This window comes from Tamandua tetradactyla, chromosome 4 (genome assembly GCF_023851605.1).
Source record: "Tamandua tetradactyla isolate mTamTet1 chromosome 4, mTamTet1.pri, whole genome shotgun sequence".
NCBI lineage: Eukaryota > Metazoa > Chordata > Mammalia > Pilosa > Myrmecophagidae > Tamandua > Tamandua tetradactyla.
Genome location: NC_135330.1, coordinates 63059482 through 63120429, shown reverse-complemented (window position 1 = coordinate 63120429; position 60948 = coordinate 63059482). Strand labels below are relative to the sequence as shown.

Sequence of the window (60948 nt, the reverse complement as noted above, 5' to 3'; positions counted from 1 at the left end):
GGATCTGTCCTATAACCACTTGTTGAAGAGTGCTTTGAAAACTATTGCTTTTTATTTCTTTGCTTTGTGTATGTTATACTATACAATAAAAAAAGTTAAAAAAAACAAAACAAAACAAAAAACAATATCTGCCTCCCTGTTTGCCCACCATACATATTCATGCCTAAGAGTTAGGGAGAGGAGAGGACTTCTTAAGGAGGACAAGGCCAGAGGAGCTGTTGGCTGACACCCCTGGGGGACATGAGGAATGCAGGTGAGTTCTCGTTGTGTTGGCAGCAGCAGGAGAGGGCAGCCCTGCCGTGGTGGGGGGCAGCATGCTTTGACTTCGCTCTTGAATGTGCGTGCCTTTGGCAAGGGCAGAAAATGCAGCAACGCTACGGGAGCCAGAGCGGGAAGGGAGCAGCTGGGAGATGCTCCCGGGAGCCAAGACAACGGTGTTGGCTTCACGTTCCCCTAGAGAGAGATATTGCTGCAATGCTTGGTGCACATTGGGTGAGGGGAGAAAGGGAGCCCTTGACAAGCCTCTGCTTAGAAAAGATTCCGGTAATGGATGGTGGTGATGGTAGCACAGCGTTGTGAATGTAACAAATGCTACTTAATTGTACATTTAAAACAGTAAAAAGAAAAAAAGAAAAAAGAAAAAGAAATATTCTGTTATGTACATGTTACCACAACAAAAAATAATACACAAAAAGAAAAAAAGACCCTCTCCTTAAAGAACTCTAATGTACTTGCCCTGCTTTGTGCCATCGTGCGTCCCAAGCATTTCATTGTCCTCTCTTTAAAGCTCACCTTTCCCGGGTAATTTGGGGAAAGTGTATGTGGGGAGTGGGGCTGATGGAGGTCCCAGGACCAACGTCCTCTGTCAGCACAGAACTGCCGCCGCTGAGCTGACCCTAGCAGGGGGCGGAGACCCGGAAAGCCACCTCTCCATTGCTGTCCTGTCCCTAAATTCTCCACAATACAATAATAAGAGCTGTGCATGCACCAGCCTTTTCTGATATTTTAGACATAACAATGAAATGAAAAGGTGGGGAGGAAAGATCCTGAACAAATCATCAGGAAAGTTAATTCCATCAAGTGGTACCTCCTCATAGATGCAGCACAGCCCCTCCTTGCCTGGCGCCCCTGTCTCAATTCTCCACCTGCTTCAAGCCCCGCGCCCCGCATGGGTGTCCTTTCAGCACTCAAACCCTGGCCTCCCTCTCTGGTTTCTCCTGCAGCTTTCTGGTATCCCAGGGGCGAGTCCAGCTCAGGACACAGTGATTCGGGCACAGCACTGGTCTCACAGAGTCCTGCCGGAATCCATTAAGGAAGGGAAATGCCCCCTCAGCTCAAAACCGTATGATTGCCAAGATTTCTCCAGCTCTCCGTGCGGGTGAGTTTTTTGTTTCATTTTGTTCAAACACTATTAAGTTTTTTGTTTTTGTTTTTTTCCTGTTTCTTCTGCTTCTAAAGCATGCCTGGGGACTTGGCACGTAAGGACTGGGCCCAATTTGGTGCCTTTCCCAAACAAGGGTCACCTGCACTGCCACCCCTCCCCGCTATCCCGTCTTCAGCCACATAAGGTCCCCGCAGAAGCTGCGGCATTGAGATTTGCTTGACCTTGGGCGTAAACAAGTTCTGAGGCAGGACTCTCTTCCCCACTAGTCCCAGCAACAGGAAAGGAATCAGTGTAGATATTTATTCTCATTGTGTCAAGGGCAAGCTCCCAGCCATCAAGGTGGTTTTTTGTTTGTTTTCCAGTTCCAACAACTCTCTGGACTCCCTTACAGAGCTTGGAATTCCTTGTATCAGCAATTGTATCTTAATCATCTCTGGATCACCCCTCAAAGTGAAATCGTCCCTCTTTTCAGAATGACCGCATTTTATTTGCAAGCAGCTTTCATTCCAACTCAATATTTGAAACCATAGAACCAACACCGCAAATTCTCCTGTTTATCCCTGGGATAAGAAGCCCTTAAAATGAGCAAACTGCTTGTTGAAAGGCATTCCCAATCAACCTCATTATGTCGAGTTTAGCCGTCTCACGGGCTGTCATTCCTGGGGCATTGGTTGTGCTCATTCCTGTAAATGTCCTATTTATCCCAGGGTAAGGCCTGCCACCGAGAAAGGGTGTTTGTTCTCTCTCTGATTGCCGAACTGTTAAGTGAAGTGCTGGCTGGTGAAACAATCCAGCTAATTGCATGTCACACGAGTGCGTTGGATTTCACCAGTTTGTGTTTTACTCATGGGCAACGAGTCCTGTGCTATGGCATGCGTGCTGCTTAAATCTCTGCCCAGCCAATTTTCGGGTTGGCAGATGGAAGAAATTCTTAAAGGCTCTATTTCTGTTTTTCGACATTCAAAGAAACACTGTGCCTCTTAAAAATAATTGGTTAAGTACCAAGTTATTTTCATTGCCACTGTTGAAAATATAGAAACTGCTAGACCACATTATTCATATCTACAGTAGCTGATACTAATTCTTAGGTGCAAGAAAAAGGCTTATTGATGATTGGTAGGTTGTCTTTTCTTGCTTTTTTTTTACCTCCTCCCTCTCTTCACCCACCCCCGCCCCCCACCTCCTCACCAGCCAAGAGAAACCGCGCTGATTAGAGTAAGATGAAAGCACTGATCTTTGAAGTAAGATTCAATTTTACTCTTTCCTGAAGCAAAAACATATCTCCAGACTGAAATGAGAAAGTGCCTAACCTACTTGGCATTTGATTCTGAGAAAGATTCCCCATAGAAACTTGGATGGGAGAAAATGAAAGGGGAGCCAATTAGCTTGTGTTCAGCAGAGCTAACTTTTTTAACAAGCTGGCTCAGGAAGGAATGAGCCCGCGAAGGCGTGGGCGAGGGCAGGCGCGGGCGGGCTGCCTGGCAGCCGGAGCTTCCTCGCCGCCGCCATGCGGGCTTGTACTTCCTTCTGGCTCGTTTTGGCAAAGCAGGTGAGTGAAGAGCAGGGGTAAAAAAAAATCTCGTGGAGGTGTCGCCGCTACACACTTACTGGCATTGTCACAGGGACTCTCACATCACAGGACCTCATTCACGGAAAAGTGATGGCTCCTGTGAAAGCTCTCCCGCGTGGGCAGGCCACCCAGACGCGGCCCTGCCTAATGAATCAGTCTCTGGGGAGCCCGAATGATGCTTTTCTAGGTAGACCGCCCACGTGGATGAGGACATTTTTTCCTTTCCTGGCAGCGAGAGGATGATGTGACAACTATAGTTCCTAGAGATCCATTGTGAAAATCCTCTTTTGGAGTTCAAGGATTAGTTAAAAATATGTGCAGGGGAGAGGATAAGTTTGCCCATTTTTCGGGGGGGGGGGGCGGGTTTGAGGAAGGGTTGCATTTGTGTTCGGGCCTTTAGAAGGAGAATGGGTTATTAGCGCATGTTCTAGTTTGCTAGCTGCTGGAATGCAATATATCAGAAACAATGGCTTTTAAGAAGGGGAATTTATTAAGTTTCAGGTTTACAGGTTTACAGTTCTCAGACCAGGAAAATGTCCAAATTAAGGCAAGGCTATGAAAATGTCCAAATCAAGCCACCAATAAGAGGTCACCTTCACTCAAGAAAGGCCCATGACATTTAGGGCTTCTCTCTCAGCTGAAGGGCACATGGTGAACATGGCGACGTCTGCTAGCTTTCTTGCCAGGCTTCTTGTTTCATGAAGCTCCCCAGGGGCATTTTCGTTCTTCATCTCCAAAGATCTCTGGTTATGTGGGCGCTAAAGCTTTTTCCAAAATGGTAACCTCTTAAAGAACTACAGTAAGCGACCCTACTGCGAATGGGTGGAGACACATCCCCATGGAAACAATTAATCAACAGTCACCACTTACAATTGGGTGGGTCACATCTCTATGGAATACTCAAAAAGCTCCCACCCAGCAATACTGAATGAGGATTAAAGAATTTGGCTTTTCTGGGGTCCACAACAGATTCAATCCAGCAAAGTGCTCATTATTTGTTCTGACTCAAAGGTGTACGACCATTGTTGGGCAAACTCTCACATGGTCAAACAAGGAAAAGGGCAAGTGTCTTAGTTTGCAGGGCTGCTATAACAGGGTCCCACAGGCTGGCTGGCTTAAACTACAGGAAGTTATTGTCTAACAGTTCTGGACACATGAAGTCCAAAGTCAAGGTGTTGACTAAGCCGCGTTCCCTCTTAAAAGGGAGAATCTATTCCATGCTTCTCCCCCTGGCTTCTGGTGCGGTCTGATATCCATGATGTTCCTTGGCTGGTGGCATAACTCAGCCTCTGCCACCATCACATGACTGTCTCCCTCTTCCTTTCTGTCTGCCTCTATCTCACTATCTGTGTTCAAATGTCTTCTCCTTGTAAGGATATCACTCATATGAGATTAGAGCCCAACCTAATCCAGTTTGGCCCCATCTTAATATCTTCAAAGAACCTTTTACAAACAAGTTTACATTCACAGGACCGGGGGTTAGGACCTGATAAGAGACATGATTCAACCCCTAATGGCAAGTTTACAACATATATAAATAAGGATGGTTTTGCTGCTGTGAAGAACACATCACTCCTCATACGAATTCTAGAGAGGAAACCTGGTCTGAGAAGCGCAATGGGGGAATTGCCCAGAACAGGACAGAAGGGAGCTAGGTTCCAATTCCAGCTCTGCCCCTGCCTACTTGGGGGAATGCCAGGCATTTCTGGAGCCTCAGTTTCCTCATCCGTCCAGAGGGCATCAGAATTCTTTGAGTCTGCAACTGTGCAATGGTCCACAGCATTTGATCACTGTACAGGGATCTCAAACTCAAATACCCACAGGGGCCAGGCAAGTGGTGTAGGTGACTGAGTGTGCCCAGGTGGCTTGAAGAGTACACGCTACACCAGAGGGGCAGCAGCTCCACAAGCCAGCCAGCTCGCCGTAAAGGAATATGGGTTGAGTTTTTCAAGAAACATGAAAAATCTGGGTATTTATGTGAAAATTTTGAATTCCTTACATTGGCAATGAACTCAAAATTCTTAAAAACCTGTGGGACAAACAAAATACATCTGCAATTGGATTCTGCTGCAGGCCTCTTGTTTTCTACCTCTGTATATAGATAGTCCATCTTCACCATGTGGTTTCCTTTTCTTCCTCCTTGGTCTGCATTTCACCCACAATTTTTCCCTCAATAAGAGGTTGTGGCCAAGACAAACTGTACTGGCATGAGTCCTCGGACTTGCCACTGTGTGTGTTCGTAGGAACCTAACCAGAACATTCTAGAGCTAGCAGCCACCCCCAGCCCTGCTGCGCCCCACCTGTGCCCTGGCAGATGCAGGGGCATCAACAGTAGAGTCCTTCTAGCAGAGCTCATGAGAGAGCTGGAGTACTTCTGTGCATATTCTTCTAGCCCCATCTCACTTTTACCCCAGAACTTCATGAATTCTTACATTGGTTCCTTGGTTTTCTTAATGGAGACCCAGTGAAATAGTCCTTAATCTTCCCATCACTTTCGCTGCCTTTGATCTTTCTTTTTATTTGTTTTAAACCAATCCACTTTGTCACTATTTTTGATGGCCACTCTCACTACTATATTCCGAAGTCAGGTGGTACAATGAATCTTTCTTGACTTTTGGCATGTGAAAAGCACACCCCAGTGTGTGTAAATAAAATAAATAACAATTGTAATTAAAGGAAACAGTTATTGGCTATTGGGAAGTTAAAAAAAATCAGAATTTGAGGTCTTGGTATAAAGGATTTCACTTTATCAGAGCAGTAGAGGCCATACAGTTCCTAGAGGTCGTCTGTGCTCTGTTTCACTTATGAACCCAACACTGCAACTTTGCAAATGAACACAGGCTGCATTCTGCATTTGCTAGCAGCTTTATTTAAAAGTGGTAAGATATTTGCAAAACTAGGCCATTTGAAGAGGTGTAGGGAATACGCCACTAATCATCTGCTGTCTGTTGCCTGCTTATACCAAAACTGGTAGTAAAAAGGAGAAATTTGGGCATTTCTTTAGGCTAAGCTTTCTGCAGTTAATTCACAGTGACAGCGCAGATGTCTCCTACTTAAAAGAAGCCATCAAAAAAGTTCTTTTTTGATGTGATATGCTTTCCCAAAGCGGGGGAGCGGAAGTATTGCTTAGATGAAGAGATCTGCATTCTCAGCAAACCCTGCTGGCGATGGGACGCTTGCAGCCCTGTGTTCAATGAGTCTTTCTGCCCAGTTCGAAAAGTCATGTGTTTCTCTGTGGCCTTACGCCCAGTAATGCCTCACTTAGCCAGCAGTTTTTTCCAAATAATTGTAGTTTGCCTCCTTGAAAGCTGTGGCAACTTTTATTTTTTTGCATGTGCAGGTACAGGGAATCAAACCTGGGTCTCCGACATGGCAGGTGAGAACTCTGCCTGCTGAGCCACCATGGCCCGCCCATTCATGGCAGCTTTCATCCTGATTGTGTATCAGTCTGCTGCGATTTGTTGATGGCCTACTATGTGCCAGGCACTGTGCTAGGAGCTGAAATATAGTAATGGAGACACCATTCCATTCTCCAAGAAACTCATGATCTGGTGGGGGAAGCAGAGAGAGAAATGTTGTTATAACCAACCCATAATGTCAGGTAGATGCTGTCTTGGTGCCCTGCTCAGATCTTCTTCCCTGGACCAACGTACCCACTGCTGCCATGAGGGTGGCCCCTGACAGCTGCCCTCAGCTGCTGGGGGCTGCCTCTCCTGGTAAGCCTCACCTCCCCTACCCCCCACCTCCCCGCAATACACAGCCAAAGACTGACTGATATAGGGAAAGGAAAGGTCAGCCACTTGGCATCAAGGTGGGGAGAGGAAAATTCTGCAATGTCATTTATGTTCCACAAATCGCACCCACCACCCTCCCATTGTGATTTAGGCCGAAGCTAGACTTTACCTAAGACCACAACTTTGCTTGGCTCCTTCGCCTTATTTACTCTGCTTCAAACCCTGTCAAATCTTTCTGAAAAGCACCCCTGCAGTAAGTCACATACCCCAAATCCCCATCTCAGCTTCTACTTTGAGGGAACTTGAACTATGATATTTTTATGCGTGTATTTGGTAGAAATCTTCCTGAAATGCTATGCTTTTCTTTGCCTTTCTAGGCAAAGGATCTTAAAAGCAATTTTGCATATTTTATTAATCTCTCCTTTGGTGTCCTCTTGTAAAATGAGGACATTGGATTAGATAGTCTTCCTGCCAAATCTTACATGTCTTTGACTTTATAACCATGAGCATCACTTAAGGGATGGAGTGGAAAGAGAGACAGGCCTGGCTTCAAATTCTGACCCCACCGCCAATAGCTGATTGTCCTTGCAAGCTGCATGGCTTTGCTGTACTGCAGTTTCTTCATCGGCAGAATGAGGATGTGATAACTATCACGTAGGGTGGTGGTGAGGATTAAATGAAGCATCTAAACAGAAGCTTCTAGTATAGTGCCTAGCGATAAATCACAGCTGTTATTATTACTAGTGCTATTTTGCCACCATATTAAAACAAGAATGCATTAAAGGGACCACAGAGGCCTATAGGAGAGCTTGCCCCTATATTAAATGGTCCCAAACTGCTGTGCATTTCAAGCTGTTGGTTTCATTTCTTCCTCTGCTTTCGTGCTGTCAACTCTCTCTTCTCTGCATTAGACTTTTCTGACTTTAATCTGCTGTACGTTGGAGAAACCTGCAACCAGACTTAGAATTGATTGGGTTTTTGTTTTGTTTTTTATTTTACTCTCTTGGCCTGGTCTGATTTGGAGTATGGTAAGTTGTAGATGTGTAGCTTTGGGCTAAATTATAAACTGTTAGGGCACAAAGATGATCTTTTAATCATCAGTCCATCTCTCATGCCTCACCCAGTGCCGGCAGATGGTGGAGATTCAATGAGTTAATTGTAATATAATTTAGGGGGGAATACAGTTTTAATAAAGATTGAAAGTAAAATATAAATAAAGAGGCTCAAAATGAGGTTGTAAACATCTGCTGCATGAGTCAAGTGCATAAATTTTAGCCGTGGATGGTTGAGACTTCTGGGTAAATGATTTTGAGATTAAGTGCCTATTACCATATATGTGGATACTGGAAGGGGAAAAGGAGGGTGACTTTTACCTTTCAATTTATGTTATTATGAGGATTAAACTCAGAATATTGAAATCCTGCTTTTCTTTTCCACAATCCCCATGATGAGCCGAAAGTCTTAATATTATGGGTTTTGCAGCAATAACAGAAATCTGAGGAAAGGTCCACGTGGGATGTTTGTCTCCTGCAGCATCTAATCACCCTTCTCTCATTCTTCTTTTATGTCTTTCTTGCCTGCTTCCTGAATTGACACAGATTCTTCCAGCCTGTTTTGGGGCTGAGTTGTCCCTTGCTCTTGGAGGTAGGACATAAAGTCAGATGAGCGAGTGCTCGAATGCCTAATCAGCTATCTTTACTTTTCAGGCCAGCAGGCAGAGGAGGGAGGAGAGCTATTCCTTCTGAGATCAAATTCCAGAAATTGCTGCAATGGTACATTTTGTTCATACAACAATTAAACTGGTTAAACAACTGCCTGACCCCGGGATTGCTGGCTTGGAGCCCAGGTTTAGTCTTCTTATCTGTATAACAGGAACCTACAATGCAAGAGTCTTTGCTGGGCTGCCTTTAGGCCTAGTAAGGGAACATTTTTTCTTCTTTATCTTAAAGGTTCAGCAGCTTGCAGGCAGCTATGACCTGGCCAGAACTAAGTGGAGATCCGAGCATGTCCTCTGAGTCCTTCAAGGTGCAAGTTTGTCACTGCCCTCCCCCTCTCTACGTGGGACATGACTCCCAGGGGTGTAAACCTCCCTGGCAATGTGGGACAGAAATCCTAGAATGAGCTGGGACTCAACATCAAGGGATTGAGAAAACCTTCTCGACCGAAAAGGGGATGAGAGAAATGAGACAAAATAAAGTGTCAGTGGCTAAGAGATTTCAAACAGAGTTGAGAGGTTATCCTGGAGGTTATTCTTATGCATTATGTAGATATCCCCTTTTTAGTTTATGGTGTATTAGAGAGGCTAGAGGGAAGTATCTGAAACTGTAGAGCTGCATTCCAGTAGCCTTGTTTCTTGACGATGATTGAATAATGATATAGCTTTCACAATGTGTGATTGTGAAAACCTTGTGTCTGATGCTCTTTTCATCTATGGTATGGATAGATGAGTAAAAAATACGGAAAAAAAATAAACAAATAATAGGGGAAACAAAGGTTAAAATTAATTGAGTGGCTTGAAATACTAAAAACAAAACAAAAAGGATGCAGGTTTGGACAGAAAGCTCAGAATCATTATCACACGTTACCACACAGATTATCCTAAACCAGCGGTTCTCAACCTGGCTGCCTGTCAGAATCACTTGGGACCCTTTTATGTATTCTCCAATGCCCAGGCCGCATTCCAGACCAATTACATCAAATTCTTTGGAGGAGGGACACTGGCATGAGGAGCAGCCAAAGTTGAAAACAAATTGCCTTGAGCCAAAACCGCTTTAAAGAAGGTTATAAGATTTCAAGTAATTGAGCCTAGAGAACAGGAGAGAGAGTGGCTTTAAGATTCCTCCCTAAAGAAGAATCTTAAAGATGGTCAACCAGGTGAGAATTAGTGAGGCCTCAGTGATGTCACAGAAGAAGAACCTTCCATATGGGATCAGACTCCTGAGATTCAAGTTCTGGGTGCTGATATGTACAATTTCTGTGATCTTGGGAAACTAGCTCTGGGCTTCCATTTTTTTCACCTTAAAAAGTGGGGATTTAAATATTTCCCTTGCATGGTTTTTATATGTTAGGCAACATAAGGAAAACACCTTGTACACAGCAGGTATTCAAAAGGTGGTGGTTATTGTTAAGGTGGGCAACGCTTCCTCACCCAGATGGCAACCTCTTTGGTTAATTGGCTTTTTATACTTGAAGGCTGTCATGGTCAGGTTCATGTGCCAGCTTGGCCAGGTGGTGGTGCCTGGTTGTCTGGACAAGTGCTGGCCTGTCTGTTGCTATGAGGACATGTTGTGAACTTAAATCATGACCATGTTGGTTGCATCACAGCTGATTACATTTGCACTCAGCAAGGGGGAGTGTCTACTGCAATGAGTGATGCTTAATCTAATCACCAAAAGGTTTTTAAGGAGGATCCAGAAGGGACAATCACTCTTCCTGCTTCCCCCAGCCAGCCTCTCTTGAGAATTTGTTGAGGACCTTCTTTGGAGCTGGTAGCACATGGCCTGCCCTACAGATCCTGGACTCTACATTCCCATGGTTACATAAGACATTTTATAAATTTTATATTTGCAGAGCTCTCCTGCTGATTCTGTTTCTCTAGAGAACCCTAGCTAATGCATTATTAGAACCTGTCATGGTCAGGTTCATGTGCCAACTTGGCCAGGTGGCGGTGTCTGGTCATTTAAGTTGGGCAGGAGGATTAATAGATATTTAAACTATGCTCCTCAAGATTATTTCATTTTTTGTTATATGTATTTTTTCTATTATTTCCCAATCAAACTAGATTTACATCTTCAGAAGCAATACTTTTACAGTATAACTTGTGTAAATATGAGTATTTAATTTTCATAGTTCACATTTAAATGCTAGAAAAAGAAACATATGTAGAAGCTACAGAAATTGTGGTAGTTTTTTCTTTACTGTTCTGGTCCTGATTTTATCCTTTTTTAGCCAATCACATACCTATCCAAGATAGCATCATAGAATTCAATTCACAAGATATAAGGTTCATATAAATTTCTCCTCTAAGTTTGGCTATGAAAACTTTAACCAAAATTACATTAATTGTGGGTATCTGCTGATTTTGTTTTTTTTTAATTCTGAGAATTGTGTTTAGAAAATAAAGAGGTATATTTTCTGATACTAAAGAAGTATATTTAAAATAAAATTGGGGGTTTCAATTCCTGGTGCCTGCCTATGCAAAAAAAAAAAAAAATATATATATATAATATATATAAAATTGGAGTTGCAGAATTGCAACTTCACTGAGTGTACACACAGTCCCATGAACTTTTCAGAAGCTACCCTTGTATAACTTCAAGTGCTAAAATTAAGGATGGTCCAGGATCACACACAAAAGTTGATATTCATCCAGCTTTAGTGGTACAGGTAAAATTAAATAAAAGCTGACTTTTATTTAATATTCAACATTGTTTTGGGAGTTCCATCAGGACAATTAGGCAAGGAAAAGAAATAAAGGCATTCAGATTGGAAAAGAGGACGTAAAGCTATCACCATTCACAGATGACATGATCCTATAAATAGGAAATCCCAAAGAATTTACAAGAAAGGCATTAGAGCTAATAAATTAATTCAGCAAAGTGACGGTACAAAATTAAGACACAAATGTCAGTTGTGTTTCCATACACCAGCAATAACAATCCATAGGGAAAATCAAGAAAATAGTTCCATATATAATAGCAACTGAAAGAACCAAGTATCTAGGAATAAAGTCAACTAGGGGTGTTGAGGGCTTGCATGCAAAAGAAGCAAGAAATGTTGCTGAAGAAATTAAAGAAGACCTAAATAAATGGAAAGATATCTTTGTTCATGGATTGGAAGACTTAATATAGATAAGAAGTCAGTACTACCCAAAGTGATTTATAGATATAATACAATCCCAATAAAAATTCCAACAGCCTTGTTGGCAGAAATGGAAAAGCCAATCATCAAATTCATATAGAAGGGCAAGAGACACCAAATAGCCAAAACCATCTTAAAAAAGAAGAACAAGTTTGGAGGACCCATATTTCTTCATTTCAAAACTTATTATAAAACTACAATAATCAAAATTTGTACTGGCACAAAAACAGACATATAGACAGTGGACTAGAATAAAAATTTTGGAAATAAACACAGCTATAGCCAACTCATTTTTTAAAAGGGTGCCAAATCCACTCAATGGGAAAAGAGTGCTCTCTTCAACAAATGGGCTGGGAAAACTGGATTTTCACATGCAAAAGAATGAAAGGAGACCCCTGACTCATACCATATTAAAAAACTAACTTAAAAATTGATCAATACGCTCCTTTTATCTACGGTATGGACAGATGAATAAAAATATGAATTAAAAATAAATAAATAATAGGGGGAACAAATGTTAAAATAATTTGGGTAGAGGGAAATACTAGTGGTCAGTGAGAGGGAGGGTAAGGGGTATGGTATGTATGAGTTTTTTCTTTTCTCTTTTTATTTATTTTTCTGGAGTGATGTAAATGTTCTGAGAAATGATCATGGTGATGAGTACATAGCTATGTGATGATATTGTGAGTCACTGATTGCACACTAGGTGTGGAATGCTCACACATAAGAATGCTCATACGTTTGTCGTGTTGGCTTTGGCAGCACATATACTAAAATCAGAACGATGCAGAGGAGATTAGCATGCCCCTGCTCAAGTATAACAGGCAAATTCATGAAGTGTTCCATAGTTAAAAAAAAAAAAAGAATATCATGTTGTATGTTGATTGATTTTATTAATAAAAAACTTTTTTAATGGATCAATAATCTAAATATCAGAGCTAAAACAAACTCTTAGAAAAAAATATAGGGAAATATTTTCTTGACTTTGTATTAGGTGATGAATTCTTGACTTTACACTGAAAGCACAAACAGCAAAAGAAAAATAGATAAATTGGACTTATCAAAATTAAAATGTCCTTTGTGTATCAAAGGACATTATCAAGAAAGTGAAAAGGCCGCCTACAAAATGGGAGAAAATATTTGGACAACATAAAACCAATAATGGTTTTAAATCTAGAATATATGAAGAACTCCTGTAACTCAGCAACAAAAAGGCAAGCAATCGAATTTAAAAATGGGCGAAGAATTTGAATAGACATTCACCCAAAGAAAATATATAAATGGCCAAGAAGCACATGAAAAGATGCTCTATAGCATTGGTCATTAAGGAAATGCAAATCAAAACAACAGTGAGATATCACTTCACACCCCCTAGAATGTTTATTATTTTAAAACAGCAAGTGTTGTGAGGGCGCATAGACACAGGAGCACCCATACAATTTGGTAGGAAAGTAAAGTGGTCCAGCCACCATGGGGAACAATTTAGCAGTTCCTCAAAAAGTTAAACATAGAATTACCATATGACCCAACAATCTCACTTCTTGGTATAAATCTCAAAGAATTGAAAGAGGGACTCAAACAGATGTCATAGCAGCATCATTTACAATTGCCAAAACATGGAAACAATTCAAGTGTTCATCAACAGATGAATGGAGAACCAAAACGTGGCATATTATTCAGCTGGCATAGTCCTTCAAAAAGGAATGAAGTTCTAATATATGCTGCAACATGAATGAAGTTTTATGGCATCATATTGAGTGAAATAAGCCAGATACAAAAGGACAGACATTGTATGATTTCACTGTATGAGATAATTAGAGTACGCAAATTCATAGAGACAGGGGCTGGGGGAGGGAAATGAGGAGTTAATGCTTAATGGATACAGAATTTCTGTTTGGGGTGATAGAGAAGTTTGGTAATAGATGTGGTAATGGTAGCACAACTTTGTGACTGTAATTAATACCACTGAAGTGTATACCTGAATATAGTTAAATAGGAAATTTTATGTTGTATATATGTTACCACAATTAAATATGTATTTTTATTTTTATTTTATTTATTTATTTATTTTTACATGGGCAGGCACCAGGAATCGAACCCAGGTCCTCGGGCATGGCAGGCAAGCATCCTTGCCTGCTGAGCCACTGTGGCCCAAATATGTATTTTTAAAAGCTTATTTTGTACCTGGCACCATGCTATTAATTTACGTGCCTTGTTTCATTTAATTATCTCAGTATCCCTATGAGATAGGTACTATTATGATCCTGATTTTACAGTTGGAGAAACTGAGGCCCCGAAAGTTGAAGTAACGTATTCAAGGGCAAGGGGAGAACTGAGGTTCAAATCCACATCTATCGGATGCTAAAGTCTTTGCTCTTTAAACAGCTTTATTGAGATATAATTCACATAACAGGCAATTTACGCATTTAAAGTGGGTAGTCCAGTAGCTTTCAGTATAGTCACAGAGTTATGCAGGGCTCGCCACAGTCAATTTCAGAACATTTTCATCACCCCAAAAAGAAGCCTACTCCATCAACTGATGAATAGATAAACAAAATGAGGCATATCTATATAATGGAATATTATTGGGCAATAAAAAGAAATGAAGTATTGATACGTGTTACTACATAGATGAGCCTCGATGACATTATTCTAAGTGTTAGAAGCCGGTAACTAAGGAACACATATTGGATGACACCGTTTATGTGAAATATACAGACCAGGCAAATCCATAGAAACAGAAAGTGGTTGCCTAAGGGGGCAATTGGGGGATGATGGCTAAGAGATGCAGAGTTTCTTTTTTCCTCTAGAATTCTGGAATGATTTGGGCCTTAAAGTATCTTCAGTTGATTTTGAGATAGGAACATGTTTGTTTGTTAAAAAGCAGATTTTTTGAGATATGTCACATACTGTGCAATTCATCCATTTAAAGTGTGCAAGTCAATGTGTTTTTTTCAGCATATTCACAGATTTGAATAACCATCACCACAACCAATTTTAGAACATTTTCATTACCCCAAAAGAAACCCCATAGGTGGGAATGAATAGGCGAAGCACAGGGCAATTTTAGGGCAGTAAAATGATTCTGGATGATGCTGTAATGATATAAGATATAAGATATTACACATTTGTCAACCCCCTTTGAACTGTACAAGCACAATGAGTGAACCTTAATATATGCAAATTTAAAAAAAGATCATTTAGGACATTGAGGCCTCCCAGGAGGGCATGCAACTGTAACAAGAGAATTTAACTACTACAAATGTGTGAAACAATCTCACTGAAGGCGATGGGGGAAGGCTGAGCTACTTATCTTTGGTGATGAGTGAAGTGTTTAAGAAGAAAGGCAAAAGGAACTGTACAGAAGCCTGTACTTTAGTTGATAAAGTTGTTTCTCAGGGGCGTGCCTGTTAACAACCCTGATACTGCTGACCATTGTGGGACATGTAAGCGAATGGGTGCTAGATGATGGGAGGTAGGGTTTTTCTGTTGGAGTAGGAATTTACAGATAAGCCAGGGGAAGGAGCTGGAATGCTTCATATGGTAATGGATTAGAGTTGGAGACATCAGTATGAACTCATGTTTAGCTTAATATAGATACAGATGGTTACATATAAAATATTTATAAGCATATATATATATATATATATATATATATACATGGTTAGTATACATACTTATTTTTTTGCTCAGTCAGAGGGCCTATAAGAAACAATACCCAAATCTTGATTTCTTGTATATTCTTCAATAAAAGGAACCAGAGTTCCTTGGGAAAATGACAAATTCTAGAATGGGGGCAGGAAACATACAAAATGAGCTGGAGTATCTTGTAGCGCCAGAAAATAAGGGGGTGCTAAAATGAGCAACAAAAAACAAACCAACACCAATTGATGGGGAATGTGTCAAAGGAGCATAGAAGCCAACTGAAAGAACAACCAATGGCCAAAGCTGGAATAATTTGAGCTGTACAGTAAATAAGGTAGTATTGGATTATAACTCAAAGCATAAAATAAATATCCCTAAGTCCTTACTGATACAAATAAGTGACTGATTTAAATTAATAAATGGCAGGGTGGGCCACAGTGGCTCAGAAGGCAGAGCTCTCACCTGCCATGCCAGAGACCCGGGTTCAATTCCCGGTGCCGCCCATGTTAAAAAAAAAAAAAGCTTAATTAGTAAATGGCAGAGAAGAGACAAATCTACCAAGCAGAAAAATTTCCAATAATTTATGTAGATATTCTACCCTCCAGGAGAGAGCAAAATTCCCCTCTCCTTAGGTGTAGGCTGAGCATAATGCCTTCCTTCCAAAGTGTACAATATGGAAAGGAGGAAAAAGGAATAATTCGACAGTGGAGAAACCTGACAAACGCAGCTTCTGCCAGTACTTTATCAATGGTCACAGATCATGTTGATGGCACTTTGTGTGCTTGATATGATGTGATGAGATGAAAATGGCATTTTAACTTTGTGGTTAACCTCCCAATAACCCATAACCCCAGTCCTACCATGAGAAAAATATCATACAAATTTCAGTAGTGGGGCATTCTATAGATTCCTGACCAGTCCTCCTTAAAACTGTCAAGGTCAGCAAGAACAAGGAAAGGGTAAGAAACTGTTACAGCAAAAAGGAGCCAAAGAGACATGACAGCTAAATATAACGTGGTGTCCCAGATGGGATCTAGGAACATAAAAAGGACATTAGGTAAAACTTAAGGAAATCTAAGTAAACCATGGACTTTAGGTAATAATAATGTGTAAATATGGTTCATTAATCCTTAAAAAAGTTATCAAACTGATTTAAAATATTAACAATAGGGGGGAAATGAGCACAGGGTATATGGGAGCTCTCTGCACTGTCTTCTCAATTTTTCTGTAAATCTAGAACTGCTCTTAAAAAACATCTATTAAGGGCGGGCCATGGTGGCTCAGCAGGCAAGAATGCTTTCCTGCCATGCCAGAGAACCTGGGTTCGATTCCCCGTGACTGCCCATGTAAAAAAAAAAAAACTCTTTTAAAAAGGAAAACAAAGTGAAACCCCACACTCCTTCCCTATCACCATGCCCTGTGATGGTTTAGCTTACGTGCCAGCTTAGCCAATTCATGTTATCCAGTTGTTTGGTCAGACAAGCACTGGCCTGATGGTTACCCTGAAGGTATTTTGTAAGTGGCTTTGCATTTATCATCAGTTGATTGCATCTATGGCAGATTGCACCTACAGCCAATATAAGAAAATGCCCTTAGCAACCAGGGAAATCCCCTCATCCAATCAATTAGAGGGTCTTAGAGCCAGAACTGAGGATTTCAAACATCAAAAGAAGAATTTCTGCCTCTACTTCGCCAACCAGGTTCTCCTGGGGAATTCAACTTCACCTTCGTTGGAGTTTGCGTCTTGTGGCCTGCCGCATGGAATTCACACTTGCCATCCTCCTGGTTAGTGTGAGCCCTTTCTGTAATAAATCTCTCTCTCAGCATCATGTTTTCAAGTTTCATCCATTTCGTAGCATGTATCAATATTTCATTTTTGTACTGCCAAGTGGCACTCCATTGTACAGATAATATCACATTTTATTTATCTATTCATCAGTTGGCAGACATTTGTGCTGTTTCCACTTTTTTGGCTTTGGTGAATAAGGTTGCCATGAACAACTGTGTTTAAGTTTTTGCATGGATATAAGTTTTCATTTCTCTTGTATTTATGTTTAGGAGGAGAATTACTGATCCGTATGGTAACTCTATGTTTCCCTTTTTGAGGAACTATTTTCAGTACCATTTTACATTCCCACCATGACTGCTTGAGGATTCTAATTTCTCTACATCCTTGCCAATGCTTCTCATTATTTGTCTTTAATATATATACACACACATTTATCCCCTACTGGGTAAGAAGAGGAGTCTCATGTGGTTTTGATTTGCATTTCCCAGAGGGCTAATGATGTTGAGCATCATTTCATGTGTTCATTGGCCATTTGTATATCTTCTTTAGGAAATGTCTATTCACATCTTTTCCCCATTTGTTAATTGGGTTATTTGTCTTTTTATTATTGAGTCATAGGAATCCTTTATATATTCTAGATAATGTCTCTTATCATAAATATAAAATTTGCAATTTTTTCCCATTCTGTTGGTTGTCTTTTCACTTTTTAGTGGTACCCTTTGAAGCACAAATATTTTTAATTTCGATGATGTCTAATTTGCTTAGTTTTAAATTCTATTGCTCGTGCTTTTGGTGTTTTATCTAAGGAATCATTATCTAATCCAAGGTCACAAAGATTTATGCCTATGCTTTCTTCTAAGAGTTTTATTATTTTAGCTCTCACATTTAGAAGAATGAAGCCTTTGCTTTACCTATGTTTTCCTGTTTTGTGTGTGAATAGATAAAGCAAATATATCCACGATCGATGGGTGAGAGAAACACAGAAAACCTGACAAGATAAAAATCTGGGTTATCTCTGGATTTTAAAGATCCGTGTTTTGCCCACCCCAACTCTCTCGAGGTCGAGAAGTGGATCACTTAGTCACATCTGAACATAGTTTAAAGTCTTAGTTGCAAAAGCCCTGCATTATCCGCTTTCTACAATCAGAAATCAGGCCTCATCTCCTTACTGGTAGGCTATTTCAGCAGTCTCCTAAGTAGACAAAGTTCCCTTCTTTAAACACCTCATCACTCTGGATTGAAATCAGTTGCTTGTTACTTGAAGGGGCCACAAGCTTCGTCAGGACAGGACCTATGTCTTTGAGTGCCTAGCCCAGTGCCTGGCACATAGTAAATTTCTACCAGTATTTGTGGAACAGAAGAATGCATGGTTACCTTATCGCTAAACTCTTCACCTGGACCAGATCTGTCCTACTGGCTACTGCCAGGTTAATAATCCAATACTGTGCTCATCATTTCACTCAGCTCAAAACCTTCAAGGATTCCCCACTGACTTCTTAGAGACACAGCTCCTTAATCTGATATTCAAGAAAGAGGTGTCTCTAGCTGGTCCGGTTTTCCCCTCACCTGACTTCTCAGTACTCAAAAGGAATCTTTGGAGTTGATCACATCTAGAGTAAAATCTTGCCACCGCTAATTTTTAGCTGTTCGATTCAGAGTCACAAATTGCTTAAATTCTGTTAGCCTTAATCCCCTCAGCTGTGAAATGGCCATGATGATAGTCACTTTGCAGGGATGGTTTTGAGGATAACAAATAACACATTGAAGCACCTGGGATATTGCAAGGACTTCATACACGAGAGGGCCACTTGCTCCAGATTTATGTGCTGGGGTAGCCAGATTCAGCGAATAAAAATATGGAATGTCCAATTAAACTTGAATTTTAGATAAACAACATATGTTTTAGGAAAAGTGTGTCCCAAATATTCAAATTTAACTGGGCATCCTGTATGTCTCAATCGCACCCCAGACTACCAACATCGATTTACTTCCTCTGTTTGGAATGCCCTCCACTCTACTTCCACCTGCCAAAATCTGACATCTCTTTGAAAGCTTGGTTCAAAGACCACCTCTCTCACAAGATCTTCTCTGGCATCCTCAGATAGTTATGATTTATTCTTTCTCCACCCTCTCATAGTGCGAAGAGCACACCGATCATGTGAATGCTTCTCTCTGCTCTGGAGATGTGTTCTCTGCGCCTTATATCCTCGAGCCTGGGAGCTGCCAGTGCCTTGTCCTCTGTAGCTGCCCATTAGCTATTTGTTGAATGAACAAAGGAGACTCGATTGCCCAAAATCAGAGCTAGGTGTTATTTTCTTTTTCAGAGTGGATTTTTTCCCCTTCAATTCCAGGATCAGTAGCATATAGGCATTACAGCAAATTATGTTGCTCTTAGAGATTTAATCTAAAAATCTTCCAATTTAGGAAAAAAGGGAGAAATGTTAATCTTTTGCTTCCCTGAACAAGGAACTAAGAAGTTGTTAAAAAGAAAAAAAAATGTAGAATGGAATGATTTCTAAATGTTGTGTTAGTTAATTTTTTTTTTAATTAATAAAAAAAAAAGATTACAAAGAGAAAAAAAAAACAGCATTGGCAACCACTGGTTACAAAATAAAATAATCATTATAGCTTTAAATGAAAATGTTCCCATGTGAACAAACTTTGCTTTTCTTGTGTACACAGGCAGACAGATGTATTTCAGCATCTGTTTAAGTAGGTTTGTACTGAAAAGCAGAAAAATTAAACCTCCCAGACACGATTTGCCAGGGAATTTGCTCCCTTCTTTGTCTGTTTTGATTAGTCCCAGAGTGCTAAGAGCTGCCCATTTTGTCTCTAGTTCGGGCAAAGGGGGGAAACCTTTTTCAAAAATAGCCCATTAGATGGCTGGGCCCCCTTAGACAGGATTTTGGGGAGAACAAAGGACCCGAAAGGGCATTTTGTGAAGGGTGCTGGATTGTGTGCCCTGTCATTTGGAAGGCTCCTGCTCCCGCCATTTGCACATCTTATGGTAATCCTCTATTGATCGTCTCTTGCTCCTTCCTGCCCACTTATGCTGTCTCTCCCCACGGTGCTCTCTGATGTCAGGCCCCCTCTTTTACTGCTCTAATTCAATGGCTTCTAATTGGATGCTCTGGCTGGCTAATGGCTTCTACCCAACAGCAGGGCTGACATTTACTTAGTTGATTTCTACCCCTCCCTGTGCTCTCTGGCCTCCTTTGTGAGCAGAGCTTAAATTAGGCAGGATTTCAGATCCAACACCTTTTTGTATTTCAGCTTGGGTTCTTTTTTTTTTTTTAATTTGTTTTTTTTGGTGGCAGGGGTGGCTGTGTAGAGAAGAGCCTTGGGAATATGCCCTGGGCTGATAAATCCTGACACCTGCAAATAAACCAGCTCTGTGACTTATCTGTAGCCCAGAATGCCAGCTGATTCCAAGCTGTCTTCCTGGGTTTTTTTCTGGTTTTTAACCTGGACCTCAGCCTGCTAATTTCAGCTGGAACAAACTCTCTTCATTTTGTCATAACGAGCAAAAGAGTCATTGCTCGTTCTCATCATGGGAAAGGTTCTGGGCTGAACATCAGACCTTCTCATCAGCAGAATTTCACAGTCAGAGCTGTAATTTATGGCTACAACCATCTTAATGGCTCTCTTAGTTGTCACAATCTCAACTCTTCCCCTACTCCTCCCCGCACCTGGATATGAGCTTGTTTGGAGAGATGAAAGAAGTAATTTGAAAGGATTTCAAGTTTGAAACATCTTTACCCTATCATCATCTTTACATTTGCCTCTTAACTCAGTCTTCTATCCCCGAACAAAACAGAAAAGAAAGAGCCAGAGCCCCCTAAGTGTTCGTTTAGAATGGATAGCTACACATTGAGTTCAAAATCCTTCTCAGATAATGGGATTGGTTGATAAATTTCCCTCCCTTGGACAAACAGGGACAAGCTTCCCTTTGGTTTGGAGCCATTGGACAACATGGCTACAATTTCCAGTGTCACCAAGCAAGCGGTTGTGCTTAGGCAAGCTGCTTACTAGTGCTCTATAAACTCTCTCCAGGAATCAGTTTTACTTGAGTGTGAATTATATGCTCCAGTCCCCTTACATGTGCGTGTGTGAGCGCGCACACACACACACACACACACACATGATTCCTCTTTAATTGGGCTGTAACAATACCTTCCAGGTGTTTCTGATGCAGCACCCGGCACATCCTTGGGCTGCCAGATGGATGGCTGTCTCCCAGCCCAACACTTCATTAGGTTGTGACAGCCTCCTCTCAGGGTCACCACGCCGCCCTGTTCCAGGGCCAGAGTTCGGCTCAGAGAAGAATCTGGGAGACAAGGGGACAGTTTTAGCAGGAAGGTGGTAGTATTGAAATAGCTTCTAAAGCAGACGTACAAATTTTCCACTTTCTTATACCAGATTTTGAAATTAGGAGCCGGATTAATGAGGGCAACTCAGTTTCCCAAATGTTGCCTCTGCAGCTGGTAGATTGATGGTCAAGACTCAGGAAACATTCAGAATATCTGAGTCTCCATAGGTGGCCTGTTACCTAAAAAATCAGCATGACTTCTGTACACAAATGCCGCCTCTCTACACAATCCTCCTCTTTTACTTTCCTCTCTTCCTGGGGAGAGGGCCAAAGAATAAGAAGGGAATGAGCATTTCTATGTTCCAGTAGGAATGGCTCAGTTACCTAGTTCTATAATCTCATATTTTTAAAATGGAGGTATAATTTATGTACCACAAAACCTACAGTTTTATGGGTTTTCACAAATGCAACCACCACTCCATCGAGTGTAATCTCATTTTAATCTTTACACTTAATCCTTGTAAGATAAATCCATGTTAGTGGCTCCATTTGATAGGTGAGGAAATGGTGGATCAGAAAGTTCAATAACCATCACAGCATTAGGAAGGGCAAACACCATGAGCCAGGCACTGTGCTAAGTACGTTGTGCATGTTAGTTTATTTAATCCTCTCTACAGCCCCACTAGCCCATTTCACAGATGAAGAAACTTGTGCCAGCCACACAGCTATATAGTTGGAGCAGGATTCCCACCACGCATTACTGGTGCTAGTTTATGTTCTATCCCCAACGGTACCTCCTCCTCCAAGAATAAACAGTGTTCCCTAAATCAGTCTAAAAGTCATAGAAAGGAGGAGCCACGTGTGTCACATCTGTGTTAGCTGCCTGCACCCTGCTTTCTTTAAGCTGTCATCAGGGGTTCTCATGTGGTGGTTAGAAAAGGCTGGACTTAAAGAGCAGCCCAATGGAAACACTGGGTCTTTCATCTAAGTATGTTCTTTGAGCCATCTTCCCAAGCAAAGTGTTCAAAATTGCACTAAAAGGTTCAAATTTGACCTGGGGAAATACAGTGTTCCACAGAACACATCTAGTTTTGCCAGCAGTACTGGGCACCTCTCTGAGAATTGCTCCCCCTCTCTGAACTGCAGATGCCGGAAAGGCAAAGGCACAGAGTTGCTATTTAGAACCTAAAACAGAAGGACAACCCACTCCTCTGCCTTTTAACCACAGCCCAGCCCAAAGGAGGAAAATTCCACAATTACTGGATTAAGGCTGAGGTGGCCCTTTGCCCTTTTCCACAGCTGGCAGCATTGCAAAGGCGGCCCCTTTCTCTCTTCCCTCCGCTCTCTCCCATCTGGCAGAGGAGTCTGGGCTGCCTAAATCTTCTTTCTGTTGGTTAGTTTCCATGGCAGTCATTGTCTGTGTGTGAGCATGCCCACCCCCTCACTGTCTCTCCTCACAGAGTGGGCCCCCACAGCTGAGGCTCGGTGGAGGGACAGGTGGGTGGAGACACCAAGGCTTTGTCGAGTTGGCTCAGGTCCTCTTAGAGGTGGCAGGGGTCTTACCTCTTGGAGCTCAGGGACCCCCAACTTCCCTAGCCCTGGGGTAGAACCCGACCCATGCTCTCTGCATACGGGCCGGCTATGTCTCAGTGCACTGGTGGCAGGAAGCAGCAGCAGACTCATCAATTGTGAAGAAAGCCCTAGGGACCCTGTCACCCCTGTCCCCAGCTGGCTCCTAGGAGCAGCCTCCCAGCCAAAGCCTGGCTGACCCCCAGTATACCTTCCCCTCTGTTGTCTTTTTCAAATGATCACCGGATGTTCTCTCTTGTCCCTGGTCAGGTAAGTTTTATTTCAATCTATCTGTGCACAGTAAGGTCTTGGCATCCTGAGTGCCTACTGGTGGGGAGACAGGGAGTGCGTAAGAGAGAGGAGGACTCTCCTCTGGTCTGACAGGCTAGCATGGGGGCCCGGTGGGGCTTGGGATCTCTCAAAGGTCTTTCCTCCTTAGCTGAGCCTCTCTTGCTTTGAAATTAAAAGGCTCTTCCCATCTGGGCTTAACTCAGATAATCACCTTCAAAGATCACTGTCTTGGGCGCAGACTGACTGACATCCAACCAACAGCCAGAACTTTCAGCTTCTGGTCTGAACTCAGCTCAACGTATTGAATGTCTACTGTGCACAAGTTGCAGTGCCAAGAAAGAGAGAACATCTACACAGAAAGGCACACAGATACTGGGGTGAGGCAGGCTGGAATTGACACCCCATTCTGGCTGTGTGACCTTGGGTAAGTCACCTAATGTCATTGACTTTCAGTTTCGCTGTCTTTAAAACGGGAATAGAGTATTTACCCTATAGGCTGTAGAAATACATGAAGAACTTAGATTTGTTCCTGATATATAATAAGCACTGTATACTTGTCAATTATTATCATTATTATTATTGGGTTGTTATGACCTCCAAATGATATAGAATATGAGATGCATTTGCCATAATGCCTAGCATGTGAAACATGCTCTAAGTATCAGTGGTGGTTATTTTTAACATACAAGATGGTCACAAGTGCTAGCAGAGTTACGGATGAAGTGCTCCTTGAAACATGGGAAAGGTTACTCTTGCCTGCCAGGGTCATGCAAGCCTCCTGGAGGAGGTGGCCTCTAGGCTGAGCCCAGGGATGAACAGGGCTTCAACAAGCAGGGATGAGCACATGAAGCAGAGAATGCAAAGTAAGCCAAGGTGGGGAGGAGGAAATGAAGGCCCCCTGTGCATCAGCTTGTGGAGCGGCTGGGCTAGGCCAGGGCTTCAGGCTCCCAGCATTTTGAGGACAAGGGTCAAGTTTGGGGTGTGACACTGTGAGTACTGGGACAAGCAGCCCAGCCCCAGTATGAGGGGGAATGTGACACTCAAAAGAGAGAACCCAGAGACCACAGGTCGGGTCCTGGCTTGTCTTCAAATTGAATTCGGTGGTCTGGGTCTGTTTTCTCATCTATGTGAAGTGGGAAGTATAAAACTTGACTTACCTCCCAAGTTTACTATAATTGTTAAATATTGCATATTTATGTGAAATTACAAACCAGTATATAAAATGCAAAATACTGTTCTTCAAGATAGACGAGATTTGTGTGCAATCTGTACAGTGGAAATGCAAAGGAATAGGTCATTATACAAGACGACAGGTCAATCATGTAGTGCAGTGCCTGGCTCACAATAGTAGTTGAATGAATGATCTCCCCTGTAATTGATTGGCTGCCTCATTCATTTGCTTGTTCGTGTGTTCATTCATTCATTCGATAATATTCCTTGAATCCCTACATAATGCCAAGCATTAGGCTAGGTGGTGAGAAAGAGCATTGAATAACACAAGTATGGAGACGGGACAACGCTTTAGAAACTTCCCTGAAAACTGGCAGCCTGAGGACTTCCGTGTATGTCACACTGGCAGCTTCCACCCCGCTGGCCATCTTCCCGTTTCTCTCAAGGATTATTGCTATTGGACATTTGTTTTTAGTGGATCTTAGGCTCCTAAGACACATGCTCCCCCATTGGCCCTGGGAAAACCTGTTCTCTGCCCTCTGCTGGTGGAGAGTTGTAGGGGCTTTGCAATAACTAGCTCAGTATTCATTACTCATAAATATCAAGCGTTCCCAGTTGCTTTCCATTACTTCCGAGATGAACTGAAGTGCCTTAATATTTAAAGAGGAACAAATTTCTAATTAGTACCTTAACATTATAGCCGAGTCATTCTGGAGGTTTCTATTTAAATGCAAATTAAGTCTTCCTGAAGGAAAGCTAAGTGATGGAAACAGATAGCGAGGGCTGGGGAAGCTGGTGAGAGGGGGGAGGTGGAGTTGTCACTGTCGCGGTGATGACTCGCTCTCGGAGACCCTCCCCTCACCTGAGTACCAGACTCTAGGGCTGAGAGACAGTGAGGTGGACCCCTAGTGCCCGAATCCCTGGCGCCCTGTCTGTTTATGGGTTTGCCTTTTGGGTGGGTCCTCACTGGGCTGTTGGAAGTCATCTCAGAATCATGTGGCCCGGAGAGCAGCATGGCTTTGGAGTCAGGCAGACCTGGGTTTGAGTCCAGGGACTTCTAATGACTGGCTATGAGAGCTCGGGCGAATTTCCTAATGTCATGTAATGGAGAGGCTGGAGGGAACTGCCTGAAAACGTGGAGCTGTGCCCCGGTGGTTATGTTTCTTGAAGATAATTATATGATGATATGGCTGTCGCAGCGTGACTGTGTGGTTGTGAGAGCCTTGTGTCTGATGCTCCTTTTGTCTACCTTATCAACAGGCAAATAAAACATATGGATTAAAAATAAATAAATAATAGGGGGAACAAATGTTAAAAAATAAATTTCCTAACGTCTCCTAGCTTCCAGGCTTGTTTCTGTCCAGATAATTGTAAAGATTGTGTGAGAAACAGAGAAAAATGTGTTTGGTATCGTTTCCTTCCATCGTGACTAGCCCTAGCTGTGTCAACTTAAGGCCTGCCTGGTAAGGTAAGTGTGGATGCAGGTTGTCAAGAGAGAGGTGGCATCTCTCATGTTCCCTTAAAATACTCTAAGGCAAGAATGATCAAATTTTTTCTAGAAAGGAGCAGATAGTAAATAGTTTACAGTTTGCAGGCTATACCTTCTGTGTCGCAACTACTCAACTCAGCCACTGCAATGGGAAAGCAGCCACGGACAGCCCATAAATGAATGAACGTGGCTGTGTTCCAAGACAGCTTCATTTATGGACACTAACATTTGCATTTTTATAATTTTCACATATCGCAGAATATGTTTTCTTTTGATTTTTCTCCCAACCATTTAAAAATGAAAAAAAAAAAATCTTAGCTCTTAGGCCGTGTAAAAAGGTAGCAGGCTACATGTGGCCCTTGGGTCATACTCTGCTAGCACCTGCCTTAAAGGACTGTAGGGGCCTCACCTGTGACTGGGGGAATCAGAACATCACCTCGCAGGAGGCGGGGACTGCAGGGGAAGGATGTCATCCGATGAAAGAAATAGCCCGTTCGGGGCCAAGACGGAGGAGAAACATTTGGAAACAAAGGACACACAGGGCCTGGCGGTGACCTTTAGGTCAGGGTATGAGCAGCAGTGTCATTCTGTGTCTTGCCTGGGGATGTGGGAGGAAGGGCAGGTGGCTCCTGGGTGCTAAGCAGGCGCACATGATTCCCTGGTGAAGGGGTACAACAGGGACCTCAGGGCTCGGATCCCGCACTCTCCCCTCAACTGGGAGAGCCATGCAGGTTCCCTGAGGCCTTCTCAGCCCCGTCTCAGAGCCCACCTGTCGGCCCCCGGAGTGCCCACTGATGAGGGTGGGCACCCAAGGCTTGGCCTGTTTCCCACCTTTCCTGGACTCTCTTCCAACTATTCTTTTTTAAAATGCGTCTCCCCACCTGTATGTATTTCTGTATCTGTACATAGACACACACAGGCTGATATGTGATATGTATATCATAGCGAATTTGTTCACAATGTTTTTAGTTTTTTGGGGTGCCTAGGCCAAGACTGAAACCCAGGTATCCTGCATGGCAGGTAAGAATTCTACCACTTAACTCCCCATGCACCCACTCCACCTATTCCTAAACACCCAAGCGCAACCCCCTTGCAGCCGGCTCATCGTGTCCCTTCTCTCTGTCTGTGGCTCGGAGGGAACACAGGTCACCACCCCAGACGGCCGCCTTCCTGCTGTGGCAGATGGCCTGGCTCCTATGGGGGGAGAAGGGTAATAAAGCAGGACACCGGATGATGTGTGCTTTCTGGTCCCCACCACTTCCTTTTTATTGCGTCTTTGCCTGATTCCCTTCCTGGGAACGCTGGTGAGAATGGTGATTTGTGTACAGAAGGGTGTGTGTGTATGTGTGTGCATGTGCGCACACGTGTGTGCGAGATGAAGCTGTAGAGGTGTGAAAGCCATGTGTACAGGTCCTGACCATGAGAAAGGCCTCTCTTTGCAGCTGGAAGGTGAGCTGGACCTACCTCGGGTGCCCATGAGGGTGGTGGGCTCTTGGAGGAGGGCAGAGGCATAGGGTAGAACACAAGTCTTCTCTGTCAAACGCTGCCCTAAGACCCGGGCAGGGAGAAGTGGGAGAGGGCCGGAACCTACAGGGCTGAAGCTCTCACTCCCTGGCTCTCTAGAGGTCCCGGACTGAGTGTCATCTCAGGCCAACCCTTTGGCCCCATTAAAGGACCCAAAGCCTTGGATCCCATAGGACATCATGTTCAGATAAAATCTGGTGCTAGAAGGGAGGCAAGAAGAGCGTGAGGCCATTAGAAATCCTCCTCTTAAAATAAGCAATAATGAGCAAATAGCAACCCACAAAAGAATATCCCCTGGAAATAAGTGGAATCTCTAGGGAGTGGCTCCTTTCTTCTCTGGGTGGGGATAAGACAACTCTGTCAAGGCCTGAGCTTTTGTCCTTTAGATAGAGAGTTTGGCTGGGAACAGGGACCACAGCAAGAGGTGAGCAGGAGAGCCTTTTGTTCGTTGCCGGCTTCACCTCTGGACTTCTAGTCCTGCAGAGTTCAGTGGGGCTGGGCTGTGGGTCCATGGCCCTGCTCACTCACACCCTGCTAGCTGGAGAGCCAGGAACTCCCTCCACTCACACACACACACACACACACACACACAAACATGCACATGCACGCACGCGCGCACGTCAACTGCGACAGGCAGGCTGACTCATCCGCCAATCAATCTTCCTTGCCTATTTCCCAGCTGAAGCAGCAGGCTGGTGTGTAAATCATTCACAGCCCTCTCTCAGCTCTGCCAGGATACGGAGCTCTTTTTAATTAAGAAGAATGGAGGAGGATGCTGGCTCTGGAAATGGCGATATTATCTTACTAATGGGCATTTAAAGAGCCATGTGTGAGTGGTCAGTGCTGTCTTCCCCAGTCCGCAGCCTCTGCTCCTCTCCAGGGCTGCCTAGGTCCCAGCAAAGGCTCTGCCAGTGGCCCCAGTGCGTGGTCAGGCTCCAGCCTGGAGATGGGGAGAAATGCAGCACATTTTCAGTTTTAGAGAAAGGGCAGGAATCAGATGATTGGCAGCCTGTGGGAAGGCAACAGTCTCCCCTAGAAAGGCCAGGACCCGACAGGAAGTATGGTTAGGCTTCCAGGTGAGGTCTATAAGCAATTGCTGCATCATAAGCCACCCCCCTGCCCTGGGGTGGAGCCTGATTGGAGGGGAGTGGTGCGGTGCCCACAGCTGCGCCAGGAAAGGCCCTTGGTAAAGTCCTCTCTGGTGATAGACCCTGAGTTGCTGGCAGTGCCTGTGAGAGCTGGTGGGGCCAGACCTGCTGGGCATTTGTGTCACCTGGAAAAGTGTGAGGACGTCCATTCTGGAATCTTCAGCTTTGTCACTATGAATTATTTCTTCTCTGGAATTGGGTCTTCCCAGCCTGCATTACTCTAACCTGCCTGTGAGCAAAGGATACCTCAGCCCGGAGAGACCTCACACTGCTCTCTTCTTTATCTTCCTCCTGACTTTATAGACACAAGAGTGGATGTGACAGGCATCCAGAGTTGCACAGCCCGCTTCTGACAAAGCGTGGGCTAGAATGGAGGTCTCCTCTCAGTACGGTCTTTCCTATTTCTTAAAGTACCTCCCAGAGGAGGTGATACCACAGCCTCTCCCCTCTTCTCATCCTGGTATTTTCAATTTCATCCACTCCTGGTCAGGAAATTCTTCCTTGTTTATAACCCAGATCCCTCAGGCTTTATTCTAAGTTTGGTTTCCTCTTACGATTTCCTCAGTAAACACAGAAAAGTACTTGAAGTCTTTCAGGGAAGGTTTTCCTTCCTGCTGTCACTGTCGCCTCACCCATGAAGCTGCAGAGGAGCGTGCAGTTTCCCAACCCTCTCTTTCCGAAGTTGCACAGTTTCTGGGTCTGAAAACCTCTCCTCCTGTACATATCCCACAGCTGGGATCCACTTTCCAATGCCCTGATTTCACCTCCATAGAAAGAAGTTGCTCAGAGGAGGGCAGCCATGTTTCCTAACTGATAGCTAATATATCCCTCTGTGTTCCAGGGCAAGGGAGGGGGAGGTAGTTGAAGAAATGTGGCTAACTCAGTTCCTCAGTTCTCTAATCAAGGCTCTAGGGTCAGGAGAGGGGAGGCTAGAGTGGTAGAGCCACACAGGCAGGTGCAGATTAGGGTTGTGACAACGCTGATGTCACACCATCTCCCATCAAGTCCTCTTGAGCCTTAAATCCTTCCTCGGGGCTGGCTGGTCCTGGACCGGGGCGCAGGAGGCCCTAATGAGGCTTTCCCACATTGGGGGAGGAGCATCCTCTCCCTGCTCTGCTGGCAGCTGCAGTCCTAATCTGCTGGCAGCAGTTTGGGGCTAACCTAAACTTAGTCCCAAACTGCTGGCAGCTGCAGTTCTTTTAGTCCTAAAAGGATGAGTCATCCTTACCTCCCACCCCCTGAATATGGACCAAGCTTTTAAGAGTAAGGAGTAAGAAAGCGAGTATCTAAAGGATGGGAACCAGCTGTTCTTTCAGAATAAAATGCACTCCAGGCTGCAGCGGAAAGGACTTCACATAACTAGGAGGGAAGATGTCCCGTCCAAGACACAGGCCCGGAAATGGCTGGATGAACGAGGTTTCTGGGCCTGGTAAGGCTGTCCACCCTGCGAAATTGTCACCTGCAATTTGGGACACATGGACCAGATAACACAGAAAATCAGAGGTACAGAAATTTGCCATCAAAAAGGGAGGGAATGGGTGGTGCGACGGTGGCTCAGCGGCAGAATTCTCATCTGCCATGCCAGAGACCTGGGTTCATTTCCCGGTGCCTGCCCATATATTAAAAAAAAAAAAGAGGGAGGGAAGAAAACTAGCCTTTATGAACTACATACTCTGTGTCCAGAACTGTGCCTAGCAACTCTTCCTCCCACAGCTGTAGACAGCAGCTTTTCTTATTCCCCTTCTCATAGATGAGGAAACCGAGATTAGGGGTGGTGAGTGACTTGTTCCTGGTCACTCAGCTAGGAGGTGGCCGAGCCAGGACTCAAACCCAGTGTGTCTGACTCCAGCGCCCACACACTTTCCTTCTGCCCCTGATCTGCAGTATCCTGCACAAAGAGAACTATATGGAAACGAAGAGCCTGTCCCCAGTGACCCCGGACCTGGGGCTGGCTCCCTTCAGCCAAGCAGGAACCAGCAGAGGGCATTCAGGAGGTGTCCACTGAAGGCAGGGTAACGGATTTCTGAGGTTGGAGAGGGAGCTGCCACAGCAAGTAATAACTGAACCACTCCTCTTTCTCCATGTCTCCCTAAAATATGCTGTACACTTGGAATTCCACTAGTCCCATGATGCCCTACTCACAGTTCATCCATCCATGTCCTGCCATGCTGGGAATCTGCCTCGCTTGCTGGGAAGAAAGTACCCTTCCCGGTCCAGCCCCCAGCCTCCCCGGTCCAGCCCCCAGCCTCCCCACAGCGTACCACAGGGTTCCATGAAAGCCGGACCCTGTCGAATATTTAGCGGACACTCAGTAGATACTCAGGGAGTAGCACTGTACATTTTATTGAATGTAAATTAGACCTCAATAAATTCAAGGTGTGATTAAAAAAAAATCTTGCTGAGTGACCTTTTCTGGGTCTGAGTAGATGTTTGATACCCAATATCACAATAATAAAGACACACTATCTTCAGAGGTTTGCATGAACTTTCTCTCCTCCAAGTTCCTACTCTCCCATTCCCTTCTTGTCACCTAGGCAAAAGGTCAAACACTTTTTAAGACAGAGGAGAAATCCAGGCTCTGTTCTGCTATGTAAGAAGGATTTAGGATAGAGCAAGAAGGATTTAGGTTTGACATGAGGAAGAACTTCCTGACAGGGAAAATGTTACACAACTAGAATGGGATAGTGTGGAATCAAAGGGGTCAGCGGACTCTCCCCCTCTGCTTGGTAAGGCCACAGCTCAGTGCACTTAGCCCAGGCATGGAAATTGCAGGTGACTCAGGGAATCCCAAGTGGCTGTTGCTAGGTTACAAGCTTCCTCAATGTGCATCCGTTACAAGGACTAAAGGATGTCACCTGGCTGGAAGGAAGAGCCATGGAAGAAGGGGCAGGGGAGGTGAAGAGAAGCCAGGATTTCCAGAATAAGTAACTAGGCCATGGCCTGGAAGGCTTCCTGTTCTTAGTGCTTTCAGGAGCATAAGGTTATAACTGGGGCCTGGTCTGGGGCTGGATTAAGTCCTTCCCCAGCACAGACAGTATGGCAATGGGGAGAGGGAAGTTGCCAGAATCCTTATGGAGTTCTGAGTTCCTTCACTGTGGTCAGGGAAAGAGCAAAAATCCAGGGTAGACTGGAAAAGCTGGGTTTCCTCAATAACCCATAATTCTTTAATTTGTGATTGAACTGTGTTAAAGTAGAAGAGCACAGGATCTGGAATTCACAACCTAGACCCACCCTGAATGGTTTGCGTAGTCATCAGTAGGCATCTCATCTCACTAAGGGTTGTTTTAGGATTATCAGAAGCTGGATGTGCGAGGACTTAGTTTATCTCAATTAGTTTTATGCAAATGTAAAATGGTGTACGGAACTCTGTGCATCTGCTTACTAAACTGCCTAAGCTGGGGTAGCTGGGGACACAGGAAACCCTGCCTCACAGAGCAGAGGGGCAGTCGGAGATGCCCCACGTGCTGGTGTGAAGACCAGGCAGCAGCAGCATGATGGAGAGAGCCAGGGACCATGCACATCTGAGACGGAATACAGAACAGCACGTGCCAGAGGTGGAAGAACAAGTCAAATGTAGAAGGACAGCCTCACTGAGCAACCAAGAGTGTTAGCTGTATCAGAGGCCATCTCAGCAGCAGTAAGTACCTGCGGTGGGTTTCCAGTTGGAACTGAGACAGGCATTCTCAGCTAAGACACCAAGAGGCGGTTAATGTAGTATTGGAACATCAAGGTAGCTGATTTCAAGTGAAACCCAGCACACAGTCTAATAAAGATATTATCCATGAAAAGAAAAGAAAAACAAAGAAGCCTTGCCTCACGGCTTTGGTAGCAGGCTCAGCGGGCAGAAGAGACTTAAGCCTCACTCTCACAAGTCTGTTTGAGGAAGGTTTCTGGCTTTCGAGCTCCCTGATCGTTCCAGCCTGATTTTGGGTAGTTTCCATTGAGGGTGGAGGGTTTTCCTCTCTATTCCTTTGGGCAGACTGTGGCCCCTGGGAGGAAAGGGAAGTGTTTGGTGTTTATTGAGAAACTTCATTAACTCAGACCACATTCTTCTTGGAATTTATGAGTTCTTATCGAGTAAAGAAAACAGAACACAATCTTCTTCTGTGAACGTTCCAGAGGTGCTCCCTCTGTAAGGACAGAGAGTTCAAACTAAAACAAAACAAAACAGAGCAGTGAGATTCTTAAGCCAAGAACTCGAGATATGAAAATGGGCCTGCTGTAATATTCTTCCACTTCTCGCAAGAAGTCATTTCTAAGTGAGAAGCAAAATGTTCGTGCTTTCTCTTGATCAGTTTTCCTTTTGCTTGGTTCTGTGGATATAAGTAGTAGTAGCAGCAGCCGTGGTACCAATAGCTATTTACTGGGCCTTTGCTATGGGCCTTTGCTATGTGTCAAATGCTGCACTGAACACTGCACAGACATTGTCACATTTAATCTTCATAGAAACCAAACCATCTACCCTACCACTGGGATACTGCTCAGAAATAAAAAGGAATGGCACTTGCAACAACTTGGATGACTCTTCAGGGAACTATGCTGAGAAAAGAAAAAAAAAAAAAGCCAACACCAAAAAGTTACACAGTGTTTGATTGCATTTATATACCATTTTTGAAATGACAAAACAAAAGAAATAGAGAACAGATTAGTTTGCTGCCAGGAGTTGGGGAGGAGAGGGGAGCAGGTGTGGCCAATACCAGACAAATGAGGGATCTCTGAGGTGAGGGGAATGTTTTGTATCTTGATGGTATCCATGCCATATATCCGGGGTGTGATACAGTGCTACAGTTCTGCAAGATGTTGCCATCGTGAGAAACTGAGGTACAGGGATCTCACTGAATTGTTTCTTAAAACTACATGTGAATCTACAGTTTATCGCAAAAGAAGATGTTTAGTTAAACAAAATCTATAAAGTAACTGAGGCTCAGAGGAGTTAAATAGTTTTCAGAACAAGGAATCAAACCCAAGACTTCAGACTGGCAAGCCTGAGTATTTCAAGACTTGGCTGTATTCAGAGGAAAAGGGCCTCTCAGTCCACCAGACCAGGTGGCCCGCTGTTCTGGAAAGGCTATTAGAAGGGTAGCCTGAAAGGATGATTTGGCAAGCACTGTGGGTTGGTATCCAGAGCTGAGATTTGAAAACCCAGTTTCCCTTCCTGAGGAGTGTGGAGAAGGGCGGAGAGAGAGAGAGAGAGTGTGTGTGTGTGTGTGTGTGTGTGTGAGACAGCCTGTGTATTTGCCTATGTTGGTTTCTGTGCAGGTGTGTATCTGCATGTCAGTGCATTTATCAGTTCCTCAACGGATTCGTCTATTTCAGCTGGGGTTGGGGTAGGGTGATGTGAAGGTCAGGCCTGGTGGCAGGCGTAGATGTTATGTTTGGGTATATACCTGTGTTAGCGCTGGGTGCATTACACCTACTTAACTTGTTTCTGTTCTGTTAAGCCATATAACATCTCCCCCAAAGGAAAGCTGACTATTGAGCCAGCCTGTCACGAACTGGATCTGTGTACTGTAGATAAACTGGGTAATTGGACTCTCCGCCTCCTCATCCAAAACAAACACTCACAAACCGCCTACCCCCGCCCAGGGCGGGAGACGGTCCCGTCATCTGGGTATGTGGCTCGAGCGCCCCGCTTTCCCTGACCCCGCAGACAAGGTGAACCTCTCCGGTCCGAGCCCTCCCCCTCCCCCGCGGGCCAGGCCCCGCCAGCGCTGAGGAAAGAGGTCACGGCTCGCTCGGCCGCGGGTCGCGCGCGGATTCCCGCACAGGTGGAGCGGCCGCGGGTGGGCCTGGGTGCTGACAGGCCCTCCAGCCTCCTCCTCGGCGGCGGCGGCGGCGGCTCTGGCTGCTCGTTTATTCTCCTCATCTGCATGTCTGCCAGCGGGGTGAGGACTGGGGGAGGACAGAGCGCCCTTTGCTTTGCTCCCCGCGCCGCCGGGCGGGGGCTCCCGACTCCCGGGGACTGCGCTGTCTGCGCCGCGCGGCCGGGGCCTCGCCGGGTAAGTGTGCGCGGGGGCGTGGGCGCCGAGACGGCTCGGGATCGCGGGGAGCGGGGGGAAGGGAGGCGTCGGCGCGGAAAGACGTTAACTCCTTCCTTCGCCCGGAGGCGGCCAAGCGCCCGGAGCTCGGAGCCCCCGCGCCCGCCCCCGCGAGAGCCGGGTGGTTTCTGAGGAGCCCGCGGGGAGGGGGCTGGGGGCCCACGCGGTGCGGGGCGTGAGGCGGCCGCGGGGTGGCGCCCGCCGCCGCCGCGTTTTCCCTTTAAAGTTGGCGAGGGGCTGCTGCGCCCGTCCGAGCCGAGGGTGCGTGGCCCCCGGCGGCCCTTGATTCGCCCCCTTCCTCCCGTAGGGCTGGGCGTGGATGCCGCCGGACTGCTGAGTCTTGAGGGACGGTAGCGCGCTGGCCGGCGTCGGGGCCCCTGCCGAGGGTCGGGCGGGAGCCGGCGCAGGAGAGCGAGATGGGGACGGCCGGAGGGGCCGCGGGAGCCGGCGCGGAGTAGCCTGCGGACCCCCGGGCTCGCCCCTCCTCCGGCGCTGTGGCCTCGGCGGGCGCCCGGGCGCGGCGGGCGGGGCCCCCGGGGCTGCCATGGATGTACCTAGCGTCAAGGACTTCCAGTGGAAGCGCCTGGCGCCGCTGCCCAGCCGCCGAGTGTACTGCTCCCTGCTGGAGACCGGAGGGCAGGTGTATGCCATCGGGGGATGTGACGACAGCGGCGTCCCGCTGGACTGCTTCGAGGTCTACTCCCCCGAGGCCGACCAGTGGACCGCCTTGCCCCCCCTCCCCACAGCCCGGGCCGGGGTGGCCGTCACCGCCCTGGGGAAGCGGATCATGGTGGTCGGGGGCGTGGGCACCGACCAGTTGCCCCTGAAGGTCGTGGAGATGTACAACATCGATGAGGGCAAGTGGAAGAAGAGGAGCGTGCTGCGCGAGGCGGCCATGGGCATTTCCGTCACGGCCAAAGGCGAGTGCGACCAGGGCTGAGGGCGGGCAAAGATTACGGAGTGGGGGGCCACGGGGGGAGGGGGTGGGGACCAACACTGAGTTGGGGGCCCACAATTGTTTTCCTGATCTCATTTGATCCTCACAATAGATACTAAACTAGGAATTCACTGGCCCTATTTTACAGATGGGAAAACTGAGGCTCAGGAGGTGAAGGACACGGTAATTCCGTTTGATACCAGAGTTCCACTCCATCAGGCTCCCCACGGGGCAGGTGGGAGGCAGAGGGGAGAGCCAGAGACGTGGGCTGTGGGTGTTAACTTAGTGTTTCTGTTAATCCTTTGTTCAGTAGAATGACTATGCCTCCCACCTGAAAGCATCCCAGCCCCTGAAATCTGCCTTGTAGCCACCACTTCCAGGCACCTCCTGGTGTCCTGTAGCCGGACTCTCATCTTTTATATCCTGTTAGCCTTGGACTGAAGCTTGGAAGAGGGAAGAAGTTAAAGGGAGGGATGTGCACTGCATCCTTGTACCATCACCAGGGTCCCCTAGGAAGTCTTGGAGCCTGACTCCAAGATCCTCTTACCTCCTACAACCTCCCTCTCAGCCTCCTAATCCCAGAGATGCTGACCTAAGTGGAAGTGAGAACTTTCCTGAGGGTTGTACTCTTCTGCAGCATCTTGCCCAGATTTACTGGGTTTTGGGGGCATGCATGGCCATGTGGTTTTATGACTCTTATTTTACTTCCTCAGAGTCCCACATTTGCTTCTCTTATGGCCTGGTACAGTCCAGAACATAGAAGAGGCTTGGAAAGCTCTTCTGCTAAAACATGAAGGGTTTTGTGAGAAATGGCCCAACAGGAACTGGGAGAGCCCACGTTGACACACTTGACTGCATAGCTCAGATTTGCAGTGGGATGTGACCTTCCCTCCCACTCTCCTTTCCTTCCCTCCCTCTCTCACAAAACCATTCTATCTGTGTGCCGGGTCTACTGCAGATCAGACACCAGTATTTCTTAAGCACCTGCTCTATTCCTGGCATGGTGCTAGATCCCTGGGGGAGGGGGGGAGGCAGTAGATCTGATCCCTGCCTTTAAGGGCTCAGGTATAACCAATATAAGTGAGCAGAGAGAGGCTCTGGTCCAGAATCCCTCTGGGCAGGGTGGCCAGTGGGACCTCCATGACGTCCCAGTGAGGGTAGAGAAGGCCCATGAGGAGAAAGGGAGGTAAGAGGGAAAGAGGATCCCTCCTTTTATTGTTATTTTTTACTTATTGAGGGCCTCAATAAATGATGCCGAAAGATTAAGAACATTTATTGAGACTTTACCGTAGGTGCTATATATGCAGTAACACCTTTGATCCTCCAGCTTGTTTTATAAGGTAAGTGCTGTATTTTAGAGATAAGCAGTCTGAGGCCCGGAGAGGGTAAGTAACTTGCCCAAGTTTATAGAGCTAGTAAGTGATAGAACTAGGATTCAAACCCATGCAGTTTGCCTTCAAGTCTGTGTCCTATTGTGCCATTGAATGGGTTCAGCAGTTAATTTAATAAGCATTTATGTGCCTGTTGTGTACCAAGTGTTGTACCAGATGCTGGGACCACAGATTAACAAATTCTCATGGACCTACCAATCTGTTGGAAGAACTAGGCATAGATATTTAAGTATTGGGTGGTAAGAGGATGATAGAGGTGCTATGGGAGGCCCTGAGCCAGTGTTCTCAGCCCAGCCTAGCCGTTCAAGGACACCCAGGTGAATCTGAAAGGATGAACTGGGATTGGGCATGGGTGTGGGAGTACAGCATGGGTGGGAGGGTTCTCATGGGGGAGTGGATCAGGTAACATAGGGATGAGGTGGGTGGAGCTTAGGTAAGATAAATTCCCTCATCTTCAGGCCTCAGGCTATGACAGGGACTTAAAAAAAAATAAGATTAGAAATAGAGAAGTAGTACTTATCCCTGCAATAATCTTGAAGTTAGACCTCTAAGCTGAAGTGTGAGGGTTGGCTGCTGGGAGACAGAGCCCTGGGTAGGCTCAGGTCCCTGGGAAAGAGAAGGCCCTTTGGGAGACCCTGTTTACCTGGCCAGGTAGTAGGAGGTAATGGGGTGAGGTCTTGGGAAGCAGATGCCTTGCCTGTCCCCTCCTGTGCAGGGTTATCAGGGTAGTCCCTCAAAAAGCCAGTACAGCCATGAGCAGTAGAGAATGAAAGAAGACTGGTATCTCTTCTCCTCAGAGTGTCCAGCTCACTGATGGGACCACAGAGTCTTAAGTTCTTTACCCCTCAGGATTTTTTAAAAGGGGCCAGTTTCCTCTCCTATAAAGCCTCATCCTCCTTCATCCATAGGCATGTCTCTTTTAGTGCAGGGTGCCTCCTGGAGCCCACAAGCCTCCCAGTTTGTGAAGGAGGATGGCGTGCCCCTAGGGGTGGCAGACAAGAAGAGAACCAGGCCCCATAAGACCCAGTGTCAGTACGGCTGACCTCATTTCAGATGGCCCTAGCTAAGTCTAGAGAGTTCTGTCCTGGGAGTGCCTGGGGAGCAGGCCACTATGGGAGGACACCAGAGGGTACCCTTCCTCTTTGGCATTCCCTCTGGCTACCCAGGAAGGAGGAGAATGGAGGGGGCAACTCCTCCGAAGGTTGTGCAAGTAGAGACCTCACAGCAGTTTTTCCCTGAGTGGGGTCTGTTTTGAGCTGAACCAAGGGCTGGACACCAAGGAAGGCTAAGCCATGCATGGCTTCAAGAATAGCAAGGCCTGGGACCAGCCTCTCCAAGAACATCAACTAGTTCCATCCCCCTATCCCATAATGCTGATACCCCTTTCCAACATGAAAAAGTTAGAATGGGCATAGCCCAAATACCCTTAAAGATTGGGAGAAGAATCACAGGAGGAGTTATAACAGCAAAGATGGGATGTAACAAATGAGTATGATTGCTGAATCATTATGTTGATGTTTCTTTTAGTCTTCAGTGTCTGGAATTAGCTAGAAGGAAAAACCTGAAATTATGGAACTATAACCCATACCAAACTTTGAAATTTGTTCTATAACTACTTGTTACGATGTACTTCAAAATGTATTGCTTTTTATATATGTTATATTTCACAATAAAAAATGTTAAAAAATAATATTAATAGTTAGGCTTGACCATGGTGGAACTTTTAATGGAGCCATCGATGTCAGGGACATATGTATGGCCCACTTTGGCAAGGCAGCAGCTGGGAACTTGGTCTGGCCTCAGTGGTCAAGGGGTTAGCAGAACCTGGCCGCTGAGGTGCTGGTGTCTGTGTGCTGAGCCAGGGGTTGTGCGTGGCCTTCCTCCTTAGATTACCGAGTGTATGCTGCAGGCGGAATGGGCCTGGACCTCCGTCCGCACAACCACCTCCAACACTATGATATGCTCAAGGACATGTGGGTGTCCCTGGCACCCATGCCCACTCCGAGATATGCTGCCACCTCCTTCCTCCGAGGCTCCAAGATCTATGTGTTGGGTAAGGATGAGCGATCTGTCCCCCATCTGTCTCTCCTCCCCTCCCTTGGTCAATTCCCATGGGAAGCAGTGCCTGTGTGCTGAGCTCTCTCCTTGGCACTGGGGGATAATCACGTTGTATGAATGATTATCCGTCAGTAGGGGAGACCCAGCCATGGTCCTCAGGGACTTACTCTTCTGCCCAACTCCTGCCTTGCTCCGGCCTCCAGGGGGACGACAGTCCAAGTATGCAGTCAACGCCTTCGAGGTCTTTGACATCGAGACTCGATCCTGGACCAGGTTTCCCAGCGTTCCCTGTAAGCGGGCCTTCTCCAGCTTTGTGACCCTGGACAACCGCCTGTACAGCCTGGGAGGCCTGCGGCAGGGTCGGCTCTACAGGCAGCCCAAGTTCCTGCGGACGATGGACGTGTTTGACATGGAACAAGGTGAGCTGGGTCCCAGGCTCTGGCCCAGCTCCCAAGGAAGCCCTGGCTGCTCCTTTTGACCGGTTCCCCACATCCTATCCCCTCCCATCCATCCTCCTGGCCCACTTACCCACCTAGAGAGAGCCCATCAGGAGTCTGAATACCCCTTACCACTCAGGGCCATCCTTAGGATCAAATTCTTTTATCAGTACCAGGCTCCTTTTTTGGTTGGTTGGTTGTTTTTATCAAAGCCTTTTCTGCCTATTGTCTCTTTCCTTATAACATCCAGAGAGAGGCTGGGCAGGGAGGGATTTTTCCTACTTTTTACTGATAGAGAAACAGAAGGGTCCTCACTCCTATACTCATTGCCTCCAGTTAGCCTTTTCTCCAACTTAGAGCCTGGGAGAACAGAGTCTCTTTGGAGGTAGAACTTGCGATTCATTGTGGGGGATTATGATTCCTTGGACTACAGCAAGCATGGAAGAGGGTAGAGGCCAGCCATGGAGAGTGTGTCATTTCTGGAGGCACTAGGTGTGCGCCCTAAGCACAAATTGTAAATGGAGTAGAGACCACTGTGGGCTGTGAGCTGTTTAGGACTCAGTCTGTGGGGGTGGTCAACATTTAACTCTCTCTGTATGTACCCTACCATCATCTGGGCCCTAAGGGGGATGGCTGAAGATGGAACGCTCATTCTTCCTCAAGAAGCGGCGAGCAGACTTTGTAGCTGGCTCTCTGAGTGGACGGGTCATAGTGGCCGGAGGACTAGGTAAGGATGGAGCTTCCAGGCTGGTCTGTTTTGTTGGTCTGGTGCTCAGTGGGTCCCTGGCACTTAGCTTGAGCAGGAGACGATTCTGGTTTCCTATACACCCCTTTCCTACTCATTGATTCCAAAAAATTCAAAACACTCCCTCCCAGCCTGGACTTCATAAATCCATATATGGGTTGTAGAGGACCAGCAGAGACCCAAGGTCTTTTTATCCTCCTCTACAGGGGAAACTGAGGCTCAGAGAAAATAAGGAGTATAGTGGTAACTATGTAATACTTCAGGCTTGCTTAGCACAGATCCCTGGAGCCCTATCCAGGAAGGAATCGAGGGGATTAGTCTTGGTCCTCTTTCTCTGACACACCTCTCCTCTTTGGATACCCAGATTTATCATGGAATAGGAAAGCACTCTGATCAAATAAATTATTTTAATGAGCTAGCATGAAAGCCTCTATACCAACAGAGAGGGATATGGGCATCGGAGCTTCCAAGCACCCAGAGATTGCTCAGTGTGGGCGGTTTCCTACTTTACCCATGTATGAAAGGAGCTCATTGTGAGGTAGACCAGGCAGGTACTTTCTTGGTGAAATGCAGGAGGGAGGCAATAGTACTCTAGAAACTTCTAGAAGAAGCAAAAGATGCTTAAGAAAATTCCACCTAAGTCAGGGCAAGGGCAGGAGGGGAAAAGTGTCTGCTTGATAAAAGCTACTGGCTGACCCAGGGCAAGGAAGAGGGAGCAGTCTTGAAGCCAAAGAAGTTGAGGATGGTTAGCTTCTGCCTGTGGGTTCTTGAGGTAGGGAAGGAGGTGGAGCAGCTGCTGGACGCAGATTGGTGGCTGGACTCGTTTGTAAGATCCAATTCCCTTCTTCCTTTCAGGAAACCAACCCACTGTCCTGGAGACTGCAGAGGCATTCCACCCAGGGAAGAACAAATGGGAGGCCCTCCCTCCCATGCTCACACCCCGCTGTGCCTGCTCCAGCATCGTCATCAAGAACTGCCTCCTGGCTGTGGGGGGCGTCCACCAGGGCCTAAGCGACGCAGTGGAAGCACTGTGTGTCTCTGACTCTTAGCTGTCCCTGGACCCAGCTCTGGACCATATTACCCTACTCTTGACATGAGGAATGGTCGCCTCAAAGCAATTTGGGCGACTTTCCAGGATGCCAGCTCCTGTCAGCACCTAGTGGGTCAGGCCCTGGGGTTCTAAGTGACCTCCCTCCGCCTCCAGACCCACCCATCCCAGAACACTGTAAGGAGTGCAGATGACTCCACCAGCTCCAGGCTGGAGCTCAGCTGTCCTCTGGGGAGAGTCTGCTCAGGCACAGAAAGCCACCAGAGTACCTCCTACCTTGACCCCCTGTGAGTCCCCCGATATCTGCCTGTCCCTCATCTCCAGGCAGGAGGCAGGTAGGGCAGCTCCAACCCATAGGATGTGCTTCTTTGCTGTCCTTTCCCCAGCTTTGAATCAGTGTGGGGTCTCTTTGGGGTGGGACACAGGGAAGGATGGGGTCTCCCAAACCCCTTTCCTTTCTTTTTAACTGTGGACCTGGCCTGGACTTCATCTGTTTAGCAAGACTTGGACTTGGAGCTGGAGGCAACAGAACTGGAAGGAAAGTCCGGTTCAGCAGGAGCAGTCCGGGTCAGCAGGCTTGGCCAGGAGGATCCCATTCCCATCCGGGTCCTTGATGGGAGTGTGATGATGGGGAAAAACATTCTCCCAGCCTTGTCTTTGCTCCCCACTTCTCTCCTTGCTGCAGTTCTCCTTCTGCCACCCACTCCCCACCAGAAGCCTGGCCCTTTTGTCACTGACCGCCCCGAGTATTCCCTGTGTGGCACCTTCTCATTTACACTGTGGCATCAAAATCCACCACGGATGGATTAATTGCACTCTGGTTAATAGCAGCAGCACAATGATTAAAAACCTATATTCATATCTTCTGTGGCCCTTGGTGCAGGGGTGGGGTGGAAGGCTGTCTTGATGGGTGGAGGGGACCTGACGAGATGATCCCTTTGACTTTCTCAGGCTAAATAGGGTCTCAAGTGACCATCTGTTCTTGACCACTCCCATGGGGAGTTCCATCTTCAAACCATCCCCCTACCAGCCAGCCTGCTTCCAGAAAAGCTGGAATTTCCTTCTCCTAAACACTGAAATACCACGTATATGTTACAAAAAGATTTCATTCATTGAGTCTCATACATCTTCTTATGTCTAACCTCAATTCTTCCGCTTAAGCTCATTTTTGTCTTGTCCCAAGTAGAAAGGGTCTGCTCATGACTTAATGAAGAATGCATCTCTTTTTAGCTTGTATAACACCTTTTTCTGATTCCCAGTTATTTTTAAAAGCTGTGCTTAGCACTGGGGAGACAAAGATGAATAAAGTACCTGCCCTGAAGGGTTATGGAGGAGTCAGAAAGCACCACGTGTTAGCATATTTTTCACAGTGGCACCAGCTGAGGAGGGGCACCCATCCTCCACATCTGAGGGGCCAGGGACAGCCTCCTAGAAGAGGCGACACCCCGCTGAGTGTTCAAGGGCTAGTGGAGGCTGGGTCTTGAAGGGATGGGGATTTCCCTTCTCTGGGTACCTTACTTGGGCCCTAGAAGGGCACGGCCACCTGCCGGCCCAGCATTTCCTTCCCATCATAGCTGGGAGGCATCCTGCAGCGGGTGGTGCCCCCTGGTGAAGGCAGAGCAGACTGCAGAGACCTCTTGCCTGTTGCTTCTGGATCCCCCTGTTTGGGTTTTCAGCCCTCCTGAAGTAACTGTTAGAAAACGGGGCTGGAGTAACTGCAGATACTGTGAAGGATGGAACAGCACGTTGGAGGAAGCTGAGTCATAGCTCAGCCCTGGTGTGATCGCTCCATTCCATGTCCTTTTCTGCACTGCTCCTTCCCACCCTCCCTACCTCTCTCCCCGAGAAAGGTGTTTACAAACTCATAATGAAAGTACCGTCACCCTCTCCTAGAGGAAACCAAGCTTCTGAGGGTGAGGGCAGCAGAGAATCAGTCTTTTCAGGCTGACAAAATATTCATGGATGGGACTGAGCTGGAACTTCAGGGATACCCTAAATGGGAGGTTAGGGACAGAACAGCTGCTGGAACCTGTGAAGGCAACTGGGGACTAGCTGGTACCTGCTGAGGACTCACCACTTGGAGATCTGTTTTGAGAAGATTCTTGGGATGCCTCAGTGAGGAGTGAGGGAAATATGGAATGTCAGTATGTCAGTATTAAGCCATGAGGCCCTGTACCTGACGGTGCCTCGGAGGCAGCACAGGACCTGGGGTCAGATGGCACCTGCGTCAATCCTCACATAAACTCTGTAACGTAGGTAGAATCCTCCCATTTTGCAGATGAGAAGACTGAGGCTTGACAAAGAGGTTATGTTACTTGTTCAAGGTCACAGGCTAGTAAGTGACTGAACTAAGAGTAACTCTAAAAGTTGTGACCACAGCACCATGTTGCTTCCAATTAAATAGCCTTCTAAAGTAGGGAAGGGAAGCAAATCTGCAACACGCTAGACAAGGAGTTCTAAATGCCAAACCTGGAAGAATGGAGTCTTTGCTTCTCAAGGAATGAATATGAAAAGTAGCAAGGAAAGGTTAGGAAGGACTCCCTTATGTGAAATGAGCACAGAGTATCCCTAAATTCATATCCCAGGAATGTTGCCTTCTAGCTTTTTCAATCTATTGGCTATTCGGAATCATCGTTTTAGCATTTGACACCTGGTATGTGCCTGGGAAGGTGCTAGACTTGGGACGCCTGCCTGCTAGCGATTGCAGTCTTGGGAGGGAGACAAGAGATAAATATGTATTTGATGAGCTAAACGCCAGCCTTTGCTACCATTCAAAGGGATCCCATCAGTGCTGTCTTGGAGAGTCCAGGATGAACTGAGTGTGTTCTTTCTGGAAAATAAATCTCAGACCAAGCTTTGAAGGGGGAGGCCAACCAGGCAGAAGAGGTCAGGGGTTGTGAAACAAGAGAGACTCGGGCTCGAGTCATGATCGTCACGCACTAGTTGTCTGTTGTTGAGTACATGGCTTGGCCTCTCTGGGTCTCAGTTTCCTTATTTGTAAAATTGGCAAAATTAGGCCTCACTTGTTATGAGGATAAAAGCTACCAGCTATATATAAAATGACTTATATATCTTAGGTGAGTGGTTGCATTATTGTTGAAGGAGAAGTGGGGTGTTCTTAAGCCTTCTCTCTCCATCTTTCCCCTTCTCTCTTGCACACACTCCACAACACACTCACATATACTTATCTCACACCACCCCACATACCCCGCACTCTTACACAAACACATGCACAAGCACGTGTTTTAACTCACATAATTATTTGTGCTCACACTCATAACCCAAACTCACCTCATACGCACACACATCACACTTATGTACCTCTACACTCTTATGCTCGCACACCTCAAATACACACACCTCATTCTTTTACATATTCACATACCACCCACATGCTTCGTACCTATATACAGAAATGTCCATGCACGTATTCATTCTCCCACTCATACGCAGAGCAGGTACCCCAAACTCAGTATGATTTCAATCTGGAAGGTAAGTTTGCTGCAGCATTATTTGGTCCACCCCATCATGGAGTCATCTGTTGTTTGAAGTGTTCACAATATAGCTTCTGCCTTCCACATCCCTGTGGCACAGTTCACAAGGGCCAGAAGAGCATTTAGCACCCTTGTATCTCTGTGTGAACAGCTGAGATTGATCTGTTTTACTGATGAGGAAACTGAGAACCAAAGAAGTCCCAGGATTTCCACAAGCTGTAGACAGATACTAGGTTCCCTGAGTCTTTCTCACTGACCTTTCTATACTCAGCATCTAGTTCATGCCTGGCACAGAGCCTCCACTTGATATGTGGGTGTTGAATGAACAAATGGGTGGCTCACTGAAGGGAAGAATTGGAAAAGATCCTAGTGCCCCACTGCCAGTTCCTAGTTTAGCCAGACTGGACTCTGCTGGCTCCTGAGACAGTTTCATTTTTTCATGCAAAAACTCCCAGCCACCCACCTCCTCCAAAGAGGAAATCGTCGGACATGTCTCAGAGGGTCAGTGAGGTCCTGAAAGGTCTGGACGGAAATCTGTCCTCCTCCCCTCTGCCTGGTGGGGACCCTTCATGCCCACACCATGGAGAGCAGGGGTGGATGAGGAGCTCCAGGCTTGCAGCCAGTGGCCTGGCCTATTTAGGTGCTAACAGGACTGGGCTGGGCTCCTCCGGTCAGTCTTGGAAGGAAGGGTGTGGTGGTGCCTGCAGTTCCAGGGAACCCTGAGGCCCCTCTGCTGTCCCCAGGAGGAGGCCCACCCTGAAGGATGAGAAGGAGGACTTTGGGACACCTTAACCTTCCATTCAGAAGTAAATGAGCCTTGGTCCTAGTCTCAGTTTAGCAAGTCATACTCTTAAAAATCAAACCTTTATAAGGGAATAGTAAGTTACAAATCCCCGTCCCAGGCTTCCCCACTCATACCCCATGTCCCATCTGTAAAAGGAAGGGATCAGATTGGAGTGGCTTCCAATTTAGCCTTCGTCTCAGACCTAGACTTCCGGCCCCACAGGGAATCCTTTCATCCCCAGGTCTAAGTGGCCTCCTTGCCTTGGCTCTTCTCTCCCTCACACATCTCAGACTGGCCTCCTCCTCTCTATCCCAGGGCCACTGCCTGAGTCCAGACCCTCAGTGTCCCTCACGAGAACTTCTTAGGTAGCCTCCCAAGTCCCAGCCTCTACCCTCAGTTTTGCTCCCCTCCATACCTTCCACTTTGCTGATGGATTCCCTCTGCCTTTCGAAATCTTTTTTTTTTTTACATGGGCAGGCACCGGGAATCGAACCTGGGTCCTCTGGCATGGCAGGCAAGCGTCCTTGCCTGCTGAGCCACCGTGGCCCACCCTGAAATCTTTCTTATCTACAAATCTAACTATACTGTTACTGAGCCCCCCACAGCTTTGCCTGACCATCCAGGTGATTCCCTCCTCCTGGCTTAGCTTCTAAGACCCTTCACGAAGGTCCCACCTTTCCAGCAACCCTTCCTTATTCCTGCCCCATTTTCCCTGGAGGAGACAGCTGGGGAGCAAGTAGCTACCTGGACACACCCGTCGTTCTGGGAGGCAGGTTTCCCGCATCTGGAATGCCCCCTCTGTTGTGTACCTGGTTAACTCAAGCCACCGTCTCCTCACTCCACTTCACCCCTCACACACATGCAATTTTTGGTGCTCTCATCTAGGATGGTGGAGACCATTAGCCCTGGCGTGCCCAGAGCCTTGCAGAGTGCTGGCCTTGCAGGAGGACATCCCTATAGTTGTAGTGAACAACTGAATCAAATGAAAAGTCAGAAATCAAAGAGCCTGAGACTGCACCAGCTTTGGGAGGAACCCTCATGATGCCCCCTCTGAGCCCACGTGGCCTGTAGGTGACATAGGGAAACAAGCATTATTTCAAATTCTCCTGCTTAAGGATTTAGTCCCCCACCCTTGGTCATGGGCACCCACGAGAGAGCAGCAAGAATTGGGCTTTCAGTTGGTGGGGCATAACATGCCTTGTAATAACAGCTCCTCTTCGCCAGACCGTGTTAGTGTCACTCAGCGTTGAGAGAAATACTGGCTCCTGCCTTCCCTTACCAAAGGCCAGGAGCTGGTGACCCGGCTAAAGAATGTGCTTTGCTTGGGGTTTACATTCCAGGATCAGCTTGGGAAGCCAAGGGCTCAGGTTGCCAGCGGGAGCCAGGCACAGGCAGGGAGGCAGAGCCAGGCAGACCCCACCCCAGGCGGGCACATCTCCTGCACCTGCCTGGTCCTTCCTGGGCCCCACCGGGTGCAGGACTGGGCGGCACTGCGGAGGCAGAGCCAGGAGGAGGAAGACACTCAGCACCTTCTCCAAGAGCGGCCTTTAAATGGAGCATGAAGTGGCTGGGCTCTGAACCACAGGCCCCATCGCTGTAAATTTCCAGCTGCTGGGACGCATTTAACAGTTTACAAAGCACTTCGGATTCAGAGTCTCCTTTGCCCAATTGGGAACTGAGGCCTAGAGAGATGGAGTCATTTGCCCAAAAGCTGGATGTAGAACCCCTTCTTCTCACTTCCTTTCTGAGGCTTGTTGTAAATCAATCTAAATCAATAGTCTCTGTACCCCAGGATCTAACCCAAGCCCCCAACTCCCCAGGGTCAGTGAAGGATCAAGAAAATAGTAGATGCAAAAGTGTTGGCCCTTGGGCAGTGCAATGGTGGCTCAGTGGCAGAATTCTTGCCTGCTGTGCTGGAAACCTGTGTTCGATTCCCGGTGCCTGCCCATGCAAAAAAAAAGTGTTGAATCTTGTAAAGATGAGAAGTATTTCTATTTATTTTACACCCCAACTTAGTCCATCTAAGGTCAGATTTGGTAAATATCTGGAGACTCTGGGGGGCCCAGTGGAGGGATCCCACGAAACCATTTACCCTGGTTGTAAGCATAGGGGTCCTCTCATTTCCTAGTGCCAGGGTAGTGAGGGGTTACATAACCTTGGATAGTGAGAGAAGGACGCAGCAGTGAGGGGCAACAAAGAGGAAGATCTCCTTGTTTATAATTAACAGTGGGATAAAGAGACCCAAAACACTGACTTGAAATCCTAGGCTTGAAAGCTACAGAAGTACCTGCACCCCAGCCCATCCAACCCTCATCCCCTTTTCCTGGTGTAGATAAAAACCAGCACTGAAAGCAGTTAAAAAGTCCTCCTCTGTTGCCTTCACTCAAGAAAGGCCAATGAAGTTCAGGGCTTCTCTCAGCTGAAAGGGCACAGGGCAATGTCTGCTTTTTCTCCCAGCTTCTTATTTCATGAAGCTCACCCAGGGGCATTTTCCTTCTTCATCTCCAAAGATCTCTCATGGTTCTGGTGGCTCTCGTGGTTCTGAAGCTTTTTCCAAAATGGTTCCTTCTTAAAGGGCTCCTATAGGCAGCCCCACCTTGAATGGGTGGAGGCACTTCTCTACTGAAATCATCTTATCAAAAGTTACCACCCACATTTGGGTGAGTCACATCTCCATGGAAACAATCAGAAAGGTCCCACCCAGCAACATCGAGTGAGAATTAAAGGACATGGCTTTTCTGGGGTACATAATAGTTTAAGCCGTCACACATGGTACAAGAATATATAATATATTTATCAATTAAAATTTAAAAATTTTTGGAAGATCAAAAGAGAAGGTGTAGTTTTAAAGAAGATAGGATTCAATAAATGAGTATGACTCCTCATTCATTATATTGATACTTCTTTTAGTCTCCAGTGTCTTAGAGCAGCCAGAAGGAGAGACCTAAAATACTGAAACTGGAACCCATACCAAACTCTGAAATCTGTTCTATAAAACTAATTGTTGTAATGTGCTTTGAAATTTATTGCTTTTTGTATATATGTTATTTTTCACAATAAAAAAAGAGGAAAAGAAAAAAAAAAAAAAGGCCCTTCTCTTCTCCCCCAAGCCAGGCTTCTCCTTCCCTTGTCAGCACAGAGCTCCAGCCTTGGGCAATTTCAAAGGCTGCTTCCCAGTTTTAGTTTAGCTTCTGTCTTCTGTTCCAGATCAGCTGTAGCTCAAGACGTTTGATAAGCTCCTTGGTATTGTAGCTCCCTCCCCTTGGGTCTAGGCCAGTATTTCAGAGAGAACCAAAATCCAGCAAAATCCCAACATGACCGAAAGGAAACCACTAACCTGACAGCTTCACATCCACATCTTGTTTCATCCCACAACAATATTACGAGGTGGTCATGAGGTATATTTCAGGTGAGTAAACTATGGCATAAAGAAGCTTAGTGAACTTGAGACTCTGGGTTAATCAAGAATCCTCACCTGAGCCAAAGTGCAATGGCTAAGAGTGCTGTTTCTGGAGTCCAATCCTGGCTTTCCCACTTGCCAGCTTTGTAATGGTGCACAGAGCATTTTTGTTTATTTCTCTGGGTTTCTGTTTCCTCATCTGTGCAATGGGGACAATCTTCTAATATTACCTACTTCACTGAGTTGTTGTGGGAATAGAATTCATCAATAAAGACAAACTAAGGAACATGGCTGGTACACACTGAGTTAGCCATATGAAAGAGAATGATACTTATCCTCAGTGTTGCTGGCAGATGAGAGCCACAGTTGATTACTGGCAGAGCAGACCCTGGAGCCCTCACTGCCAGACTCCTGAGCCAAAATACCAGGCCAGCCTGAGCTAAGAGAGGGAACAGGGCCCCCTGAATGTCCTGTTGTGAGAGAATCAATTATTGAGTATGCAGAGAGGAGAGTGACCAAAGTTCTTATTTGTCCCTGCTTAGACACTGCAGAGAAGTTACAGCAGAGTTGAAACAGACTTCAGAGTTGGCTTATCCAAATCCCTTTTTATGGACGAAGAGACTTCCCCAAGAGAGGAAGTTTTGGCCACAGCCACAGTGTGGGCTGGTGGTAGAAGTGAAGCTGGGACCCAGGACCCCTGACTCCTGTCTATCTGTGTGCTCTCCCTGCTTCTCCAGGCAGGAGACAGAACAGACTCTCTGGCTTAAGAAGGAGAGCTAGCTATTCCTTCTAGCTACTCCCTCAGTCGTGTTCCCCCAGGCCAGTTGTGAATAACACTCACAATTTCTCTTCGTAATTCAGAGTTGGGGGACAAATGGCTGTGTTTATAGTACAAAATGCCCCCAATTCCTGGTAAGACTTCCTAAAAGTGAGATTGTAAGGAGCTCGCTAACTCCATCTTGTATTTCCAGTGCCCACTTAGGTGTCACAGGGCATTGCAATGGTTAGGGACACAAGCCATGATGTGGGACTGAGAGGGTTTGCTCCCAGCTCTGCTATTTCCTAAACGGGTGGTTTTGGACATAATACTAAACCGAAGATGCTTAGAACCAGTGCTCAGCTCAACAAATGTTGTATAGCATTATGTCTACGATTGTAGTTGCTCAGTTCATATTTGTTGAACGAATGAATTGATAAATGGTGAATTCAATGAAGGAACAAATTGACTAAGCAGCCTGCCTTGATCACATCTTTGGGTTTCCCACAAAACCTGTTAGGCATACTTTGATCAGAAGAGGGCAGCATTGAGTCAAGCAACCCAACTTGCCAACGATTACAAGATTTACACCCCTCCCTTTGGATCCACACCTCCCTGTCTGGGAGGGCCAGTTCCAACATACAGTTTCCTGCCCAGACAGTCCCACCAGGTCCTTAAAGGGGAAGGTCAGCACCCTGGGGGTGGTTGAGGGTTGTTACTCACCCTCAGAGCTCTGGGGAATGGAATTATAACGGTCGGGGTCTCAGGCTGGAAGTGGTTACTTGAGTATAGTGGCCCTTTTCCCAGAGAAAAAGAAGAGAGACTTGTGCATGTATACTAAGACAATTCCAAGGGAGGAGCTGTTCTAGGGTTCGGGAGGCCCCCTAAAGCTCATTAGATACATGGTCTGCTCTTTGCTGGGTGCTCAGCCGAAACTTCTCTCCTCTCCTGCTTCCATCACCTTCTCAGTGCCTCCCTGCCCTCTGAAGATTTTTCCTCCCAGTTTATCTAAATTCCACCCACCCTTCAATGCCCGATTGGCTTTCCGGGAAGCACTCCCTGGACTCCTGAGCTGGAATAAGTTTCTTTTTCTCAGTCCCATGTAGCACTTTGAACCTCTCTTGAGAGTCTACCCACTTTCTGCCTTGGATTATATGGCGAGTTGCATTTATCTTATTTCCCTTACTAAATTGTAAACTTCCTGCAGGGAGATTGTCTTGTATCTTGTTCATCTACCCCATACATACAGCAGTTAAGAAGAATGAACAATTGATTTAACTCCTCACAGATGGTTCCTAGCCCACACCAGGGTCTCCTAAAACCCCCAAGGAGGGGTCAGTTCATCTCATTACTTGATGTTTTTAGCCCTATGCACTCCAGCAAGGTGGACACCCGCCATATTGGCTTTTAAGCATTTAAAATGTGGCTAGTCCAAAGTGAGACGGGCCGTATGTATAAAATACTCAGCAGATCTTGAAGACTTAATATGAAAAAATAATACAAAATATCTCTTTTGTAATATTTTATGCTGATTGTTGAAATGACAATACTCTTATTAGATTGGGTTAAAACAAATATATTATCAAAATGAACTTTTCCCATTTCTTTTTACTTCTTCTTAATGTTGCTACTAGAAAGAATTAAATTCCAAATGGAGCTCCCATGATATCTCTATTTTAGTGCTGTTCAGGACCACCAATCCTCTGCCTTAGCCAGGAGCCACCGCATTGAGCGGCACCCACTGCCAGGTGCTCCCAGAACCCTGGGAGCAAGTGGGATCCCGCCTGAGAAGAACAATCTCAGAAACTTCTAGAGGTTTTGGGATTGATTTCCTCACTCCCTCTCTTCTCTACCTCCCCAGGCTTTCATTCACTACTTACAAACTGCAGATTTGCTATCCAGAGCTGTGGAGCTAGAATATTGTGAAATTAGAATAGCCAAGAGAAAAGGTGCACACAGCCAAAATCTTTCCTCGATTAGTTATGCAAAGACTTCCGGGCTGCATTTGGTTCCAGGGTTTGACCTCTAGCCTAAAAACTATACACATCTGATAACGGCCTGTCGTGAGTCAGGGTCGGCAGATGGGGGTTTGAGTGGATGAGTATCCCAGAGCCCCATGATTGGGCTTTGAAGCCATCTAAAGCTGAACGGCGCTCTGGACAGGGACCAATATTGGGCCAGAGGGTCACACTCATTCCAGCCACGGGGTTCTGGCTGGAGTTAGCTAGAGGAGATGAGAACGAGCCCCGCCCCAAGCCCCTGGGTAGACTAACTCTTAGTCATCACCTAAGACTCTTCTTAGACGTCCCTTTTTTGGGAGAGCTGCCTTGCCGCCATCCCTAAAGCATGGCCTTGGTGTCCCCCCACCCCCACCCCATGCCCCCACAACACCCTGTACTTCACATATCTCAACAGTCCTTACACTGCTGCATGAAAATCCCCTTTTTACTAGTATGAACCACCCCACCCCGACCCTCTCACACACATCCATGCACCAGACTGTGAAGTGTGTAAGGACAGAGACTGACCCTTCTACCTGGGAATCTGTTTCCCCATGGGGCACATATGAGGCCCAGTGGGGAGGCTCCACACCCAGGGCTGGGCAGTGGGGCAGCAGGGTTGAGAGTGGCTCTGAGCACATCTGAGCACTTGACCCAGAAATTCCCAGAGAGTTGCTGGCGGCTGAGTCCCCTGATGTAAGCAGATTCCCCGTGGCCACAGTCGCTCTGTGCCAGACCAGGTATCCCTTTAAAGAATCTTAGAATTCAGGAGGAATTTCAGGAGTTAAGATCATTTCTGAGTTGCTTCTCTTCCGGCTTTCTGTCTGTTTGCCTGTCCTTGCATGGACAGTGGTTAGGCCGATTAGGCAAAGAAGCCCTTTTTCTGCAGCCCTGCATGGGCCACCAGGCTGTGCCCTGGGGTCTGTGGTCATTCACAGCCTGTCTGGATTCAGATTTTAATAAAAGGAAGCTAGAGTGGTGGTGGGGAGAGTCCAAGGGGTGGCAGCAGAGCCGCTCCCACTGCCATCCCCAATTAAGCTGGCAATGGAGAAAAATCAGTCATTTATCTGTGCTCTCATTTCAGTCTTTGGATTGCATTGCTCATTCATTCCTTTGGTTTCCTAAGCACCTTATTGTGTAACCTTCATGCACTCAGTATTGGAGATACCTGGAAGAATTCTTGACAGGAGTCAAGAATGAGCAGGAAAGGGAATCTTAGGTTCATTCTTAACATTCTTTCTTCTTATTTAGAAGGAAATGGTGACTTCATCTGGCTCAGTGCCACATGTCCTTCAGGTCTTGGTTTCAAAGACCTTGTTTTCAGGAAGCTGCCCCTGAGCAGCCTCTTCCCTTCTGAGCTAGGGGCTGCCTCCTGTTATGCATTCCAGGGACATCTTGTTCTTGCCCCATTGTGGATCCTTCCACCTCTGTATAGGATTTGTTTCTCACTAGACTGAGAATTCCCTGAGGGCAGAGACCATGTCCACCTCGCTACTGCTACCACCCAGGACCTAGTGAGCCTCAGTATTGGCAGAACAAGCAAAGTGATTAGCAGAAAGCCATAGAACTGCTTTCCATCAGTCAGGACCAGAACACAGGCTGCCCAATGCTGAGACCAGTGCCCCTTTATGTATTACCCACATTTCCTCTCGATAGTCCTAATCTACCTGGGTGGCCCCAGATGGCAAAAGAAACTGAACATCAGGCAGGCAACTATCTTCTTGGCCTCATTCTACTTTTGCATGTAACACAGAGGGGAGGCTAGTAGAGAAAAGAATATAAAGTTAACTACCACTTCCTGTGGCGGGGATGTGTTCGCACTTGATGGATCCTCTAGCCATAGACGGAGCAAAGGGCCAAGCATTCTCCATCCTTAATTCCCACCAGAAAGAGCGGTGGAAGCATGGAAGTGGGCAGACACTAAATGCAAGGTCCAGCCATGGGATCAAGCCCTTCTTGGTCCTCAACGTGCCCTGAGCAGGCAGGTGGATGCATCGACTCCTAGGTGTGGGGCCAGAGCCGAGGTCTCCATAGAACAGCTGGGATCGACTCCCGCCTCCAAGTCGGCTTGCAGGAGGGGTTTCCTTAAGAGAAGAGGTTCAAGTTGTCCTCGTTCTTCCCCCCTGCTCCCAGACGGGGGTCTGTATCCCAGCTCTGCCACTTTCTTACTAGTGTGACTTTGAGCAGACTAACAACCCAACTCACAAGTTCGGGTAATCATAAAGACTAAAGGGGGAAATGTCCCTTTCTTCCACCTTAGCCCACACTTAGAGGGAGGAGGAGAACCTGTGGCGGTTCTGCTTTCGGTCCCAGGGGAGCACTCAGAATGGGGATTCTGGAGTTGATGTTCCCAGGCTCAGAACCAAGCCAAGCCTCGCGACCTGACACAGATCCTCCTAGCCCCAAAATCACAGAGAAGAAAACCCTGAGGCTGTTATTTACAGAGTTAGGGGGCACAAAGTATCTGATAAATAGTAGGAGTGTAATATTGTACTTTTTAAATGAATGAACGCTTCCTTTTTGGTTCTCCCCCACCTCTGTTCAGCACTTTGTAAATTCTACCACATCTGGAAGGAAGGACCACTCAACCCCAGAAGCCTCCTTAAGTTCTTTAATGAAAAAATAAGAACTTTCCGGAACCATCTCTCTGGAACTGAATTAAGGTTGATCTACTTGAAGAGGGGTGAACTCCTCTCCACCAGCCCTTCCACTTTTCTAGAGTCTGCCGTCATCCCCCTCCCCCCACCTTTCTCCTTTCTGGATTTAAAAGAGTCGTCAAGCCACTTCATAGATTTTGGCTTGGACTAAGCAAATTACTCAGGATGGAGAAACACTTTGGTGGCCTCTAGTGCCCTCAGATTGCTCCCTGCCAACTGAGAACGCAGCACAATAGAACCACTATCGGTGGCTCTAGCCGGGACCGAGCACCACCCAGAGGCAGGAGCCTTTGTACCGGTGCTCAGAGGCAGGTTCCGGCCCCAGCAGGGCCAGGCCACCCAGCAGCCTTCCCTCGCGTCTCCTCTACCCGGCCCCCACCCCGTCTCCCCTAGAAGTAGAGACCGCGGGCCCAGGCGGGCGGGGCTTCACGGACACCTTCCCCAGCCCGGCAGAGGGGAAGGAGACCCGGCCGGGGCCTCGGGCGCGCCCAGGCGGGCCGCCCCGGTAACGCGCAGCCGGCGGGCGGGCCAATGGGCGCCGGGGGCGGGCCCAGGGCGTCGGGCTCCGAGCGTTTATAGCAATTCGGGATGAGGCGCTCGGGAGAGACTGTGTCTTCCCGGTCCCGGCGCCAGCTGTGTGCGGCGGCCTCTGACTCTCCCCGCGCAGCAGGTGCCCCCTCCGCCGCCGCGCTCCTCCCGCACGCCATGGAATCCTTGGCTTTTGCCCGGCGCCCGGGCCCGGCTCCTTCGGCCGCCGCCGGCCTGACCGCGGAGCTCGCCCGGCCCCTGGCCCAAGGGCTCATCAAGTCGCCCAAGCCTCTGATGAAGAAGCAGGCGGTGAAGCGGCACCACCACAAGCACAACCTGCGGCACCGCTACGAGTTCCTGGAGACCCTGGGCAAGGGCACCTACGGCAAGGTGAAGAAGGCGCGGGAGCGCTCGGGGCGCTTGGTGAGTGCGGCTCCGGCCCCCAGCGGGGGGCGAAGGGGTGGCTCTGTGGAGTTGCCAGCGTTCCGTGTTTACCACGCTGAACTTGCGGGGGTGGGGTGCGTCCACTGCAGAAGTGTCTGTCCGTAATTGTAGGACCTACACAGACAATGGTCGTTTACCTGAGAAATTCAGCAACACCAGGAAGCATTTACTGCCAAATAAGTGAAGCGGCTCATTGGCGTAGGATACAGAGAAGGAGAAGTGTCCTGTCTTGGGATGGAGAAAGTTCCCTCGAGAATGGCGTATTGGGCCGTGATCCCCAAAGTTGAATTTTGCTCGGAACAGATTATCCAATAGAGTGGGATGGGCCTGGTCTTAGTGTAGGGGCTTAATACACGTGTGTGTGGTTGAATGAATGAGGTGTCCTCTTCCTGGCCTTGGTTCTAATGTGTGGCTGTGTGGCGGCCCAGCAGGCTGTGGAGAGCTGCACGGGGGTGAGTTGGGCTGACACGAGGTCTTTTACAGCTCTAAGAGTAAGTAAAAGTTTTATTATGACAGGTTTTTGATTCTGGGAAACCAGGTTCTGGTGCAAGTTTTACTGTGTCCCAAGATACCTTTGGATTTGGGGTCTTTTGGAGAGCTTGTCCTGATCAATTTGGTGTGTGTGTGTATGTGTGTGTGTGTGCACAGGTTATAATACTGTGTGATTTGGGGCAATTCAGTTCACCTCCTTATTGTCTCTGTTTCCCTTTCTGCAAAAATGCATCTCACATGAATATGCAACTAAGTGATGATATTGTGAATTACTGATTATGTTGTTTTATTTTGTTTATTTTGTAATTAATAAATAAATTTTTAAAAATGCATCTCACAAACTGCTCTGTGGATTGAATAAGTTACCAATAGGAAGTCCATTTGTTCCTGACGCATAGAGCCTAGAGGAAGAACTGATATTTAAATCTGAACCTGGAAAGGACAGCTCTGAAAGGATGGCAGGTTGCCAAAAGTCAGCTGAGTTTAATGTACATAGGAATCACCTGTGGATACTTATGTAAAATGCATATTCTCTGGCCCAATACCCAGACAGTTTCATTTTGAAGGTGTGGAATGGGGCCATATAATCGACATTTTAACAAGTCTTTAATGGCAGGTGGTCTAAGAGTGATACTTTGTCAAATCCAATCAGGTGCTGGTTGTGAGGCAAGTGTGCGGATGTTGTGGGTGTTGGGGAGTTGGAAGTGTTGTGGTTGTGTGCACATGAATGTGTGTGGATGTGTGTGTTGCATGGTTTACCCTATTGACTAACGGCAGCAGTCACCTTCCTAGATTGTGTTTGCCTTGCAGCCAGTAACTAGTTTGAAATTAAAGTCGTTTCATTGGTAAGGAAAGGGGATGCTGGAGAAAGGGGGATTATGGCCCTATCAATAAGAAACGAGGATGTTTTTCCTGCTAACACCTGGCACAGTCCCCAGTTGCCTGCTGCCAGGTTACAGCTTTTGGGCAGTCATGTACTTCCGGCTTTTCTTTTCTTTCTCTTTCTATAAAAAGTGTGAGAGCCTGGTGAAGTTCCCGGCTTGAGACTGCTGAGCCCAGGCTTTGTGAGGGGCTTAACAAGAAAATAGCTGCTCATGGCTTGTGCTTCTTTCCTCTTGTTGGAGGGAAGCCTGGGTCATGGGACCTGGGATGGCCCAGAAACTGGGATTGAAGTTCAGAGGTCCCTTTCAGGCTCTTGACCTAGGTTGCATGTGTATAAGAGAAAGAGATCTTATTTGGTTCCAAAGTGAGATAAACCAGCTTTCAGTTTTTAAACCTCAGTAGCTGTAGGCAGGGATTACAGCTCTAACTATATGAGAAGAAAATTCAGAATGTACTCCCTGTTCTCAGGCTTCTTGCCAGTAGGGAGCCAAAATTAGTCAGGGCTGACTTGCTCTGAACCTCTCTGAAACAGATCCACCAGGTGCTTCTGCTGGGAACTTGCACAGTCTCCCTCTCTCCTAGAGAACAGCTGCCCTGCTTTGCGAATGGTTTCTTAATTCTGGAGGGTAGTCCCCTTCCTCACCTCCATCACATTCCTGCCTTTGACCTTTCCTGAAGAGAGAACTGGCTGGGTGGGGGAAGTTCAAGGGCTAACCCAGGACCTCTTCCAAAATGAGACAGTTGGTGGAGGCTAGATGCAGGAGAAAGCCTGCTGGGTAACTCCCATCTCAGGTTTCTCTCCACCTTCCCAACCTGCCTAGATAGGATTATCAGAGGTCAGATGGGATTATCGGGAGCAGAAGGGGCAGGCAGACTAATGGCTGCTCCAGGAGGGCATCAAAGGAAAAACAAATATTTGCTCTGGATATTCTAGTCTCCCTAGTACATTCCTGGCACCCGAATGACATTTCCTCCTGTGACTCTCACTAACTCTCCTGGCCAATCATCCCTCCACCGCCCCCAAAGAGAAAAACACATGCTGGGGTCTCTGGAATGATGTAGTCCACTAAAGCCTTTGGGATGTCCACTAAAGCCATGGAAACTCTTACCTTCCAAGAAGGGCATGAGGGAGTCTGAGTGGGCAGTGTGGAGTGTGGGTGATTCTGTCTCTCTGATATATTGGGTTGCAGTGTGAGACTTCAGCATGTTTGACTATGACTGACAGGGTCGAGTTCCTTCATTGACAGATGGGGCAGGTGAGGTCCAGAGAGGAACAGAGACCCTGATTTGGCAGACCTGAGGCTTTGGATGACCAAGTGCTGAGAGAATTGGCCTAGAAATGAGCTCTGGCTTGCCTTGGTATGCTTTGTCATTCCAATAGCTCCACAGCCTTTCCCAGCGCTCCAGGCAGTGCTTAGGGTGTGAGGGAGCCAGCCGCCACCCTACTTCCACTGAGTGTGTTGAGGGATCTGGGATGGCTGAACTACACTCTACATTCCTGGTTTTTACCTTGTTTGGGAAGCTGCTTACCTCAAAGTCAGACTGCATGTGTTCAAATCTTGGCTCTTGCTTACCAGCTATGGGGCCTCTCTGAACCTCAGTTTCCTCATCTGGAATATGGGGATCATAATAATTCTTACTCCGTGGGGTTCTTATAAGATAATATATGTAAAGTGCTTAGCTCAGTAGCCCCCCATCCCGGGCTGTCCTGCCCTAAGTGAGCAGATTACATTTGGCCCTCTTAAGCCAATTCACTTTCATCTCTGCTTTGTTCAAATTCCTAGTCTCTCCTTGGCCCCAACTTCAGAGAAAGCGTCCCAGCTGGCCAGATCTGGCTCCTGCCTGGCCAGCTGTAGGACGCTGCCCTCTGGGCTATTCCTGCACCTGCCTCCTCAGCAGCAGGGAGAGAGGCTCTGGCTGCAGGCGATTCTGGTCCTTGGGCTCTGGCCAAACCACAAGAGGGCTGGGCAGGGAGGCTCCTTGCCCAGAAATCTGGCTGAATGGGCTGGAGGGTAGCAAGGAGGGGACGGGCATGGTATGGGGCCTAGGAATGGCAGCTCAGGCCCATTCCTGCTCTATGCCTGTCTCTTAGCAGGGCTTGGTGAGGCGACTGAGCTCTACCCTGACCCATCCTTGCTGTGTCCAGCCTAGGCCAGCCTAGCCTAATCTCTCCTCTGTTATCTAAGTGGGTCACCCTCCAGAACCTTGCCCTACCTACCAGATGGCAGCTGCCCCATGAAAGGCCAAAGAGGAGTCAAGATTCTTGGCTACAACCCCAGGTGATGGTTATGACCAGAGATTCCCAGCCTGCACCCTCTCCCCAGGTATCTGCAAGCAGCATCTCTGGATGTCCTTTTTCTATGGTCTTTCTGCCATCCTTTCCTGAATCCAGGTCCTCCTGATCTGAGTTCCTGGAAGGGAGGTAGTGTTTACCAATTGAGACCCAGCACCCACTTCTTCTGGGGTGTTGGTAAAGAACTTGCCATGTGCATATTTTTAAGTGGCATGAGGCTAGCTGCTGGTGCTGCACAATGTGGCCCAAAGCAAGGCATGGGGCATTCTTTTCTCTAGGGGGAGAAGGAGGGGAACTGAAGGTAGGGCAGGGCAGTGCATCTCCAAGGAACTTTTGTTTTCTGGGGTGGCAGCTTCTCTAGGCAACACCCTGCCGTCTTGAATCCTGACTTTGCCTGTAGATATGTTGGGGGACCTTGGAAGAATCAGTACACTCTTCTGGACGTCACTGCCATTTGCAGAATGGGATAGGGTTATTAGCCCTGCCACCTTCCCAACATGCAGGCCCAAAGGGACAAGAAAATCACTGGGGTGGTTTGAAGAAGTTTCTGACAACAATCCTTGGCTAGCGCCCTCCTGGTATTAGAGCAGGTGACCTATTTCTAAAGAAGCTCCATGGAGAATGCTAGAATTTGGACAGGAGTGTAGAGATCCTTAAGCACAAATGTGTGAAAGACTTCTTTCTTTCTGGCCTTTGCTCAAATCTTCTTCTCTGCTTGGACCGCCCTTTTCCTCTCCGTACTCCTCCCCCTTCACTTGTCAAAACCCCATTCCCCAGCCTTAAGACCTCAAAGTTTTCTCCCTGGGGTGGTTTTTCCTGCTCCTTCAGGTACAGAAATCTCACTCCAGTGTTCCTGGAGCCCCTGGGCAGGCTGGGACCTTCACTGGCTCATCCTCACCCTGGGCTGGGGTTGATTTAACTGATAGTGTCCCACTGCATTGAGGACCTTGGAGCGGGCACTGGCAATTTTTGTCTGAATCCCCAACACCCTAACACTGCGCCAGGTACATAGTAGGTGTTTGGCAGATGTTTGGAGGATAAATGATCTTTCATTTTCCTGATGAGGAAATTAAAACCAGCCAGACCAGTTGATCGGATAATTTCAGTGACTAGTCCTGAGTTGCATCACTGGATGGGGTCAAGTAAGAGTTAGAAACACGGACTGTTAACATACTGGTGGGTGTTCACAGTCACATCATCATCATTGGAGCCGGGACACCTTCTCCCTGCGGATAGGGTGCTCACATAATGCATTCTCTAAACTTGGCGACATTGGAGCGTAAGAGACACTGATGGTGATTACACTGGGATAAACCAGGACCGACTTGGGGCACGAGGCCTTGCCTTTAGGTGATCCATTCAACAATTTCCTTAGCTCGAAGAGTTTAATTCTATTCTAGGGTATGATCACCCACCTATCTTGCACATGAGAATAGAGGTCCCTCAAAATTCATCCTCGTAAATGAGGTTGACTTCTCATCCATGTCTGGGAATGAAAGGGAGCGTTTTATCCAACAGTCAGGGATCAGCCCAGCCATTTAACCAATGAATATTTATTTGTGACTTATGGCGACCAGCAAACAGTTGTTGAATGTTTTCTGTATACTGAGCTCTGCCTAGGCCTGAAGAGCTGCTTTATCTGGTTGACTTCTATGGGCTGCCTGGCAGCTAGCTATGGGGGCCGGGATGGGTGGAGAGCACGCACTGTGCCTCTTAGTCTGCCACCTGCTTGGTGCCTGGTGGGGCCCTCATGACATAACTTGTTTCCAGCCTGGGAAGTTCAGCCAAGCTACCGTGTCCTGGACCTAAAACGTGGGTAACTGGGGGGCCCTTGACCTAGCCCTCTGAGGCCAGAGCGAGAGTTTGCAGGACAGAGCCTTCAGTTGAGGACTGACAATTCTGCTTTAGAATCACAGGCTCCCAGAGTTGAAAGAAATGGACATCGGCATTCTGCTTCTGTACACTGCACCCGTGCAGGGACTCCTCCTAACACACTCAGACCGCTTCACTTTCCTAGCGACCTCATTCCTTCTAGGCCTTATCTTCTTTAGAACCTGCCCCCTAGGCTTGTTATGATTTAT

General features: G+C 46.9%; 2 protein-coding genes, 1 long non-coding RNA gene, 1 other non-coding gene and 1 pseudogene across 5 annotated transcripts in view; all 5 read left to right on the top strand.

Moving 5' to 3' along the window:
• Positions 1-2893: 2893 nt before the first annotated feature.
• Positions 2894-8900, top strand: LOC143679009 (uncharacterized). Its single transcript, XR_013173519.1, has 2 exons — positions 2894-2933; positions 8638-8900. It is a non-coding gene; the product is annotated as an uncharacterized LOC143679009 (long non-coding RNA).
• A 3394-nt stretch (positions 8901-12294) lies between these two features.
• On the top strand, positions 12295-12400 carry LOC143681914 (U6 spliceosomal RNA). Its single transcript, XR_013174957.1, has one exon. It is a non-coding gene; the product is annotated as a U6 spliceosomal RNA (small nuclear RNA).
• A 19576-nt stretch (positions 12401-31976) lies between these two features.
• LOC143679008 (SNRPN upstream reading frame protein pseudogene) lies at positions 31977-32645 on the top strand (annotated as a pseudogene).
• Positions 32646-35013: 2368 nt separating this feature from the next.
• On the top strand, positions 35014-42019 carry KLHDC8A (kelch domain containing 8A). 2 transcript variants are annotated; one of them, XM_077157554.1, is made up of 6 exons: positions 35014-35440; positions 35606-35692; positions 38737-38901; positions 39110-39325; positions 39969-40070; positions 40944-42019. In XM_077157554.1, exons 1-6 carry the CDS (start codon positions 35065-35067, stop codon positions 41135-41137), a joined length of 1140 nt encoding a protein of 379 aa, XP_077013669.1. In that variant the 5' UTR covers positions 35014-35064; the 3' UTR covers positions 41138-42019. The 2 variants fall into 2 exon arrangements, with proteins under 2 accessions (XP_077013669.1, XP_077013668.1); XM_077157553.1 differs by lacking the exon at positions 35606-35692 and having other exon boundaries at positions 35025-35440; positions 40944-42018.
• A 12789-nt stretch (positions 42020-54808) lies between these two features.
• NUAK2 (NUAK family kinase 2) overlaps positions 54809-60948 on the top strand; it is a 17768-nt gene continuing 11628 nt past the window's right edge. The window contains exon 1 of the mRNA XM_077157552.1: positions 54809-55179. Within this exon, the coding sequence (XP_077013667.1) occupies positions 54817-55179 (363 nt within the window). The 5' untranslated portion in view covers positions 54809-54816. The remainder of the gene's footprint in view (positions 55180-60948) is intronic.

Excerpts from the sequence above, each read along its gene's own strand:
- KLHDC8A (XM_077157554.1), top strand. The coding sequence starts at position 35,065 with ATGGATGTACCTAGCGTCAAGGACTTCCAGTGGAAGCGCCTGGCGCCG. Across the intron at positions 35,441-35,605 it reads CATTTCCGTCACGGCCAAAG|ATGGGAAAACTGAGGCTCAG; the intron begins GCGAGTGCGACC and ends CCTATTTTACAG. Across the intron at positions 38,902-39,109 it reads CTCCAAGATCTATGTGTTGG|GGGGACGACAGTCCAAGTAT; the intron begins GTAAGGATGAGC and ends TCCGGCCTCCAG.